We start from the raw sequence: 72,089 nt of genomic DNA, 5'->3' as shown, positions 1-72,089 counted from the left end.
TAGGGCTGAGGTGGAATTGTTGTCAGTGCCAACTCAATGGGCTGAATAGCCTCCATCTGCGTAGGGATTCTATGGTTTCAATGTAAGTGATCAGATCCACGTACATTACAATTGGGCCCATCATGCTGAAGCCTCTTGGTGACAATTGCTTGCTGCCATAGTTCACACTGATACTATTTTGCCATGATAGCAGCATCACCCCACTCCTGCACTCTTTTGGCACCGTTCCGTGGGAGTGATGTTGGCTCCAACTGGAGAAGCACCTGCTATTATATTTCTTCCTCGCCACCTTCCCTCCAAGTGCCCTCATTAGTGTCACACAACCAACTGCGACAGCCTGCCCCACCTATGCCAAAATGTTCTATTCTGCAGCTGGACCCTCAAGAGCCAGAGCTGCAGAAGATTACCAATCACTACAACCTGCAGTGTGCTCAAAGGAAGCCTTCCACCTCCTAAGCTGCAGTTACTGCAGATGTTCTTCCAAGGAGCACTAAGATAGATAAACAAGCACACAAAACAGGCAAAAGAGGTTTGAGCAGGGATGAAGTGCTCCGAGCAGTCCAGCAGCAGAATCTTTGAATACTCCAATAGAATATTCTAGGTAAAGTTGCCTTAGTCCCAGATGACCATAGGCTGCTCTGCCCTTTGAAGGGGAGAGCTGACTGGTGGTGACTTAACCTGAGGATCACCACACCTCAGGCTGAGAAGGTTGAGAAGGCAGGCCTTCATGAAGAATCTCAGCTGGTACAGGAATTGAACCCGTGCTGTTGACATCACTCTGCATCACTATCCAGCTGTCCCACCAACTGAGCTAAACCGACCACATAATATTCCAGGAGTGGTCTCACCAAAGCCTCATACAATTGTAACAAGACTTATTTATTCTTGTACTCCAATCCCCTTGTAACAAAGGCCAACATGCCATTTGCTTTCTTAACTGCTTGTTGTAACTGCATACTAACTTGTTGGGCAGGATTTTCCGGCCACACATGCCCTAAGACCGGAAAAGGTCAACGGACTTTTGCACAGCCCTGTCCCACCCGCTACGATTCCCACGGCGGGCGGGATAGGAAAATTCGCCCGTTGTGTTCCTTGTACAAGTACGCCCAAACCTCCCTAAACATCAACATTACAAGTTTCGTGCCTTTTAAAAAACATAGACCGCGCCATACCCCTCCAGGTAGTTGTTCTGACCCAGAGCAGAGTCAGGATGTGGAATTGGTCCTCATTAAAGCTTATAATTGAAGAGCAGATGATTCTTCCTATTACTTCATCATCAGGTTCAGACAATAGAACTGTTTTCTGAAGACAGTGGGCTGGGTAGAGTATCCTACACCGTGCTCCCCCTCCTTTTGCTCCTGCAGTCCCCTTTATTGCTGCTGTTCCCCATCATGTTCTATCCTCAAAGGCAGGTCCAACAGACACGAGGTAAATTTTGCAAGGAAAACAACCATTTCTGCGCCTCATTGTTGTTCCCACCACTCAGTTTTCCTCCAGACAAAATCACCAACAAAAACCTGAGCAGCCTAACAGCAGCAAAACAGAACAAATCAGAGACATACTGGAATAGAATAAATGATCACTTTAAATTGTAGCCCTGCAAGCTTCTTGTGTGGTGATCCATTTTGGCAGATCCAATGGGATGAAGCAGCAATATAATATGAAGGGTACCATTCTTAGCAGTGTAGAGGATCAGAAGGACCTTGGGGTCCGGGTCCATAGGACTCTTAAATCGGCCTCGCAGGTGGAGGATGCGGTCAAGAAGGCGTACGGCGTACTGGCCTTCATTAATCGAGGGATTGAGTTTAGGAGTCGGGAGATAATGCTGCAGCTTTATAGGACCCTGGTTAGACCCCACTTGCGCGCAGTTCTGGTCACCTCATTACAGGAAAGATGTTGAAGCCATTGAAAGGGTGCAGAGGAGATTTACAAGGATGTTGCCTGGATTGGGGGGCATGCCTTATGAGGATAGGTTGAGGGAGCTTGGTCTCTTCTCCCTGGAGAGACGAAGGATGAGAGGTGACCTGATAGAGGTTTACAAGATGTTGAGAGGTCTGGATAGGGTAGACTCTCAGAGGCTATTTCCAAGGGCTGAAATGGTTGCTACGAGAGGACACAGGTTTAAGGTGCTGGGGGGTAGGTACAGAGGAGATGTCAGGGGTAAGTTTTTCACTCAGAGGGTGGTGGGTGAGTGGAATCGGCTGACGTCGGTGGTGGTGGAGGCAAACTCGTTGGGGTCTTTTAAGAGACTTCTGGATGAGTACATGGGATTTAATGGGATTGAGGGCTATAGATAGGCCTAGAGGTGGGGATGTGATCGGCGCAACCTGTGGGCCGAAGGGCCTGTTTGTGCTGTGGCTTTCTATGTTCTATGTTCTATGTTCACTCTAAGCATCATAATTTGTTGAATGAATCGATGAAATGTCAATCAGTAATAATTTCATGAAAGGGTCCTAGAATCAATATCGGATCCTTATTTCCATCTTACAGTGAGTTCAATGCATGTTTCCCCTGGGCACCCTGAACAACATGTTACGTCCATTCCAGATCGAGTGCATGCGTGCCATACTTGACCCCTAACTGCGTAATTCGCACTTGAAAATCAGGCACTGAGCAATCAAATTTCAAGCATTATGTACTCACTACACCTATCTTCCTCAATGAAATGTACTGTAGATTGTGCCATCTATTGGCAACTCATACTATATTTTCCTGCATTGGTTGCAACCCTGGTCAACATTTTATATGATTACCACTTATATGCATTAAATGCTTTGGCAAGTCATTGAATAATATTTAAAAGAGACCAAGTAGAATTTGAAGACTGGGTGGACATGTACTTGTGTTTCCACTTGATGCTTTTGCCAATGACACAATGTCAAACTTACTCATGTCAAACTTACTGTTACTCAATAGGCTCCAGCCCACGAGCTTTTAGTAATTGGACAATTACACTATGGAGCTGAAAACACATCTTCCCAAAGGTAGTGGCCACTGAACTTCTGACCTAGAAATGAGCCTCATTGTTGCAGGCACTGCTTTTTGTAATTAGGTTCTGCTTATGTGAGCTGATCACCTAATTCAGGATCTATTTTAATGGTGTAGGCACCCACATTCATAATTGGATTATGCTTATGTAAACCAATTGCTCAAATTTGGAATGCGAAACAGGTGTTCCTCGTGGGAAAGTTGGAACCTAGTCGAGATAACAAGGAAATAACTGTAAACAGATGCTTTTTGTTGAAGAAAATGGCAACTTATTTGCAGCCAACTTCAGATAACAGAGGAATGCAGAATTGGCAGTAGGGTCTCCTTGAGCAGAGATAACCATTTGTGAAAATACCAAAAGACTTGATGTGAAAATGACTGAGCCACATCCATTCTCCTGATGAAGCAAGTTGTTCTTGATCTGCACTGTGCTGTAACACATTCTTTTGACAAACTTATATGAATGTATTCATCATTGGTGCCCAACATCACACTGTTTGCACAAACAAGGACTTGTGCAGAGGATGTTGATAACTACATATTTTTGAGTTTATTTCTTGCCTTTCAATAAAACCCAAAGTTCTTTTTTTAGGGTTTTGGTTAAGAACTTTTGTTTCGGTTCTGAGAGTGCAAAATAATGCTTACTGGGTAATAACAGTCAAAGGTCTATTCCTACTTGTTAAATGTTTGCTTTGTATAGTACTAGCTAATCTTCCAATGACTGCAATAATTTAGAGCTTTGAATATATATACTATCAGGCACAAGATCATCAACATGTTGAACGTTGTTAATTACGCCACATTGACTGCCCAAATATTCATTGCAATGGGATGGCTTCGCCCTAAATTTATTGGATGACAAAATTACAAGTTGCAAAAATCGCAAGATAAAAAAGAATCTTGGTCTGTACATTTTAGTTTGTCTCTCGAAATCACCACTTTCGTAAACGTTACTAGCAAACGATGTGATTTTTGTTTTTGCAGACACACATTGGATGGGATTTTCCGGCTGCGCACGCCCCAGGCCGGGAATTCCCACCTGAGGTCAATGGACTTTTGCATGGTCCGCCCGCGCCCGCACCGATTCCTGTGGTGGGCGGGACAGGAAAATTCCCCCAATTGTATCACTTGCATGTAACACCAATGTAATAGAAATGTTTCACTCTACTACTTGACAAAACAAAAAGAAATCAGATTGTCAAGTATTTTCTCATGAAGAAAATATTCCTTTGCTCTCAGATTTTGTAGAGTTTTTGGGCAAATGGTATGAATTATGGAATAACAGAACCATAAATGCAACTGAAATCTCATCAGCAACTGTTTTTTATTATTTGCTCATGGGATTTGGGTGTCGCTGGCTAGACCAACAGTTTTTGCCCACCCTTAATTGCCATTGAGAGAGGGCTCTGATTAGGTGCCTTCTTGAACTGCTGCGGATCATATGGTGCAGGTACACCCACAGTGCTGGTTAGGGCAGAAGTTCTAGGATATTGGCCCAGCGTCGGTGAAGGAATTGTTGTACCTGTTAATTCTCAGATACCTTCGACCAGTTTGCTTACTCTAAGATTTTACCCCGGTGCCCTTATTTGCAAGATGGACAAAGGACAAACACAAGTAAAGGTTCAACAAGTTTATTAATAATAACACTATTAACCCTTAAATTACCCACATAAAACAAGAGGATACCCGAGCAGATTCAAGTATACTACCCGTAAAGATGGTTTGGTTGAACTGCAGGCCCGATTCTCTGAGTTCCTCGGGTCCGTCGTCACGAAGGTGAGTCTCGATGGCAGCTTCTTCCTTCTTTCCTTCTTCGGTCAGTCTTCCGAATGGGCAAGGCCGCCTCCTTCGTCGAGTCTTCGCTGCTGGTCTCTCAAAGTATGTCCCTTTATCCCCCAGCCTGCTTGCCTTTCCAGAAACTTCTCTGGCTTCCGGCCAATGAGGTCCCAGGAGGGGGTTCCAATACCCAGTGGGTTTCTTGATGTCTGCCTGACAGGACACCAAGGTCCGCCCCCAGGTGTCCCATCTCCCAGGAACTTTTGGTGACGGAAAGTCTGGCCCGATCTGGGCTTCTAACAATAGGCCGGAGCATTTCAATGGGGTGCAATGATCTCCTGCTACGTATCAAGTAGAGTGTAACGACCTTTGATGGGTCAGGCGCAGCCAGGTTTGTGTATTGTACAATTGGCCTGCCTGAGGTTTGACTGTGTTTGATTTTAATATGCCCAATTCTTTAATTTAGGATATCCAAATTTATCAGCCTTAAAACTAGGCCCTGTTTATATCACCACAGAATGGTGATATATTTCCAAGTCAGGATAGTGAGTGGCTTGAAGGGGAACTTTCAGGTGGTGGAGTTCCCATGTGTCTGATGCCCTTGTGCTTCCAGAAGATAGCAATTGTAGGCTTGGAAGGTGCTATTCAAGGAACCTTAGTGAGTTCCTGCAGTGCACCTTATAAGTGGTACAAATGTGCGATTTCAAACATTAACTTCCATAATTTGGACCTTAATTCCAACAAAAGGCATACACCTGAAACAATCTACTGAATTTTCCAACATGCGCTGTTTTGTTCTATAATTTCATGTAATGAAGTCTTAAGTCATTCACTTACCTACTATGTTGCATGGCTTGGAAATCCATGGGCAATTCTGATATCCATCTGGAACTCAGGGTCGCAGCACACCACAGTGAAATATAGCCTTTTGTGGGATTGGTAAGGCACTTACCAATGATAACTGTAGAGCAGATTTTCTTGCCTTTCGGAAAAAAGGAGGTACTCTTGCTCCCCTGCCTCATTTTCCTGATGGAATGCTGAACTATAGACTACACACAAACCCCCAAAGCAATGAAAATTAACAAATGTCCTCTCTGCATCTCCACTTCTCTTTCCTAATTTAAGATGTTCCTTAAAGTCTACCTCTTTGACCAAGTTTTTCTTACCTCTCTTCATAACTCTTTATGTAGCTTGGTGTCAAATTTTGTTTGATAATATTCTTGTGAAGTGCCTTAGGACCCTTCACTTCATTAAAGCCATTGCAAGGTGTTGTTCATTTTCCTACAAACACACATTTCTTCCTTCAGGGAATAGTAGGGAAATACTGCAAGGAATCCCTGGCTGATTAGCAGCCCTTTGAACAGTATCATAAATACACCTTTGGGATTTGAAACACAATCATTGTGCCACAAGACCTCATTGCTGAAAGTACTCTGCCCTGATGCCATATAAATCATCTTTAGAGCTGTGTGGAACTTAACTAATTTAACTTTTATTTAGCATTTCTCCGTCGCATAACAGTAATTAAGTAACCAGGGATACATATTGCTTACTAAAGTTAAAAGTTAAAAGTTTTTTAAAGTTTTTACTTAATAGTCACAAGTAAGGCTTACATTAACACTGCAATGAAGTTACTGTGAAATTCCCCTAGTCGCCACACTCCGGCGCCTGTTCGGGTCAATGCACCAAACTAGCATGTCTTTCAGACTATGGGAGGAAACCGGAACACCCAGAGGAAACCCACGCAGACACAGGGAGAATTTGCAAACTCCACACAGACAGTGACCCAAGCTGGGAATCGAACCCGGGTCCCTGGCGCTGTGAGGCAGCAGTGCTAACCACTGTTTCCAACATGCCACCCTACGGGACGTGCGCAGGGGACATTCCAGGACGTTCCAGCCTGGGGTGCGCACAGCCGGAAAATCCCACCCAATGTGTGTCTGCAAAAACAAAAATCACATAGTTTGCTCGTAACTTTTACAAAAGTGGTGATTTTGAGAGACGAACTAAAATGTATTGATCAAGACTACTTTTCTTATCTTGTGATTTTGTTATCCAATAAATTTCGGGTGAAACCATTGCATTGTAATGACAATTTGGGCAGTAAATGTTGCGTAATTAACATTGTTCAGCCTGTTGATGATTTTGTGCCTGATAGTATGTAATAATTGAGGATATCCTAATTTATATTGACTTTTTCACCATATAAGAGTCACATTAGTGGCAACTCTTGTCAAATATGAAAAGTAGCAACTCTGATTGGGCAATCGGTTATTACAATGTACATCTCTGGTTTCTGAATAAACTTTAAGTATATGTTTAGATAGATACAGAAGTAGTAATTTACTTTATCTGTATTTTAGTATTGCTGGAAGTAACAGCACAACTAGGGCTCTCATCAATGCATTGCAACAAAGTGCTATGCCCTCTGGTCGCTGTATAATTCACAACATGGCCTCAATTTTCCTAACCTGACAATTCAGAGTTTTGAGCAGAGTTTAATGAATGATAACATCACCACCTGCTGGTGCAGTATTAGTATTATAATCTCAGAATTGTAAGCTGCTTGTACAACAGCAGATATACTTTGAGCAGAATTTAAACCAGTTCTTTTGCAAGATGTATTAATAAACTCTCACTAGTTGTTCAACTAATAATTCAACAGACTGCTTCTCTAATCTCTTTTGCCAACCTGTTCTCGACATACAGCTGTTCTCAGAATTGTGCTAAGCTGTGCCATTATATGGATTTAAGCTAAAGGATAGAGAAAGACTAGCTGATCTATCTAAAGCAGCGTTCTCCAAACTCCGATCCAGATGCGGCCCGCTGCGGGCCAGATGTGGCCCGCGGGCCGTAGTTTGGAGACCCCTGATTCTAAAGCATCCCATCCAGATGTTGTGTTGCCAGCATCCACCATTAACCTACTCCACTCTCCACAATAGTTTCTCTCAATTTCTTGACTGTCAAATTGCTTGTTCAACATGAAGTGTCAAATAAATCACTAATTTCACCTCCAGCTCAGCAAAAAAGCAACCAATACTGTTGACCCCAGCTGCAAAATCTGTTCTTTTGCTTCTGATTCCACCTCCCTCCCTGGCCAAAGTTTTAGGTTTCACGAGATCATTTGCAACCTTGGCCACTTGTGTGAGCTTTGGTTTATGTTTAGGTCTCACACCCTCTCCATCAGCATTAGTTTCACCTCTGCCCCCACCTTCAACCCATCTGACATCTGGGTGGCACAGTAGCACAGCATGGTGATGCAGTAGTTACCACTACTGCCTCAGAGCACCAGGGACCCAGGTTCAATTCCAGCCTTGGGTCACTGTCTATGTGGAGTTTGCATGTTCTTCCCGTGCCTGTGTGGGTTTCCTCTGGGTGCTCCGGTTTCCTCCCACAGTCAAAGATGTGTGGGTTAGGTGGATTGGCCATGGTAAATTGACCCTCAGTGTCAGGGGGGGCTAGCAGGGTAAAAGCGTGATGTTACGGGAATAGTGTCTGGGTGGGATTGTTGTCAGTGCAGGCATGATAGGCTGAATGGCCTCCCTCTGCACTGTAGGGATTCTAAGTTTCCATGGTTCTATGGACACTGCTCCCATTTTTCTGTTTATCGGCTGTTGATAAAAATTATTCTGTAGTCCTCTAAACACATCTCTTGTTTCTATCCTTGTCCCATTACTATCCCCCTTTCCTCATCTAATCTCTCCTGCCTTCTGCTGTATCACAGACATTTCCTATTATTCTTTCCTCTCTTTCCCACTTTCCTTACCTCTGGGCTTGCTTAAAATCTGCTACATCTCTTACCATTTCCACTACTGATAAAGGTCATCAACCTGAAATGTTGGTTGGAATTCTCCGACTGTTCACTCCCCGCCAGCGAGAACAGAGAATTTGGTGTTCAGCCAAATCTCTGTCCACTGCAGCGGGTCTGGAGAATCGCAGATGCTGATGAGGTCGGAGAATCCGACCTGTTAACTCTGCTTCTCCTCTGATGCTGCCTGAGTACTTTCGGCATTTTCTGTTATTGATGAAACAAATGCTCTCCTTGCTGGTTCCCATCCTTCACCTCACAAATTCCAGATCATCCAAATCTCTATTGCACGTATTCTGTCAACTAATATATTTCCAGTTGCCCATCACCCTTAAACAGGTTCTCTATTCCCCAATGCATTCAATTCAAAATCCTTAACACCAACTATAAAGCCCATCAAGACCTTAATCCATCCTCATTCTGCAACTCTGCACAGTGGTTAGCACCGCTGCCTCACAGCACCACGGACCCAGGTTCAATTCCGGCCTGTGTCTAAGTGGGTTTCCTCCGGGTGCTCCAGTTTTCTCCCACAGTCCAAAGATATACTGGTTAGGTTGATTGCCCATGGTAATTTGCCCCTTAGTGTCAGGGGTATTAGAATGGTAAATGTATGGGGTTAAAGGGAATAGGGCCTGGGTGGACTGTTGTCGGTGCAGGCTCGATGGCCTCCTTCTGCACTGTAGGGATTCTATGATTTATGAATTATTCTGAAAACTACATGCTTAATGTTGATCCTTTACTACCTTTTGATGGCAAAGCCTCCGGCAATTATGGTCCTACTCTTCTGACCCTCCTTTCTTAGCCTCTCACCCTTTGCGCCTCTCTGCAGTTTTCAAAACATACTTGGAACTTACTTCTTTGACCTGACCTACAGTGCCCCTTCATAGCTCTTCCCTCCGAACTCAACACCCATTTTCATTACACCTAATTCTGATGCACTTTGGGACCTTTAATTATGCAAGTTGTTATTTTTGTACGTGTGTTTTTATGTGGACTGCGAATTGTCGCTGGTGCGTGGCAGTCCTTAACAGAAATCTGACCGTTCCTGCTTCCAACTTCTTCCCATTTCCTTCCTGAGCTTATTAATGTTATAGATTCATAGAATCATAGGAATCCTATAGTGCAGAAGGAGGTCAATCAGCCCATCAAGTCTGCACTGACAACAATCCCACCTAGGCCCTATCCCCATAATCCCACATATTTACCCTGCTAATCCCTCTAATTTATGCATCCTGGGTCACTAAGGGGCAATTTAGCATGGCCAATGCACATAACCCACACATCTTTGGACTTTGAGAGGAAACAGGAGCACCCAGACGAAACCCACGCAGACATGGGGAAAATGTGCAAACATCCACACAGACAGTGACCCAAGCCAAGAATCGAACCCAGGTCCCTGGGGCTGTGAGGCAACAGTGCTAACCACTGTGCCATTGTGCCACCCATGAGTTGGATTTTTTTCGGGAGAACGAGAAAAGGTATTTTCCGAAAGCATTTTATTTCAATAGTTTTTATTTCCACTCATTATTGACCATCTACTTTTCTATCCAAAATGGAGTATTCCACGATTGTTTGCCAAGTCCCCAGAATACTGACATTGAGGCATTGACAGGACTCCAGCATACCTGAAACAAATGATAAAGCACCTCTTCCAATAGCAACCCTCATGGGAACTCTTGAGCCACAAGTAACAAAAGTCTGGCTCTGCTGGCACCAGATTGAGGAAATAAAATCATTACTACCGACACAGCAGATAGCTGCCTCCTAGTGCATTTCAATTGTAGCTGCCTTAATTTGCATTTTCCATAGTGGAGTGCCTGATAGCTGTTCTGCCCAAAGTACCTGAAAGGCCCTTCCAGGCTGAAAAGAACTCACAAATTGCTTCAGCTTTGAAAGGGAACATTGAGGTGCTATTGGGTGAGGCCAATAACTTGTGGGGGACCCAAAGGTTTCAGCGACGCATTTGGCAGTGCTTTTTAACCCAGCCACTACATGGGGATCGGACTTCTGAGATTCCTGACCAATCAGCAAGAGGGTGCAATGATGATTTTTTGTGAAGATGGTGTTTGCAAAACCTACCTCAGAAAACAAGAAGGCGCGGCTGGACATTACAGAAGAGGATAGCTGCAGGAATGTGCTGACATACTCCTGGATACAGTGCTGGAAGAGGTCTAATCAGGTCAGGAAAGGTAAGTGCAGTGGTACATTGAAGTACATTCTGATGCGCATCAAACCTCAAACCTTTAATTTTGCCTTCCCAAGCCTACTCCTGCACATTGTTCACACTATCCGCATATCTCAGTGTTTTAGGCTGTTTGTGGGACTAGGACATAATGAGTTAAAACAATTTTCAGCTTTGTTGAACAAGAATGTTTTGTGAAGCACAATGAAGGCAAGGTTGAGGAGTTCAAGGAATGTGTGGAACTCACTCATTGATATCCTGAGGGCCTGGCATATTGTTCGTTCACTTCTTACAATAATAAAAGCATAAAGGACCATATAACCATGGTAACCGGATGATTGGGAGAGGTTGAAATGAGTTAAATGTATCTACCTGCTCTATGTTAATCAGATGCCACTTTTGTGTGTCTTTTGTTTGTGCTGTTATGTGTGAAATATAGATTTCAAAGGTAGAATTGGTATAAATGTTGTGAATAAACCTCCGTATGTTGTAGTCACACTGGATTGTGATGTGCAGGGTGCGTTATACCTGAGTTCTTCTAGTGCAGCATGAACTCAGTAATAAAGAACTTTATTACTTTATTAGTAAGAATTCGCGTTAGACTGCGTAACATGAACTTGTTAAAGGTCTCATTCTGCAGTTCTTACAACTGATCTCCGTGTGAAATAATGAAATGACATAGAGTGGGAAAGCAGTCCAACACACATCACTCTTCATACCAATTTAACTTGCAGGTGTACCCATCGCTATCTGTCCACATACCAACTCACATCAAGTAACGATCCACCAATGACATTCACCTTCACATTAATACAATGGGGGGATTCCTGTCCCTTCCCTGATGGTGGCTTCCATGGCAGGCACATTTAATCATAAAGGATGCCAGGTGGGAACCCTGTACCTTTCCTCCTCGACCCCGTTTAAGTCATGGGTGGGAAGGTTTGTGCACTGCCATCCTGCCCTGCTGCCAACTGAGGCTCTGAAGTGGGCAATTAATGCCCACTTAAAGGCTTCATCCTGCCGCTGCTGGTATTAACACACTAGTGCGTGCAAAGGTCGCCCTGTGGGACACATGATAAGCAAACCTTAATGTTGCTTGTGCACTCCTGGAGGATATCCCTTGTTCAAAGGCACTCTGTGCCCTGGGAATGGGGAGGCTGCTGAGAGCCACAGCCCTTCCCTTGTTGCCCATCTCCTCTCTCCCCCTCCTCCACAATCCCTTTTCACACCCTCCTTCCAGCCATCACTCACCTGTGCCTGGATCCATTGGGTTGGTGTCATACCAGGTATCAGCGGCAGACACTGTCTCCCTAGTGACATTGTTGAGTACAGAAGAGCTGCCAGCCCCACGGAGAGGCAAGGCTCGCTTGCTGTGCTTTAAGTGCCTGAGTGGCACAAAATGAGGTGGGCATTCCCGAAAAGAGGCAATGCGGGGTTCTCACTGGGTTTCCAGCTGGTGGTTGTGACCCCCACACAATTCTGTCTAATATCACATCCCTCACAGTGACCCTCAACAAATTCTGTTCATCTATCCACTCAATGCAATCCTCTCACTCGTGGGGCTCTTCTTTTCTTCCTGGGAGAAGAGAACACAGAACACCATGGAGAGGCAGTGAACTGGAGTTAGCATTCTAGAGGAGAAGGTGCTGGAAGTAAACTGAGTCTCAGCACTGCAAGCCTGGTCATTAGAGATGGAGAGATAGGAGCTTCCCAGCTTGCGGGTGACTGAATTAAATATCAAACAGCCACATGATACAGAACCCTCACTCATGCTGAATTGATGTCAGCAGTCAGTGAAATATGGCCATGTTCATGTCTTTTGACAGTTCTCAACCATGTCATTCACTTCCCAGAGGCCCATGATGTGTCCCACTGAAGGTGGTGCAAGAGGAGGATGAAGACTCCTCAGGAGATCACTCACTGAGAATGTGCCATCACAGGACTCATACATACCATACACCAACTCAGATACACACACCACTGGTGGGATTGTTAGGATAGGTAGGGGGGTTTTCATATGGTGTCTCATACATCAATAGTGAGCTAGAATGGGAAATAGAGACAGAGTTAACCATGGAAAGTCCCCATCTGAGGGTGCAGGATGTTCCAAGCTCTGCTTATCTGGGCGCTGATGCTGAGTCTCATGAACCATCAATAAAGAGGGTAATTCTGGAACAACGCTGGGAGTTGCTATCACCTCCTCAGTTGCACTATGTATGCCTAGAGAGAGAGTGGAACAGCTTGTCTTTCACATGAGTGGTTAGCACTGCTACGTAACAGTGCCAGGGACCAGGGCTCAATTTCGGCCTTGGGTGACTGTCGGTGTGGAGCTTGCACGTTCTCCCTGTGTCTGCATGGGTTTCCTCCGGGTGCTCCGGTTTCCTTCCACAGTCCAAAGATGTGCCGGTTAGGTGGATTGGCTATGCCTCTTAGTGTCCCAAGATGTGTGGATTAGTGGGGGTAAATACGTGGGGTTATGGGGATCAGGCTTGGATAAGATGTTCTGTCGGAGCATCGGTGCAAATTTGATGGGCTAAATGGCCTCCTTCTGCACTGTAGGGATTCTATGATTCGACGCTACGTGCCGATTTCCAGCGTGGGGCTGATGACACCGGAAATCATGGCCCCGGAGACGTGGGAAGCCCACTCAACAGCCTCTACTGATGTCTCCTGGCCCATTGTGCTCTTAGAGCAGAGCTGCGGGCTGGGAGAATCGCCCCCTTGCAGTTTCACTTGGGTTTGCACATGGATGTTTAAGACAATGTTGAACTGTTACTTTCTGTTCAATTTTTCTGTAAGATTAAAATTATTTGTTTCCGCCCATTTTCCTAATTTTTACCTTAAACCTGGCAAGTGGCCTTTTAATCTGTGAGTGGCAGGAATTAAAGACAATTGATAGGTGTGTGTGATGGGAATGCTTGATTGATTGTTGGTCTGTTTTGTTTAGGAGGAAAGGGCGAATATGGGCAGGCCAGCCTAAATGTGTTCAGAATACGGCTGCCAGATGTGAACTGTTTGCTCGAATGTTGGGCAGCTGAGTGCGCCACGATGGTGCCCTCATATTCCTCTTCCTTCACTGTGTCCATCACTTTCATCCTCCCACAGCTCCACTCCTTACCTCTGCGCTAAGTTATGTGAAGTACAGTGTACAATTATCATTCCCAATACCTAGGCCGGTGTAAAGATGCACTTTCACAGACTTCATTAGGAACACAGAAGCATTTATAAATAAGAAGAATTATACAGCAGCCACTGGGCCCCTACATGTCTCCTGCCTAAGAGAGGACTCCATCCCCAGAATGATTACCCACTCTCAGTCCTAATTGGTCTCCCCAAGCCAGATGACCCTTGATCTGCTGTGTTGCCCTTAAAGGGACAATCAATACAAATCACCGCATCCCTCCCCCTTTAACTCCTTTATACAATCTTCAATAACTAAGTTACTCAGTCCTATATTCTAACCAAACATTATATACATGAGGTGGACAATTAGAAATTAAGTCTTTGAAGGGCTTTTTAGTTTCTTGTAGCACGATGTAATTCTGTAGTCTGAGATGCTTCCAAAGGATCAACATTAACAGGAAATGCAATAACATCTACCTCTTCTGGCACAGGCAAGTCATTACAACTTGCTTCCACAAAGAATTCAGTTATGTCTCTAACACGTCGATTTAGATATTCAGGTACTTCGGTGCTTACGTGTTCAAAAACATTTCTTGATGGCAACACTGACTGCTGGGATGTCTCTCCTCCTCAGGTGGTACATGTGTTTAGGAATGATCTATCCCTCCATGTCTACTTGGTACGTCAGGGATCCCGTGTTAGAGACAATAATTCCAGGGGTCCAACTTGATCCACTGCCAAAGTTTCATATTGTGATACCATGTCATATTATGTAATTAATATGGGTTTTTTTATGTTGCAGTGGTGATGACTCATTGATGAGATCTTGAGGCTTGTGTGTTTAAACGTAAAGGGGGCGATTTTATCGGCTTGTCATGCCAGTCGATCGGTGTGGCGAGCCGGTAAGACTGCGAGAGAGACAAAAAATCGGGTTCATACCCAGTTTCTCGCCTTTTGTGATATTACCGTGCAGTTCTGCTGTTCTGGGGACGTAATCAGCCTGGCATCACTCAGCACCACCCTGCAATCCACCCCCCCCCCTCTCCATCCCCACTCCCCCCCCACCCCCCCACGACCCCTCCCACTCCCCCACACCACCCCCCCCCCCCCCCCCACTGCCACCCCCCCCCCCCCCCCCCCCGCCCCCCTCCCCCCACCGTTAGAGCATTTCAAGAGTACAACATTGCACCTGTGCACTAAAGGTCAAAGGGCCGTCGAAATGCTGAGTCTGCCCACTTCGGGTGAAAGCTGAAACTCAGAAGCTGAGCACTTACCCCAAAGGAGCCTGCAGTACTTGATGCTCATCTTAAACTGTTTATGAAGCCCACCATGTGCCCGTTCATTGACAGGGAACATTCAGCTCTCTGTTAGGCAGAGGTCAGACATATCGCAGAGAATGAGAAGAGCATCGCTCTGTCCTCGCAGCAGAGTTCCGGCAAATCGCTTCAGCAAACTGCCCCGGAAGATCTGCAACGTTGGTTGAATGATGCTGGCACCACATTTTTGGTTTTACCTGAGACCCATGGTAGGGAGGCTTAACATGGGCTATTGCTGCTCATCCCCAAACTGAGATAAGAGCCTACCTTGCTCGGTAGCCCATTCTGGTGCTGTCCATGGCCCTGCCTTCCTCCTCCTCCACTCCCCGGCTTCATTATGCCTACTTCCCTCCTCGTCCATCTCCTCCTGTTCCAGTTGGTTTCACCTCTGCAGTGCTAAGTTGTGGAGCATGCAGCACACCACAATAATACGGGAGATTGTCTGGGGACTAGATTGTAGGGCAACAACTGACCGGTCCAGGCACTGGAACTGGATCTTCAGCAGTCCAATAGCCTGCTCCACCAGCACACACGTGGATGTGTGGGCCTCACTGTATCGAGTCTCTGCTGGTGTTTATGGCCTCTGCACTGGCGTCATCAGCCACTTTCTGGTGGGTACCCCTTGTCTCCGAGGAGCCATCCCTCAAGCCGCCGCTCTCCCTCAAAAACAGCTGGTATTTGTGAGTGACCCAAGATATAACTGTTATGGGTACTCCCAGAAAACAGGCTCACACCTGCATGATGCACATTGTGTGGTCGCAGATGAGTTGGATGTTGAAGGAGTGGAATCCCTTGTGGTTCATGAATGGTGCTGCCTGCCATGATGGTGACCTAAGAGCCACATGGGTGCAGACAATGACGCCTTGCACCTTGGGCATCCCTGCTATGAGGGCAAAGCTCATGGCCCTGATGTCCTGGCTCGCCTGATCCCGGTCCCAGTTTATCATATGGCGGCACGGTAGCACAGTGGTTAGCACTGCTGCTTCACAGCTCCAGGGTCCCGGGTTCGATTCCCGGCTCGGGTCACTGTCTGTGTGGAGTTTGCACATTCTCCTCGTGTCTGCGTGGGTTTCCTCCGGGTGCTCCGGTTTCCTCCCACAGTCCAAAGATGTGCGGGTTAGGTTGATTGGCCATGCTAAAATTGCCCCTTAGTGTCCTGGGATGCGTAGGTTAGAGGGATTAGTGGGTAAATATGTGGGGGTAGGGCCTGGGTGGGATTGTGGTCGGTGCAGACTCGATGGGCCGAACGGCCTCCTTCTGCACTGTAGGGTTTCTATGTTTATGTTTTAACACCTTATGCAAGGTAAGAGCAGGTAGAGGGAAACCGTGAGGCTCGACGGGACTCAAGGTCTGGAGTGCATTTGCTTCAATGCAAGAAGTATAATAGATAAGATCAATGAACTGAGAACCTGGATTACTGCATGGAATTATGATGTTATTGCAAGTACGGAGACATGGTTAAAGGAGGGACAGGACTAACATCTTAACATGACAGGATATTGTTGTTTTAGATGGGACAGAAGGGGAAACAAAAGGGGTGGGAGAGTTGCACTGCTGATTAGGGAGTACATCACAGCTGTGTTGAGGGAGGATACATTGGGGGGATCTTGTAGTGAGGCATTATGGGTGGAGCTCAGGAAGATGGAAGGGTGAAATCACAATGTTGGGAGTGTACTATAGATCTCCCAACAGCTCGCAGGGGACAGAGGAGCAATTGTGTAGTCAGATACTGAAAAGGTGTGAAAAAAGAAAGGCCGTTGTGGTGGATGACTTTAACCTCCCCATATTGACTGAGTCTTCCTTACAGCCAGGGGCTCGGATGGAGGGCAATTTGTTAGATGTGTCCAGGAGGGCTTTTTGACAATATAACCCAGGAGGGAGGGGCCATACTAGACTTGATATTAGAGAACGAGCCAGGCCAGGTGATCAATATTTCAGTGGGGGAACGTTTTGTGTTTAGCGACCATAATTCCAGAAGATTTAATGGATAAGGACAAAAGTGGCCCTCGGGTGAGGGTGCTTAATTAGGCGAGAGCCAATTATATCCAAATTAGACAGGAACTGGGGAATGTGGATTGGAAGAAGCAGCTATTTGAGGGCAAATCCACATCTGGCATGTGGGAGGCTTTTAAAGGCCAGTTGATTGAAGTGCAGGATAGGCACGTCCCACAAAAACGAAGGATAGAAATGGCAGGATTAGGGAACCACGGATGGCAGGGGAAATTGTAAGCTTATTCAAAGGGAAAAAAGAAGTTTACGATAGGCCTAGGCATCTAAAAACTGATGAAGCCCTTGCAGAGTATAGTGAAAGTAGGAAGGAAGTTAAACATGGAATTAAGAGGGCTAAAAGGGGCCATGAAATGTCTTTTGCAAACAGGGTCAAGGAGAATCCCAAGGCTTTTTATGCATATATTAGGAGCAAGAGGGTAGCAAGAGAAAGAGTAGGCCCACTCAAGGACAATGGAGGGAAGTTATGCATGGAGCAATAGGAAGTGGGTGAGATCCTCAATGAGTACTTTGTATCGGTATTCACCAAGGAGAAGGACATGATGGATGTTAAGGTTAGGGATAGGTATGTGAATGCTCTGAAGAATGTCAATATATTGAAGGAGTAAGTGTTGAGTATCCTAAATTGCATTAAGGTAGGTAAGTCCCAGGGGTCAGATGAAAAGGGGAGAAATATTTGGGGCCTAAACAGATATCTTCACATCCTCTTTGACCAGACGAGGTTCCAGAGGACTGGAGAATAGCCAATGTTGTTCCCTTGTTTAAGAAAGGACGCAAGGATAATCCAGGAAATTATTGGCCGGTGAGCCTGAGCCGGTCAGTCATGGGGAAGCTTCGGAGAAGATACTGAGGGACAGGATATATGCAAATTTGGAAGAAAATGGACTAGTTAATGACAGGCAGCATGGTTTTGTATGGGGAAGGTCATGTCTCACCAACTTGTTGGAGTTTTTTGAAGAGGTGATTGATGCACCATCAATCAAGCAAAGACTAGTTTGTATGCAAGAACAAATAGGTTTTTATTAGCAAAAGACTTGGAGCACACCCATGCCGATGAACTGGTCCAGACTGAGGCAGGGGGGTGGGGAGCAGTCGCCTTTATATCTGGACCAGAGTGGGGGAGGAGTCTCGGGTAGGGCCAGCAGAGACGTGACCAGGCATGTCACATACACAGGTAATAAGCTAACAGTGGTTTACCACATTCACCCCCTGCGGGGGTGAGGTGGGTGGAACGATATTTACAGAATTACAAATTTAGTCTCTCTGGGGGCTTGATCTGCCGCTGTGACCGCCGTAGTGCCGATTGTGATGTCGGTTCCGGTGGCCGCGGTGTTGGTTCAGGCGCCAGGTCGTAGTCGCTCGAGTCGTCTGTAGTCCCTTCAGATTGTCGGGTGTGTGGTGGCAGCTCCTGGGGCTCAGGTGTGCTGTATACGGGGGCTAGGGGAGCGTGCTGTGGCCCTGGTGCTGTATGGACAACTTTGGAGGTTGGGGTGTGGGGTTGTGGGTCGTAGTGGTCCCTGGGGCACCTGCGGGTGCCAGGTCTCGAATAGAGACCGTGTCCTCCCGCCCGTCGGGGTACGCCACATAGGCGTATTGGGGGTTGGCGTGGAGGAGTTGGACCCTTTCGACCAGGGGGTCCGACTTACAGGTCCTCACGTGCTTCCGGAGCAGGACAGGGCCTGGGGACGTCAGCCACGACGGTAGTGAGGTCCCCGAGGAGGACTTTCTGGGAAAACAAACATTCTTTCATGAGGGGTAACATTGGTAGCTGTACAAAGGAGTGATCTAATCGAGTGTAGTGCATCAGGGAGGACCTCTTGCCAGCGGGTGACTGGAAGACCTTTAGATCTCAGAGCTAGTAAAACAGCCTTCCAGACTGTCGCGTTCTCCCTCTCTACCTGTTCGTTCCCCCTGGGGTTGTAGCTGGTGGTCCTACTCGAGGCTATGCCTTTGGAGAGCAGATACTGTCGCAGCTCATCACTCACAAAGGAGGATCCCCAGTTACTATGGACATAGCTAGGGAAGCCGAACAGGGTGAAGAGGCTGCACAGGGCCCTGACGACCGTGGCCGAGGTCATATCCGGGCAGGGAATAGCGAAGGGGAAACGTGAATATTCGTCAATGACGTTGAGGAAGTACATGTTGCGGTCAGAAGAGGGGAGGGGGCCTTTGAAGTCGACACTTAGGCGTTCGAAAGGGCGGGTGGCTTTTATGAGATGTGCTCTGTCTGGCTGATAGAAGTGTGGCTTGCACTCTGCGCAGACCTGGCAGTGTCTGGTTATAGACCTGACTTCCTCAATGGAGCAGGGCAGGTTACGGGCTTTAATGAAGTGAAAAAACCTGGTGACCCCTGAGTTGCAGAGGTCGTTGTGGAGAGTTTGCAATTGGTCTATTTGTGCGCTGGCACATATTCCCCGGGACAGGGCGTATGGCGGCTCATTGAGCTTCCCGGGCCGGTATAAGATGTCGCAATTGTAGGTGGAGAGCTCGATTCTCCACCTCAATATTTTATCATTTTTGATCTTGCCCCGCTGCGTGTTATTAAACATGAATGCAACTGACCGTTGGTCTGTGAGAAGGGTGAATCGTTTACCAGCTAAGTAGTGGCGCCAGTGCCGTACAGCTTCCACTATGGCTTGGGCCTCCTTTACGACAGAGGAGTGTTGAATTTCAGGGCCTTGGAGGGTTCGTGAGAAGAAGGCCACAGGTCTGCCCGCCTGGTTAAGGGTGGCGGCTAGGGTGAAGTCAGACGCATCGCTCTCCACCTGGAACGGGATGGATTCATCTACAGCGTGCATCGTGGCCTTCGCGATATCTGCTTTGATGCGGTCGAAGGCCAGGCGGGCCTCTGCCGTCAGGGGAAAAGAGGTAGATTTGATGAGCGGACAGGCTTTATCCGCATAATTGGGGACACACTGGGCGTAATACGAGAAGAAGCCCAGGCATCTCCTCAGTGCTTTGAGGCTGGTGGGGTGGGGGAGTTCCAGGAGGGGACACACGTGGTCGGGATCGGGACCGATGACCCCGTTCTCCACAACACAACCAAGGATGGCGAGGCGGTGTGTGCAGAATACGCACTTCTCCTTATTATAGGTCAGATTTAGGAGTGTGGCGGTGTGGGGGAATTTGTGGAGGTTGGCGTCGTGGCCCTGCTGATCATGGCCGCAGATGGTGATGTTATCCAGGTACGGGAAGGTGGCCCGCAGCCCGTTCTGGTCTACCATTCGGTCCATCTCACGCTGGAAAACCGAGACCCTGTTGGTGACGCCGAAGGGGACCCTAAGGAAGTTATAGAGGCGGCCATCCGCCTCGAAGGCAGCATATCTGGGGGGATAGGGAGCTGGTGGTATGCAGATTTTGAGTCAATGGTGGAGAACACCCAATATTGCGCAATCTGATTAACCGTGTCAGATATGCGGGGAAGGGGGTACGCGTCCAGTGTATCGGTTAATGGTCTGACTGTAGTCAATGACCATGCGATGTTTCTCCCCAGTTTTAACAACTACTACTTGGGCTCTCCAGGGGCTGGTACTGGCCTCAATGATCCCCTCCCCTAGGAGCCATTGCACTTCAGACCTGATAAAAGCTCTGTCTCCAGCACTGTACCGTCTGCTCTTGGTGGCGCTGGGCTTGCAATCGAGGGTGAGATTTTCAAACAGTGAGGGAGGGGTGACTTTAAGGGTCGAGAGGCTGCAGGTGGTGCGCGGTGGGCGATCTAAGAACTGCTGCTTGCAAACGGAGAGCGGGGGAAAAGGCCCATTATACTCCATGGTGACGCTCTTAAGGTGACTCAGGAAATCTAGCCCCAGGAGTACAGCAGCACAGAGTTGTGGCAGCACGAGGAGCCTGAAATTTTTGTACACTGTGCCCCGTATAGTCAGGGTCGTCATGCAGTACCTGAGGACATCCACCGAGTGGGACTTTGAAGCCATGGAGATCATTTGCTTCACTGGCAGTACTGAAAGGGCGTAGCGACTCACTGTGTTAGGGTGAATAAAGCTCTCCGTACTCCCACAGTCAAACAAACAGTCTGTAATATGACCGTTTACCTCGATGGCCATCATGGACCTGGCGAGTTGGTGAGGCCTGGATTAGTCCAGCGTAATCAAAGCCACCGTTGGATTTTGCGAGTAGTCGCACGCGGCTGACGGCATCCAAGATGGCGGCCCGCACGGCTCACATGCGGCTGGTGGCATCCAAGATGGTGGCCCGCACGGCCCACACGCGGCTGATGGTGTCCAAGATGGCGGCCCACACGGCACACACTCGGCTACTGGCGCCCAAGATGGCGGCCCCCACGGGTTGCACGCGGCGCTACTGGGCTTGGAGGTCGATTTCGCTCTGCATACCTTCACGCCGTAATGGCCCTTCTTTCCACACCCGGAACAAATCGCATCCTTCGCCGGGCAGCGTTGTTGGGGGTGTTTCCCCAGGCCGCAGAAGTAGCACTTCGGGCCTCCGGAGACTGCCGCAGCGGTCGGGTCATTGGTGGGACGTGGCGTGGCGTAGGCCTGCGGCCCTCCCGAGTACAGAGGTGGCGGCGGCCGCGGTGTCCATGATGCGCCCCCGTGGTCGGTGTGTAGGCCTCGAGATTACGGAAAGCCACCTCTAACGAGTCGGCAAGCGCCACAGTCTTTTGTAGGTCCAGCCTATCCTGTTCCAGCAGTCGTTGTCGGATATAGTTTGACCTGATACCCGTGACATAGGCATCTCTGATTAAGTCCTCAGTGTTTTGGGTGGCTGTTACGGTCTTGCAGTTGCAGGCCCTGCCAAGTGCTCGCAACGCACGCAGGAATTGATCACCCAATTCTCCTAGCTGTTGTCTGCGAGTAGCCAGAAGATGTCTGGCGTAGATTTCATTAGACTGTTTGTTGTACTGGCCTTTTAAAAGTTCGATCGCATCCTTGTAAGTTTCAGCGTCTCTAATCATCGAGAATACTTGATCGCTTACCCGGGCGTGGAGCACGTGTAGCTTGTCAGTTTCGGTCCGGACGACAGAGGAGGAGGTGAGGAAAGATTCGAAACAGCGCAGCCAGTGATCGAAGCTGTTAGAGGCTCCTACAGCTTGAGGGTCCAGTTCGAATTTGTCGGGTTTTAGTATCTGCTCCATCCCAAAACTTTTGCTAATAAAATTGATGAACCATCAATCAAGCAAAGACTAGTTTGTATGCAAGAACAAATAGACTTTTATTAGCAAAAGACTTGGAGCACACCCATGCCGATGAACTGGTCCAGACTGAGGCAGGGGGGTGGGGAGCAGTCACCTTTATACCTGGACCGGGGGGGGAGGAGTCCCGGGTAGGGCCGGCAGGGATGTGTCCAAGCATGTCACATACACTGGTAATAAGCTAACAGTGGTTTACCACAGTGATAAAGATAATTGATGAAGGGAGAGCTGTGGATGTAGTTTATATGGATTTTATTAAGGCATTTGACAAGATCCCACATGGCAGACTGGTACAAAAATTAAAATCACATGGGATTTGGGGTGGGCTGACTAGATGGATACAGAACTGGCTTGATTAAAGCAGACAGAGAGTAGCGGTGGAAGGGTATTTTTCAGAATGGAGATGTGTAGCTCGTGGTGTTCCGCAGGGATCTCTGTTGTTTGTGGTATATATAAATGATCTGGAGGAAAATGTGGGTGGTCTAATTAGTAAACTTGTGATGAAATTTAAGATTGGTGGAGTTGCTGATAGTGCCGAAGATTGTCAGAGGATACAACAGGATATAGATAGATTGGAGACTTGGACACAGAAATGGCAGATGGAGTTTAATCCGGACAAATGCGAGGTGATGTATTTTGGAGGAGCAAATTTAGGTGTGAATTATACTGTAAATGGCAGAATCCTTAGGAACATTAACATACAGAGAGATCTGGGCATGAAGGTCCACAGTTCCCTAAAAGTGGCAACACAGGTGGCCAAGATGATTAAGAAGGCATTTGACATGCTTGCTGTCATCGGCAAGGGCACTGAGTACAAGAATTGGGAAATAATGTTACAGCTATATAGAACCTTGGTTTGGCCGCATTTGGATTATTGCGTGCAGTTCTGCTCACCACATTACCAGAAGGACATGGAAGCTTTGGAGAGAGTGCAAAGAAGGTTCACCAGGATGTTGCCTGGTCTTGAGGGTGTTGACCATGAAGAGAGGTTGAATAAACTAGGATTGCCTGGAAAGACGGAAGCTGAGGGGAAACCTGATAGAGGTCTACAAAATTACGAGGCACAGACAGGGTGGATGTCAACCTGGTGAAGCTACAGCACCAGATTACATATGTGCCAAACAGTGAAAACAGCATGCAACAGAGCAAAGTTATTCCACAACCAATGGATCAGATCAATGCTCTGCAGTCCTGCCACATCCAATCATGCATTGTGTTGGACAATTAGAAACCATAGAAACCCTACAGTACAGAAAGAGGCCATTCAGTCCATCGAGTCTGCACCGACCACAATCCCACCCAGGCCCTACTCCCATATCCCTACATATTTACCCACTAATCCCTCTAACCTACACATCTCAGGACACTAAGGGCAATTTTTAGTATGGCCAATCAACCTAACCCGCACATCTTTGGACTGTAGGAGGAAACCGGAGCACACAAAGGAAACCCAATTAAACAACTCACTGGAGGAGGTGGCTCCACAAATATCCTCAATGATGGGAGAGCTCAGCAATCAGTGCAAAAGGCAAAGCTGAAGCATTTGCAACCATCTTCAGCTAGGAGTGCTGAGTGGCTGATCCATCTTGGCCTCCTCCTCGGGTCCCCAGCATCATAAATGCCAGTGTCCAGCCAATTCAATTCGCTCTACGTGATTTCAAGAAATGGCTGAAGATACTGGATACTGCAAATGCTATAGGCCCTGACAACATTCCGGCAATAGTACTGAAGACTTCTGTTCCAGAACTAGCTGCACACCTAGCCAAACTGTTGCAGTACAGTCACAACATTAGCATTTACCTGACAATATGGAAAATTGCCCAGGTATGTGCTGACCATAAACCTGTTGGACTTTAACCTGGTGTTGTTAAAACTCTTACTGACCATAAAACACAGGACAAATCCAACCTGCCCTATCAGTCTACTCTTGATCATCACCAAAATGATGGAAGATGTCGTCAACACTTTCACAGCAATAACCTGTTCATTGATTCTCAGATTGGGTTCCACCAGGTCATACAGCTCCTGACCTTATTACAGCCTTGCTACAAATATGAATAAAGTAACTGAACTTGTGAGGTGAGAGTGACTACCCTTGACATCAAGCCTGCATTTAACTGAGTGTGGCATCAAAAAGCCCTAGCAAAACTGTAGTCAATGGTTATTGGGGGGAAATCTCTCCACAGATTGGAGTCATAACTGACACAAAAAAAGACGGTTGTGATTGTTGGATGTCAATTACCACAGGTCTAGGTCACCGCTGCAGAAATTCCTCAGGATCATGTCCCAGGCTCAGCCATCTTCAACTGCTTCATCCGTGACATTTCCTCCAGCATAGGTTCATAAATGGGGATGAATACTGATGATTGCAACATTGGTGACTCTCTGATATGGACGCAGTCTATGTCTACACTCAGCAAGACCAGGACAATGCTCAGGCTTGGGTTGATAGGTGACAAGTAACATTCACACCACACAAATGCTAAGAAATTTCCATCTCCAACAAGAGAGAATCTAATCATCTCGCCTTCACATTTAATGGCAATGCCATCACAGATTCCAGCACTCTCACCATCCTGGGCATTGTCACTGATCAGAAACTTAACTAGATTAGCCATATAAACATGGTGGCTACAAGAGCAGGTCAGAGACTGGGAATTATGCAGTCTGTAATTCACCTTTTGAGTCCCCAAAGCCTATCCGCCATCTGCAAGACACAAGTAAAGACTGTGGTGAAATACTCTCCACTTGCCTGGATGAGTGCAGCTCCAACAACACTCAAGTAGCTCAACACCATCCAGGACAAAGCAGCCCCCTTGATTGACACCCTATCATCACCTTAAAATTCACTCCCTCCAGTATTGATGCACAATGGCAGTGGTGTGTACAATCTACAAGATGCACTGCAAGCAACTCACCTGCACTCCTTCAACAGCACCTTCCAAGCAACTCACCTGCACTCCTTCAACAGCACCTTCCAAACCCACAACTTTTACCACATAGGAGGACAAAGGTAGCAGATACATGGGAACACCACCACCTGAAAGTTCCCCTCCAAGCCACCCACCATTCTGACTTGAAAATATATCGCCATTCTTTCACTGTCACTGGGTTAAAATCCTGGAATCCTGAAATCCTCCTTTCCTAACAGAACTGCAGGTGTTCCTACAACACATGGACTGCAGCGGTTCAAGAAAGGATTGGTCTAGCCATCAGTGCCCATATCCCATGAATGCATATATTTTAAAAAATCAACAATCTATCTATCCCAATCTTGAATATGCTCAATGGTGGAATATCCACCACCCTGTGGGTAAAGAATTCCAAAGATACACAACCCTCTCAGTGAAGAAATTTCTTGTCATCTCAGTCCTAAATAATCATTCCCTTAAGCTAAGGCTGTGCCCTGGGGTTTTAGATTCCCCAGTCAGAGGAAATAACCTCTGTGTCTACCCTGCAAATCCCTTAAGTAATCCTGTATGTTTCAATGAGGTCCAACCTCGAGAGAGTATAAACCCAATTTAATCAGCTTATCTTCATAGGACAACCCTCTCCCCTCAAGAAACAATCTAGGGAACCTTTGCAGGACTGCCTCTAGGGCAACTACGTCCTTCCTTTCCTTTGTCGTCTCATCAAACTTTGTACAACTGTAGCAAGATTTTATTCTTGAACTCCAACCCTCATGTAATAAAGGTAAATGTGCCATTTGTTTTTCTAATTGCCTGCTGAACCGGTATGTTAATTTTCTGAGTTCCTTGTACGGATACCCCCAGATTGCTCCGAACATCAACATTTAAAAGTTTCACATCTTTAAAAGATATTCTGCTCTTCTATTCATATTATCAAAATGAATAACCTTACAATTCCCCATATTAGACTCCATCTGCCACTTTGTTGTCCATTTGCTTAACCTGTCTATATCTTTTTGCAGCCCCTTTCTTTTCCTCTCACAGCTTGCCTTCCCAACTCTGTATCATCAGAGAACTTGGATACCTTACTCTTGGTTCTTTCATCTAAGTGATTGGTATAGATTGTAAGTAGCTCAGGCCCCAGAACTGATCCTTGCAGTACACAACTTGCTGAAACCCACCAACTTGAAAATATTCTGTTTAATCCTATTCTCTGTTTTCTGTCCATTAATCAAACCTTCATCCATGCTAAAATATTACCCAAACTCCATGACTTGCATTTTAAGTGGCACCTTATTAATTACTTTTTGGAAATCTAAGTGTATGACATCTACTGCACCACCCCCAACCCACTCCCCCCTCCTCCCCACCACCACTTTATCCACTCTACTAGTTAACTCCTGAAAAAAATCGTAAATTTGTCAAACACTATTTCCCTTTCGACAAGCCATGTTCCCTCTATCTCATTGGGTACACTTTTCCCTTTACCCTTGAAGTCAACCTGATATTCTTCTCCCTCTCCAATCCGGATCAGGCTGGTACTGCCCTTCCAATCTCCTTATTCCCACCACACTCTCCCCATGTGAGGTGTTCAGAATTTGGGAACGAGGTCAACAGTTGAACTTGAGAGTAAAAACAGAAAAACAGACAAGTAACAAGATTAGCAAGAGTATAGAGGAATAAAGAGATGCAGTTTGCCCAGTAATAAGATTAGCAGGCATGCAGAGAAATTGAGGTTGAATTGCCACATCAGAAAAACTGTTTACCAGAGATTAGTGGGACTATACAAATGATAACTTCTGAAGGCAAAGAATTTAAGAGATGTAGACAGCCGAATTCAGAGGGTGTAATATCAAAGAGACCAAACAATATAATTGCTAGCACCCTCATTGGGGAAGGAGGCTAGTTTTCCATTCAACAGTCAGAAAAGCCATCACCATCTAATCTTCAGAGAGGCCAGTTCCATTCATGATCAGAGCAACAGAGGCCTATTCCATCCAACATTTAGAGCCGCCATTTGCAGATATTCTCCTCTAAAAGACGGGGGTTCGTGCCTTAACTGAACCAGAATAAGACGCTTTCCCAGACTTGGTCATCTAAGCTATATTGTGTGGCAACTGTACATTGTTCCTCACCTTATTCCAAATAAAAATACATCACTAAGAACCAGTGTTTCAAGTTATCCTTCGGAGTTTTGAGACATTCTCACAAGTAACATCAGCAGGGTTCTTAACAAAAGCTGCTGAAAAATGACCAGAGATGCTGGGAAATAATGCACGACAGCCTACCCGATATGCATAAGGACAACTGGTCTTAATTGGAACGCTTTGGGGTGGCACGGTGGCTAGCACTGCTGCCTCACAGTGCCAGGGACCCGGCTTGGGTCACTGTCTGTGAGGAGTTTGCATGTTCTCCCTGTGTGGGTTTCTTTCGAATGCTCCAGTTTCCTCCCACAGTCCAAAGATGCATAGGTTAGGTTGATTGGCCATGCTAAATTATCCCTTCATGCCCAGGATGTATAGGTTAGGGAAATTAGTGGGGTAAATATAATGGGGCAAACTCGATAGGGTCTTTTAAGAGACTTCTGGATGAGTACATGGAACTTAATAGGATTGAGGGTTATAGGTAAGCCTATATATAAGCTTAGGTAGGTAGGGGCATGACCGGCGCAACTTGTGGGCCGAAGGGCCTGTTTGTGCTGTATTTTTTCTATGTTCTATGGCCTATATATGGTTAACGGAGATAGGGTCGGGGTAAAATGCTCTTTCAGAGAGTCGGTGCCGACTCCATGGACCAAAAGGCCTGCTTCTGCATTTTAGGAATTGATTTCTGCAAACTCTGCTGTTGGATACATACTTGTAGAGTGACAATTAAGCAGTCATCCTACCCAACAACTTGGCATAGGACGATTTCAAAGCCACTAATGGATAGAACATGTCATAATATTGTACTGTGAAGCAGGTATGGATTTAAGTGTTGTGGTGGGATGTCTCTTTTCTCAGTGTATGAGTCATTTGACATTTTTAATGCCTACAATACGTATCTGTCTCTTCTCACTTTCTTTTAGAGAGGAGTGCACAGTTGACAAGATAGGCACTGACATGATTGCCCCCACTGCTTCCAAATTTGAATTAAGGTTATGCCCTTCATAACCTGGAAGTCAAGAAAGGTACAGTGTTTCTTGTGTGTACAGCACATAAAATCTGAGAAGTTAAAATGTTGTGTTCTTGTCCTAACTTGTTACATGACAGCTGGAGGCAAGAATAGCTGAGCTGTACAGAAATGAAACAGCTTCACCTTCAACCTGAGTGACTGAACAAATCACTGGGAAAGTAATATTGAGAGAATGCTTTTCACTGGAACAGTTATCCAGAGGGACAATGACTGAGAAAGTTCATGAAGTTTAAGTTTATTTATTAGTGTCACAAGGTAGGCTTACATTAACACTGCAATGAAGTTACTGTGAAAATCCCCGAGTCACCACACTCCGGCGTCTGTTCGGGTACACAGAGGGAGAATTTAGCACGGCCAACACCCCTAACCAGCACATCTTTTAGATTGTGGGAGGAAACCGAGCATCCAGAGAAAACCCACGTAGACACAAGGAGAATGTGCAGACTCCATACAGACATTGACCCAAGCTGGGAATCAAACCGGGTTCCTGGCGCTGTGAGGCAGCAGTGTCAACCACTGCTGTTGCTAGTTGGTTTGTCTAACTCATTTCCAAAAAAAAACAATCATTGTCAGACCTGTCAGGTATCTTATTTACAGTCATTCATTTGGGTTTAACAGTATACTGTCTCTTTGGTATCCATCACTTACAATAGGAAATAAATATGTGTAATATATAAACATTGCCAATCATAAAATAAGCAGATAATCCTGAAAATACACAGCAAAGCAGTCAGAATCCAACAAGCAAAGTTAGTTTGCAGCACTTTCTGTTTTTGTTTCTGATTGCCAGTATTCATAGAAACATAGAAGATAGGAATAGGAGGAGGCCATTTGGCCCTTTGAGCCTGCTCCACCATTTATTACGATGTCCAATAGCCTAATCCTGCTTTCTCCCCATAATCTTTGATCCCATTCGATCCAAGTACTATCTCCAGCCGCCTCTTGAATACATTCAATGTTTTGGCATCAACTACTTCCTGTGGCAATGAAGTCCACAGGCTCCCTACTTTTCGGTGAAGAAATGTCTCCTCACCTCCGTCCTAATTCACTGTGAAATTCTTATCTTCAAAGCATCAAGCCAGATTCCCCCTGTATCAGAAGTGGCTCTGGTTCATTTTCTGAGTTCACTTTATAGCTGTGGGTTCCTTTATGACAGTCACACATATAGGCACATCGCCTACGAGTGGCCAGCGAGGAAGGCTCCACAACAGCGGCCTGAAGTTCAGGAAATCAGGCAATAAATCATAATTTTTCCTTTTCTTCTCAGGTGCTGACCCAATCTGCAGTGCCCTTGTTTTACTTTTAAAAATAAACCGAGCCATAGATGTTTAAAGAAGGGATATCTTCCTACTTGTGCTAATAAATTTCGCTCCTAATTCCTGATGTTAACTGGAGTGATGCTAATGCCCTTTCTGCCCTTTCACTGCTGTCTCTCCTCTAACCCAGTCGCTGCAACTCTTCCGGGTTCTCAGGAGCACCGCCTTTGGTTTTTTGCCATTGGTGCACGATTGGTCTCGGTGTCTCAGTGGGTGAGCTGACTGTCAGTCAGTGGAAAGGCTGTGGAGGGTGTGGGTTTTTGTTTCCGCTTGTGGAGCAGGGAAGATCAGAGTGGAGGTAAGAGAGGGTTGTAATGGATGTGCGCTGCACGCTGCCGGGGTGGACTGGGTGGAGGTGGATGGACTGTTTGACTTTGCAGGGCTCTGCAGCGCAGTGTCCTGGTTGTTGGTGTGTCATCCCGCTGAGACTGCGCTGACTTCCTGGTCTTGAGAGACGGCTGCCTCCCGTAAAAGAGAACGCTGCAACAGCCCTAACCTGTTGCATTAAAGCAACCTGACTCGCCTAATTGGGGCCCCGAGAAACCTGTTTACTAGGAACAACTCTCTCGTCAACTGGTGCCTCTCAGTTCATTAGGTGATTATTTAAAGGCTTCATTTGATCAGAAACACAAATAATTTTAATGGATCAAAGCATAAAGGACATCCTGATGTGTGTTGGGTCTCCTAGCGGGAAACCTAAGGCAGGTAATTGTACCTGGAAGGGGATGTAGGTTTCCTGGACTTTAATGTGATGTAAGTTGGATTATCAGTAATGCTTGTAGGATCCTCCTTGAAGTTTTTGGGGGAAAGCCACTTCTTGTTAGTGACAGAGCCCCTTTTTCGTGATGTCCATGGAAATCTGTACAGAACTAGGAAAGGTTTCCTGGATTTTTTTCAAGAATGTAAATTTTGATTTGATTTATTATTGTCATGTATTAGTATACAGTGAAAAGTATTGTTTCTTGCGTGCTATACAGACAAAGCATACCGTACATAGGGAAGGAAAAGAGAGAGTGCAGAATGTAGTGTTACAGTCATAGCTAGGGTGTAGAGAAAGATCAACTTAATGCGAGGTAGGTCCATTCAAAAGTCTGATGACAGCAGGGAAGAAGCTGTTTTTGAGTCGAGTCGTACGTGATCTCAGACTTTTGTATCTTTTCCCAATAGAAGAAGGTGGAAGAGAGAATGTCCTCGGTGCATGGGGTCCTTGATTATGCTGGCTGCTTTTTCGAGGCATCAGGAAGTGTAGGCAGTGTCAATGGATGGGAGACTGGTTTGTGTGATGGACTGGACTACATTCACTACCCTTTGTAGTTTATAATGGCATCATACAATCTTTTTGGTACTGAATTGGTTCCTATAGTTATAATTAGTCTTGTAGAGCAAAATCAAAGATTTTTAGAATGAGAAGATTCCATGGGGAGATTTGAGTACTATCACAGGATTTTCAAAGAATTGTTATAGTGCAGAAGGAGGCCATTTGGCCCATCGTGTCTGCACTGACTCTCCAAATGAGCATTTCACCTAGTGCCATTCTCCTGCCTTCTCCCCATACCCCTGCACATTGGTCCCTTTCAAATAATCATCTAATTTCCTCTTGAATGCCTCAATTGAACCTGCCTCACCACACTCTCAGGCAATGCATTCTAGACCCTAACTACTTGCTGTGTGAAAGTTTTTTCTCACATTGATTTTGCTTCTTTTGGCAATTATTTTAAATCTGTGCCTATTCTCAATCCTTTCACTAGTGGGAACAGTTTCTCCCTCTGTCTAGACCCCTCATTATTTTGAATACCTCTATCAGGTCTCCTCTCAGCCTTCTTTTCTCCAAGGAAAAGAGTCCTAACTTCTCCAATCTATCCTCATAACTGAGGTTTCTCTTCCCTGGAACCATTCTCATAAATCCTCTTTTATCTCTCTAATGTCTTCATATCCTTCCTAAAATGCGGTGCCTAGAACTGTGTGCAATACTTCAGTTAAGGTCTAACTAGTGCTTTACACAAGTTCAACATCCTCTTGTTCTTGTACTCTATGTTCCTATTAATAAAACTTAGTATACTGTATGCTTTATTAATTGCTGTCTCAACTTGTCCTGCCACCTTTAATGGCTTATTCACATATACACCCAGGTCCCTCTGTTCCTGCACCCCTTTAGAGTTTACCTCTCCAGTTCTTCCTACCAAAATGTATCACCTCACATTTCTCCACATTAAACTTCATCTGCCACCTATTTGCCCACTCTATTAACTTGTCTATGAGCTTCTAGAAGTTCTACTGTCTTCCTCACAGTTTATAATGCTTCCCCATTTTGAATTGTCTGTAATTTTTTTTAATTGCTCTCTGTACCCAAAGGGATGGGCCATTAATATAGATTAGGAAAAGCAAGGGTCTCAATATTGACCTTTTGGGAACTCCACTACAAATCTTTCTCCAACATGAAAAGCATTCTTTAACCATTACTCTCTGTTTCCTGTCACTCACCCAATTTTGTATCTATGTTGCTACTGTCCCTTCTATTCCATTAACTCTAACTTTGCACACAAGTCTGTTGTACAGCACTGTATCAAATGCCTTTTTGAAGTCCACATATATCACATCAACAACATTTCCCTCATCAATCCTCTCTGTTACCTCATTAAATAACTCCAGCAACTTAGTTAAACACAACTTTCCCTTATGAAATCCATGCTGGCTTTCCTTAATTAGTCCACATTTGTCCATGTGATAATAATTTTGTCTCATATTATGGTTTCAAAGAATTTTCCCACCACTGACGTTAAACAGACTGATCTGTAGTTTGTGCACTTAGCTTTCACCCTCTTGTGAACTAGGACATAATGTTTGCAGTTCTTCAGTCCTCTGGCACCACCCTGAGTCTAAGGAAGACTGAAAAAATATGACCAGTGCCTTTGTTGTTTCTACTCTCGCTTCCTTCAGTACCCTTGGATTTATCTTATCCAGTCCTAGTGCCTCATCAACTTTTAAGTACAGGCAGCCTATCCAATACCACCTCCATATCAATTTTAAACCTTTCTCATGACTATATTTCCTCCTGTTTCACCATGGCCTGGGTAGCATCTTCTTCTTTGATAAAATCAGATGCAATGTATTCATTTAGTATCTCAGCCATGCCCCCTGCCTCCATGTGTAAATCCCTTTTTGGTCCTGATTCTGCCCTACTCTCCTTACTACCTTTTACTATTTGTATGCCCATAGAAGACTTTAGGATTCCCTTTTATGTTAGCTGGCAGTCTCTTTTCATATTCCCTCTTTGCTTCTCTTACTTGCTTTTTCGCCTCACCTTTAAACCTTTTATATTCAACCTGGTTCTCCTTTGTATTTTCTATTTGACACCTGTCATAAGCACAGTTTTGCTTCCTTATCTTAATTTATACCTTCTTTGTCATCCAGGGAGCTCTGGATTTGTTTGTTGTACCTTTCCCTTTTGAGAGGACATAGGTGACTGAACCATCTTTTCTTTGAAGGTAGCCTATTGTTCAGCTACCATTTTTCCTGCCAATCTTTGGCTGTCAGTTTTTGGACCCAGACCCATTCTTATCCAATTGGAGTTGGTTTTTCCCCAGTTAATTATTCTTTCTTTGGATTTTCCATTGTCCTTTTCCATAGTCATCCTGAACCTTATAATACAATAATCACTGTTCCCTAAATGTTCCCCCACTGACACTTGATCTACTTGCCCCACCTCATTCCCAAGTCTTGCAGTGCCTCCTTTTCATTGGATAGGACACATATTGCTTAGAAAACTATCCCGAACACATTCTGGGAACTCATGCCCCTCTCTGCCTTTCACAATATCATTATCCCAGTCTATACTCAGATAAATAAAGTACCCCATTATAGGTACTTTTTGCACCTCTCTGTAATTTCATAGAATCATAGATTCCCACAGTGCAGAAGGAGGCCATTTGGCCCATCGAGACTGCACTGACCACAATCCCACCCAGGCCCTATCCCCGCAATCCCACATATTTACCCCACTAATCCTTGACACTGAGGGACAATTTACCCTAGCCAATCAACCTAACCCGCACATCTTTGGAGTGTGGGAGGAAACCAGAGCACCCAGAGGAAACCCACGCAGACACGGGGAGAACGTGCAAACTCCACACAGTGTGCAGATTCCCTGCAGATTTGTTCCTCTACATCCTTCCCACTAGTTGTTTGCCTATAGATGACACAAAGCCATATAATTGCACCTTTTTTTGTTCCTTTGTTCTAGCAAAATCAATCCTGTCCTTGGACTCCCACCACCCGCCCCATCTTTGGACAGCCTCATTCTCTCACCCTGCAATGTTGTCCTTAATCAATTTTGCCAACCCACCTCTTTTTCTTTCTTTCCTATCTTTCCTTAACACCTTCACCAAAATCTTGCTTCCATTCACACCGGCAGGACCTTACAGTCCTGCCGATGGCACACCCCCACCATGGGTTTCCCGGCAGCGAGGGGTGCATTCAACGGAAAATCCTGTTGATAACAGCAGAACCATAAGATGCCACTGCAAAATATGCTGCGGACTGGGAGAAAAATCCACCCCTTATATCCAGGAATATTTAGCACTCAGTCCTGCCCTTTCATAAACCAGGTTTCTGTTCTGTCCACAACACCGCAATTCCACATGGCAAACTGAACCTGTAACTCACCAATCTTGTTTACCACATTCAGTGCATTCACGTACATGCACAGTAACCCTGATTTAGACTTACTGACTTTCTCGCTTACTCTGACTATTAGCTTACTTTTCTCTATTCTAGCACTACCTGTTCCTCCCTTGTGCACCTTGGTATTCTGCTCTGATGTTTTCTCCTGGTTCCCACACCCCTGCTGAGTTAGGTTAAACCCTCCCCAAAGGCACTAGAAAATGCCCCATGAGGAGCTCAGACCCAGCTCTGTTCAGGTGCAACCTGACTGGCTTCTATAGGTACCAATTCCCCCAGCACCAGTGCCAATGTCCCAAGAATCTAAAACTCTGTAATGACTTCAATCAGGCCATTGAGGTTGGCCTATTGGAATATGAACTCCCTGATTAAGGAGTCAATTGATGGGCCAGTCAGAGTCTTTTCCTTGTATTTAACCAGGAGTGTCAGTTCCTCTGGCATCTCTAGAGTTTAGAAGAATGAGATGATCTCATTGGAATATATATCTTGGAGGCCTTGACAGGATAGATGCTGTAATACAGTAGCTGGAACATCTAGGACCAGGAACCATAGTCTCAGGATAAGGCGTTGGCCATTTTGGACTGAGATGAGAAGAAATGTCTTCAGCAAAATGGTTGTGAACCTTTGGACTTCTCTACTGCAGAGCGATTTTGGATGTTCAGTTGTTATGCTTATTCAAGGTGGAGATTAATTTGATTTTTGTCATTAAGTGCAGCACTGCAGTTCTCTTATTGTCCTGACCTGTTCCTTCCACTTAATGTCATATGTAGTGTCCATCTTGGTGACAGCACCATGTACATGTCTACAGCTGTAGGGCATACTGCAGAGAAAAATCATTTTAAAATGCCAGAAATATAAAACTGATGCCAAGAAATGCACAGCACATTTGATTGTGAGAAGTGTACTTTTTTAAAATACCATTTCAAAGGATTCCCATTCCTATTACATAGCTCCTGAGGACTGTACGCTGTGGATTCTGGGTGAATGGTTGTGCACAATATTAGAGGGCATGGGGGTATGAGGGGACATGGAGGATCAGTGGAGAATAATGAGGGGGAATTGTGTATGGAAGAGGGTGAGGGCTTTGGGGCACAAAAATGATGTGGATAGCTCAATCAATGCCCCAGTGAACTGAGGTGGGCAGAACCAGCCCACCTTGGCATCCATACTCTTTCAACCCTGCCTGGGGAGTCAAAGACAACCTGAACCCTGCCTGTCTGTCTCCAGTAGATAACAATATGGCCAGCAAGGGCAGAGGTAAAGGGCTTGGGATTCCAAAGCTGTGAAATAACCCAAGTTGCATTTTCAGCGCCCAACCTGAAAATCCAGCCCTTTGCATTCAAATGCTTAAAGGATGTGAAGTTGCTGTACACATGTGATGGATTATCACTAAATACCAAAACAGTTCGGTCTTATCCATTCTTGTGTAAGTGTTTTTTTAATGGCATGATAATTGCTTTTTTTTAAAAAACTTCTCTGGTACTGAAAATTAACTTTTACAATTGTGGAGTCTCATTCATTCAATTTTAATTAATGTTGGCGATTTAGAAAAAATTCAAATGTGAGTAATTTTTAAAAATGTTTACTTCTGGTTCTCTTTTTTTATCTTTTTTTTTCTGTCTCTGTGGAGTTTGCACATTTTCCCCATGTCCGTGTGGGTTTCCTCCCACAGTCCAAAGATGTGCGGGTTAGGTAGATTGGCCATGCTAAAATTGCCCCTTAGTGTCAGGGGGACTAGCTAGGGTAAATGCATGGGGCTATGGGGATAGGGCCTGGGTGGGATTGTGGTTGGTGCAGATTCGATGGGCCGACTGGCCTCCTTCTGCACTGTATGGATTCTATTCTATTCCCCCCACCCCACCCTTATATTTTGCTTTCCACACACGATTTGGCATTTAATTAACTTGTCTAACTTACACTTCTGAGTTCAGACGCTGCATGTCTCAATATGGATTTGTCAATCCAATTATTTAAGGAGGTGCACAGTTGCTTGTCCTTTTCCAGATTTCCTGTAGAAGTTACCATACTGAAATAGATTTCTGATCTTCCCAAATTCCAATGCCAAATTACTGGGCTAATGGTAAGATACTTGGGAGTGTGGATGAACAGAGGGATCTGGGTGTCCATGTCCATAGATCCCTGAAAGTTGGCACCCAGGTTGATAGGGTTGTTAAGAAGGCGTACGGTGTGTTAGCTTTTATTGGTAGAGGGATTGAGTTTCGGAGCCAGGAGGTCATGTTGCAACTGTACAAAACTCTGGTGCGGCCGCACTTGGAGTATTGCGTACAGTTCTGGTCGCCGCATTATAGGAAGGATGTGGAAGTGTTGGAAAGGGTGCAGAGGAAATTTACCAGGATGTTGCCTGGTATGGTGGGAAAATCGTATGAGGAAAGGCTGAGGGGCTTGAGGTTGTTTTCGTTAGAGAGAAGAAGGTTAAGAGGTGACTTAATAGAGGCATACAAGATGATCAGAGAATTAGATAGGGTGGATAGTGAGAGCCTTTTTCCTCGGATGGTGATGGCTAACACAAGGGGACATAGCTTTAAATTGAGGGGTGATAGATATAGGACAGATGTTAGAGGTAGGTTCTTTACTCAGAGAGTAGTAAGGGCGTGGAATGCCCTGCCTGCAGCAGTAGTAGACTCGTCAACATTAAGAGCGTTCAAATGGTTATTGGATAAACATATGGATGATATTGGAATAGTGTAGGTTAGATGGGCTTTAGATTGGTTTCACTGGTCGGCACAACATCTAGGGCCGAAGGGCCTATACTGCGCTGTAATGTTCTATGTTCTAAAGCCCAGACAAAGTTTATGGGCAATTCCAGGTATATATGAACAGCCAGAAAATGGTCAGTTTTCCCCATTGACCACAAACTTCAGGTCTTTTTGTTCACGATTGTAAAGACTGTTCATTATGCAAAATGGTGCTGGCGATCATAACAAATTTTGAGTGACCATGTGTAGAAGATATGTGCTGCTACTAGTCACTATCAATAGCAAGCCGCTCCCTTGACATAAATTCAATTTTTTCATTTCTGCTCATAGAATCATGGAATCTGCAGTGAGAAGGAGGCCGTCGAACCTGCATCGACAACAATCCCACCCAGGTCCCATCCCCGTAACCCCACATATTTATCCCCCTAATCCCCCTGACACTAAGGGGCAGTTTAGCATGGCCAATCAACCTAACCTGCACATCTTTGGACTGTGTGGAGCACCCGGAGGAACCCACACACTCACGGGGGAACGTGCAGATTCCGCACAAACAGTCACCCGAGGCCGTAATTGAACCTGGGTCCCTGGCGCTGTGAGGCAGCACTGCTAACCACTGTGCCACCATGCCGCCCTGTTCTTTAATTCCTACTTAAGGGAAAGCTATTTCTTGGGAAATCTCCCACGGAGATGACATCTTTTGATGTCATCTCCGTGGTTTGATGACATTTGAGCAATGTTGTTCGACAAGATTTCAGGAAGTTGTGTAGCCTATTCCAGTAAACCCTGAAAGATATTGATGACGCAGTCAGTAATGACTGTGCAGAACAATGTGATAATTGCAGTCTTGCCAATTACATTGACTTGCCTTTATGTTGTACCTTCACATAGAATAACATCCCAAAGCATTTCACAGAAGCACAGAGTAACATCCCAATCATAGAATCTGCAGTGAGAAGGAGGCCATTCAAATAAAATTGGATCATGAACCAACGAAGGAGACGTTAGCTGGGATCAACAGAAGCTTAGTCAGAGATGGGTTTTAAGCACAGGGACTACACAGCTGAAGGCACAGTTACCAGTGATGGTGCAAAGGCAAAAGACGGGGGAACAGAGAATTCAGAGGGTAGGGTTGCAGGACTGGAGGAAGTTACAGACATTGTGATGGATGAACCCACAAATGGACTTAAACAAGACGATTTGAAAATTGAGGCGGGTGGACAGGGAGCCAGTGCAGGTCAACAATGAGAGATGAGCAATACTTTTATAGATTAAGGTTTGGACATCACACTTAATTAGTTAGTGGTAGCACCCACCTCTTCATCAGAAAGTTGCGGGTTAAATACCACTCCAGACCCTTGAGATATGTTTGGGCTGTTACTGTAGTGCATTACGGAGGGTGTACTGCATTATAGGGGTATTGTCTTTCAGATGAGGCATGAACTAATACCAGACTATCCTTTCAAATGGACCTAACCATTTGTATGATGATATACAAAGATGATCAGAGAAATTGTCCTGTTATCTTGACCGACATGTACCCCTCAACCAACAACATTAAAACAGAAAATGCTAGAAAGACATAACAGATCTGGCAGCGTCTGTGGAGAGAGAAAAGGTTAATGTTTTGAGTCTGTATGATTCTTCTTCAGAGCTCTTTGCTTTGTCATTAAAACAGATTTATTTTTAAGAAACTATTTGTGTAGCATGACAATGTACTTGTCATTTATCTCATTGCTGTTTGTGGGATTTTACTGTGGCCAAATTGGCTGCCATGTTTACCTGCATTGCAATGGTGACTACAGTTTCAAAGCACTTATCTGGATGCCATGAGGAAATTAAAGATGCCATGTCAATGCAAGTTTTTTTTTTTTGCCTTGCTTCCAAAAACCTTTTTCATATTTTACAGCTCTGCTGTGGTTGTTAGGTTTTTGGGGGCTGTGTCAGCTTTTGAAGTTGTTGGTAAGATCTTGCTTGCTCCTTAGGTTGACACGTTTATCGAGTTCCAAAAGCTAAGTGAAGATTCAGTGGCCGGCTGTTTGCTGATCAAGATAATGTTTATGCATTCTATTAGCAGGATCAGCTAAATTGTGGAATCCTCTTTTTTTCAATGAAATCTAGGCTCGTTGTGGTTTTTAAATAATGCACCAGTTGGCTGTTTTCACACACTTTTAAATATAGAAAGCACTGAACGTTTAGCAAGTAACCATTTTGTGTGGTGTCACGTTGAATGTATTTGTGCTTTCAATGTTGCAATTCAGCATCAGGACCTTGACGCAGTCTCTTGTCAAACACCCCCAATCAAAGTGATATGTTCTCAGTAGTGACTTCCTGCAGCGAAGAATGGGAGCCATACAGCTTCACATGAACTATTCCCATATGGAAGTAAAAATTGAAGGGGATCTCAGACAATATTGCCATGAGAAACTTTGAATGCTTTTATATGGCACTGTAAGGGAACCATGAAAACAAATCTTTATAGAAATAAAGCAGGAAAAAAAATTCTAATTACATTCAAAATATGTACACAGAATATCATGATCAGCTCCTAAATATCAAAATAATGCTGTATTGAAAATATTTTAAGTAGCCAGTGTGTTTATTGTCAAAACATAAAGAGGAGCAGGAGTAAGTCATTTGGCTCTTGGAGTCTGTTCTTCTCTTCATTAAGATCATGGCTGATCTTCTGCCTCAACTTCATTGCCCTGCCCCAGACTTGTATTCCTTAATTCCCTTAATATCCAAAAATCTGTTGACCCCTGTCTTGAATATAATCAATGATTGAGCATCCACAGTTCTTGGGTAGGGAATTACAAAGATTCTCAACTCTGAGTGAAGAAATGTCTCCTCATCTCTGGCCTAATTGCTGAATGCTTATTCGGAGACCATGGCCAACATTTTCTAGCCCTGACACTGGTGGGCATCATTGTGGGCCAGACAGGGAAATTTGGAGAGCTGCTAAAATGTCAATGGCTCTCCAAATGTTTCAGTCTAGCCTGCTAGTGGCAGGGTTGAAAAATCCTGGCATGTGACCCTATATTTGATTCTCCAGCCAGGGGAAACATTTTCACAGCATCTACCCTGTCCAGCCATTTCCATATGTTTCAATTGGATCACCTTTCTTCCTATTAAACTCCAGGGATTATCGGCCGGGTCTACTCAATACCTCCCCATAGGACAATTCCAATTTCCCAGGAACCAGTTTAGTGAACAGCACACTCTGTCTAAGGGAAGTATGCCCTTCTTTAGATAAGGAGACTAAAATTGTTCAAAGTACTCCATGTATGGCCTCACCATTGTAGTAAGGCATATTTTATTCTTGTGTCCTTGTACACAAAATCACAAAGTTAGCATGCAGATACAACAAACAATTAGGAAACTATAACAAAAGCAAATATTCCATATGGTTTCCTACTTGTTTGTTGTATTTGCATGCTAACTTTGTGATTTTGTGTACAAGGACACGCAGGTCCCTCTGAATGAAAACATTTCCCACCTCTCTCTTCAAAAAACATCCTGCTTTTTTATTTTGCCTACTAAAGTGGATAAATTCCTATATTGTCAAGTTGTATCTCACAGCTTTGCCCCTAACACAACCTGATATATATTTTCTCTCTTTCGCTTACTTTTCCACCTAACTTTGTATCATCAGCAAACTTGGATACATTACACTCAGTTCCTCATCCAAGTCATTAATTAAGATTGTAAATAGCTGAGGCCCAAGTACTTAAACATATGATGGCTTACAGTCTGCCAATTTGAAAATGCCCTACTTCTTCCAACTCTTTTCTCTGTCCATGAACTAATCCTTAATTCATGCTCATATATTACCTCAGTAGAAGAAGTCCTAATTGTGTGCAATGAGCTCTAGTGTATCAAAAGTTTTCTGAAAATCCAAATGCACACCCACTGATTTACATTATGTGCCCTGTTGGTTAGATCTTAAAAACACTAACAAATTTGTCAACACAGTTTTCTTTTCATAAATCTCTGAGTCTGCTTAATTCTATTGTGATTTTCTAAGTGCCCTGTTACCACATCTCTTATTCTCTTCTATAATCTTTTCTATCCGTGATTCTACCCCAGACCACCCCCCCCCCCCCCCCCCCCCACTTCCCCATTTGTTGACGTTTTGCAGATGAAGACCTTCATTTGCAAGGAAGTGAAGGAGGGTCTTTATAGGAAAATAACTTTTCTACTTAAAACTACGCAGAGACTTATGTCTGATTATGTCCAAAAGCTCCAGCGGGCGTTTCCAGGGTGTTGAACAGCCTAATCAGAATAGATAAAGGAACCAGTGGATGCTGCTCAAAAAGGCCCCAAAATTTGGAAAATATCATTTTGTACAGTTGCACAATCACATCCTTCTGATTGTCATCCCCTCAATATGCTGATTTACTTCTAGGCCTTGGTGTTGGCCAAAATCCATATGGCCCGTGTTTTGAGTTTGAAATTCATTTGATATATTCTGAAGAGGCCAAAGGATAACAACTTTTTGTTTCTAGTATTTTTAAAAAGCCTCCCAATTGCCATGATGGAATTTGGTCTTGAATTATTAGCTAGATCTCAGTAACAGCACCAATGTGCCATCATATTCACCACTTTACTGGAAGCCACCACCTGGGATGCTACTGGCATCCAAGTGGTGGCCTCAAATGCTTCAAGTGCCATAAAATTGACTGTCTTTTAAAGAAAATAATAAGACCTGGCATTTGTATAGTGCTTTTCTCAACAACTGGACCTCTCAAAATGTTTCACAGCAAATAGAGGTTCACGGCATGGAAACAGGCCCTACAGCCCAACATGCCCATGCCGCCTAGTTTTTACGAGTACAGTACTTTTAAAAATGCTGTCACTGTAGGAAACCTGGCAAACAAGATGCACTCAGCAGTGTAACAATTACCAGATTTTTGTGACGTTGGAGTGAGGGATAAATATTGGCCAGAACACCAGGGAGAACGCCCCTACTCTTCTTCAAGATGGTGTCATTGGATCTTTTACATCAGCCTGAGTGGGCAGATAGGGCCTTGGTTAAACATCTCATCTGAAAACCAACATCTCAGACAGTGCGGCACCCTCTCATTACTGCCTTGGAGTGTCAGTCTTGGTTTGGTGCCCAAGTCCTGGAGTGAGACTTGAGTCCAGTGAGAGTGCTACCAATCGAGCCACTGCTGACACAAATAAAAGGACCAACTTTGGCACTGTTTTCAGATGGTAGTCCTGATTTCCTCTGCATACATACATTTCCATGTTTTATCTTCCTTCTTACTCCTGCCTACGAGAATTATTAAAATGAACTAACCCTGATCTGATACTTTGGTGGGATTAGGAATCTGTTCTACTGCACGTGAGGCATTGGAAAAATATTGAAGAATTTTGGCCTCCAGTTTATCATGAAAAAGAACCTCATCTTAAAACCTCAACCAATTTATCTGTCTCTAGCCCTAGACTTCTCGAGCCCAGTTGATTTAATTATCTGTGTTGTCACCTCCTATTTCTTTATTTGCTCCCAGCAAATGTGTCACTGTTTTCCACCACTGTTATTCCACTAAAATAGCTCCCACCTATGCTTCTTTAAGTCTCACGGATATAAACTCAAGCAAATCTGGTCCGCAATTGGCCAAGTCATACATCACCAAGCTTGGCTCTTGAACATGTCGAGCACTGCCTCTGACCTCAGTCAAAACTACACGCATTTCCAGGGTCAGCCTGGATGGCAACGGTAACCCTCAGGCTATTCATCCACCTTGTTAATCTCACTCCTCCTCTGCACAAACACTTGAAGGAGTTTCTGAATTCCTCCAAAATGCCTCCACCACCACCACCACCACCACCCCCCCCCCCCCCCCCCCCCCCCCCCCCCAAGCCTTTCCCATGCATTTAAGTCCCAGCATCATAGGTCTTAGGTTTCTGGCCCTTTCTGCTAGCGGGATCTTCCGGTTCTGCCAATGGCAAACATCCCCCCATGACAGGTTCCCTGGTGTCAGAGAGTGTGAACCATGCAAACTGCTGTGGGCATCAGCAGGACCAGGGTCGCCTCCACTGCCAGAAACACATGCAGGGGAGGGAGGGGGGTGGTGTGGAAAATCCCACCCCTAGTTTCTCATGCATTCAAGCCCTGAATCCCATGCCTTCACAAATCTTTCCCCTCCCTAACAGCAGACTTTCCTTCCTGGTCCTATACAAGCTGATCATCCCTCCTAAATAGTGCACTTTTTCTATATACCCATGTGCAAAACACCACAGGATAATTTACTATCAAATACACTATATAAACATACATTGTTGTTTACATCGTCAACCAGCTGGTTAAGAGTTAGAGTAACCAAATGTATTTTTATACATCATTGTTTTTCTTCTATCTCCTAGTTTTTTTCTCATGCATTCACATTGTTTGATGTTGCAAATACTGGATCTAAATATTCATCTGTGTTACAAGGGAGGAATTTGTAACTAGAATTTATTAATGTTTCAATTTGAATCACCATTGCAGCAATGCGTTGGATCCTGTTATTCTGGATTCTAAACTGTTTTGTTACAAATAGTGTCACTTTCTTCTGCATGTTACCTGAAAACTCTAATTTGTCCATTCTTTAAACCTTTTCTGTCTTTTGCTTTAGATACGTGGGTGTGAAACTTCCAAGTATGGCTATAAACGGAGAAACGAAGACAAACTAGAATGACATAGCTGTGGGTTTTGATGCAGCATCTTGGTGAAAACAAAAGGTCCCACCATTCCTGTAAGACTGAGTTCTCCATTCTCAAAAATCTTGTGAATGAAAGCACATGGTTCTACCGCAGATGAACATTATTCTAGTGCAAGACGCATTTGGCAATGAATAACTCTTCAACGACTGTGCCTCCTGTTGTCGAAAGTAATACAGTCGCAGGATCTGTTCTAGTGCCCTTCTTCCTTCTGACATTAATTGGATTCACTGTTGCCATGGTAAAACACATTTCCTAGCTGCACGATTACACAACAGTTTTGACTTTGACATTTCTGAATGTGTGTGAAATGTCTTGAAAGAATGACGGAAAATGTAAAACTGTTATATTGAATGTTGAGTGGCGAATGTAATACCCTGAGCTCAAACGTCCTTGGATTTTGAAGGATTTATAGAATCGCCTTTGCTTTTCTCCCTTGGCCGTAACATTGTTTGTATAACTCGGCAGATTATTGAGGATATTCTAGTATAATTGCTATTTGAGGATTGAATGTTGCAGTTACTAAACTTTGCTTGAAAATAAAGGGGAGTCATAAATATGAAAAATTAGGAAGTGAACCAGGTTCTTTGGCCTAATTAATCTGTCCTGATGTTAATACTCTACCAATGTCTCCTCCCATTCCCCTGTCTTATCTCAGCCTTTTCGTTCAGTACACAGGAATATGATTAGCAAAAGTGGAACAGCAGTATTTATACTCAAGCTGTGCATATATCATCTTGATGGGCCGATTGGCATAATTCTGCTCCTATATCTTATGGTCTTATACAACAGACTTCCTTGTGTCTGTGATTGTTTATACATTATCTTTTGTGCACTGTTGCATAAATTTAATAGAATTTTTTTTTTAAAGATGTCAAACTTGGTCTTTACTGAATCACTTTTTTTGTTTAATCAGGTGATGTATATTCGGAAGAGACGCAGGTAATTATTACCAATCTTATGTAATTTAACAGAGCAACTTTTCTGTTCTGTATCTAAATATAGTTTGGCTTATGATTTGGGCTACCTCTGCATCTAGTATGTACAGCATGTGATTGGTTTATATCTTGATATAGTTCAAAGGGGTGCAGCAGTTTATAAATGCTTCATAAATAGAATGTTTCCAGGAAGACAGAATTGCTGTCTGTTTGAGACTAAAATCCATTGTGAACACTCTGCTAAACACAGTAATACTGTATCTCTTGTAAAGTGTATCGTTTGGGAATTGGCAAACTTTAAGATATTTTTTATATTTATATTTTTAATCAGAATTCATAATGAATGTTATTCTAAGGCTGAAGGACTGACATATATAATATAAATGATTTGCATGTGAATGTACAAGACAAGTTTGCGAATGATACTAAATTAGGGGATATCGTTGACAGCGAAGAAGGTTATCAAAAATTACAGGGGGATCTTAATTAGTTAGGGAAGTGGGCTGAAGATTGGCAAATGGATTCAATACAGATAAGTGTGAAGTGTTGCATTTTGGAAATTCAAACCAGGGTAGGACATATACAGTGAATGGTAGGGCCCTGGGAGTGTTGAGGAACAGAGGGACTTCGGAGTACAAGTACATAATTCATTGAAAGCAGCATCAATAAGTCATTGGGCGGCACGGTAGCACAGTGGTTAGCACTGCTGCTTCACAGCTCCAGGGACCTGGGTTCGATTCCCGGCTTGGGTCACTGTCTGTGTGGAGTTTGCACATTCTCCTCGTGTCTGCGTGGGTTTCCTCCGGGTGCTCCGGTTTCCTCCCACAGTCCAAAGATGTGCGGGTTAGGTTGATTGGCCATGCTAAAATTGCCCCTTAGTGTCCTGGGATGCGTAGATTAGAGGGATTAGCGGGTAAAATATGTAGGGATATAGGGGTAGGGCCTGGGTGGGATCATGGTCGGTGCAGACTCGATGGGCCGAATGGCCTCTTTCTGTACTGTAGGGTTTCTATGATTTCTATGATCACAGGTAAACAGGGTGGGTGAGGAAGGCTTTTAGCACACTGGACTTCATCAGTCCAGGCATTGTGTATATGAATTGGGACATTCTGTTACAGTTGTATAAGTCATTGGTAAGACCACACTTGGAGTACTGTGTACAGTTTTGGTCACCCTGTTATAGGGAAGACATTATAAACTGGAAAGAGTGCAAATAAGATTTATGAGGATGTTGCCAGGACTAGTGGACCTGAGTTATAGGGAGAGGTTGGCCAGGCTAGGACTTTATTCCTTGAAACATAGGAGAATGAGGGGTCACCTTATTGAGGAATATGAAATCATGAGGAGCATAGTTAGGATGAAAGCACATAGTCTTTTTTCCAGGGAAGGGAAATTGAAAATTAGAGGGCATTGGTTTAAGGTGAGAAGGAAAAGATTTAAAAGGGAACTGAGGGACAACTTCTTCGTACAGAGGGTGGTGCGTATATGGAATGAGCTGCCAGAGAAAGTGGTTGAGGCAGGTACAATAGCAATATTTAAAAAGCATTTGAATAAGTACATGGATGGGAAAGGATTAGAGGGATGTAGGTCAAACTTGGGCAATTGGGACTAGCTGGGAGGGCACCATGGTCGGCATGGACCGGTTGAGCTGAAGGGCCTGTTTCCATGCTGTATTGCTTTATGACTCTATGACATGTGGAATTCTACTCAATAGGATCAGCACCTTCGGGAAAAAGGGAAAAATATTGTGACGGGGCTGGAGGAAGTGTGGGGAAAGAAATACAAAGTGAAAAATGGCAATGACCAGGGTTTTAAGATAGGATCAGGAGTAGGCCATTTAACCCATCAATTGCAACCTAACTCCATAAACCCACCTTTTCCTCACATTCCTTAATACCTTTGGTTATCAAAATTCCATCAATCTCAGATTTAAAATGAACAAAATTAGCATTGATTGTCTTTTACAAAGATGTTTCAAATTTCTCCCACACATTGACTGTAAATGTGTTTCTTAACATCACTTCTGAATGATCAGGCTCTAAGCTTCAGGCCTGGACTCCCCAATCGACAGAAATAGTTTCTTGCTATTGAGAGAACTGCAATTGAGATGTTGCAGATCAAGTGACTTAAACTAATTAAATTGACTGACCTTGTGATTCAGCTACAGACAATCACATCCATTTGTACCATGTTGCTCCCAGGGAGGAAAAGAAATGTACAAGCTTAACTGTTCACTGAGAAAATTAAATAAAGCAGCTGTAGAGTCATATGGAACTCATTTTTAGTTTTCAAAAGTACTCTGGTAGGAAACTAAGTGATGAAGGAGAGAGGGAAAAGCCTACATGTAGTTGTACCAACGTTATTATAGATTATCCCAAGGGTGGCACTGTGGTTGGCACTGCTGCCTCGGCGCCAGGGACTCGGGTTTGATTCCTGGCTTGGGTGACTGTCTGTGTGGAGGTTGCACGTTTTCCCCATGTCTGCTTGGGTTTCTTCCCACAGTCCAAAAAATGTGCGGGTTAGGTTGATTGGCCATGTTAAATTGCTCCTTAGCGTCATGGGGATTAGCATGGTAAATATGTGGAGTTACGGGGCCTGGGTGCGATTGTTGTCGGTGCAGGCTCGATAGGCCGAATAGCCGCCTTCTGCACTGTGTAGGTATTCTATTCTTCTAATCATATTGCAACATTTATATTGCATAACATTGTATTCTTTAGCAAGTGGAATGGGAAGAGGTCAGGGAACATTGGTTGCATTTTCATTTAGTGAGACAAAATAAGTGTAAGCCTAATGTAATCTTTAATCACTCCAGTGTAACATTTTCCTTCTCTCCAAATATCTTCCCCCTACCTCTTCTGAGGGCATTGCATTAGGTTGGAAGACATCATGCTGGCCTGCCTCTGCTAATATATCCAAGCGATCTTGAGGGTGGAATGGTGACACAGTGGTTAGCATTGCTGCTTCACAGCACCAGGGTTGTAGGTTCGATTCCAGCCTTGGGTGATGTCTGTGTGGAGTTTGCACATTCTCCCCTTGTCTGCGTGGGTTTCATCCGGGTGCTGCAGTTTCCTCCTGCATCCAAAGATGTGCAGGTTAGGTGCATTGGCCATGCTAAATTGCCCTTTAGTTTCCAAAGATGTGTAGGTTAGGGGGGGGGGTTGTTAGCATAGACATGTGGGTTTCAGGGATAGGGCCCAAGTAGAATGCTCTGATAGAGGGTTGGTGCAGACGCAATGGGCTGAATGGCTTCTATGAGCAGAGTGAGTTGAGCCAGCAGGTTGTATTGTCACAGGTTGTATTGTCACTGTGAGAGGGACAGAACAAATGTTACAATTACGCAGAACGTTTAATAGTAAAATGGCGCTCTCAATTTTTACGATGGGGAAAAATAAAATAAATTTTCACTGAGCACCACAGCTGATTATGGTCCCTGCTGCACAAATATTCATCCAGCAGCTGTCACCAGGTGGTGCTTAGGAATGGGACTGTCTAGCTGGAATTTTTCTTTGTCCTCCTTTGATGGATGAGGATCCCAATTGTAACAGCCTACCATTGTAACCAGCTAACTCCACACAAACTGGAGCTCAAACCTGGCACTTTTTTAGTATGTGTGACTCATTCCCACATTGACCAATGTATTTAGCAGCTAAGCCACCAAGTGAGTCTGCACCTTTTTTTAAAAAAGGGTCTTTAACTTTGTTATTAATCAGTCAATGGAATTGACATTTCTTGTATTCGACTGGCGTTAGGGACCAGATCAGAAACTCCAAGGTATGTTATGAACTTAGCTTAGAACCTAACTTTTCCTTTTGATTTTGGCATTAGGGTGAGCATAAAGTGTTTCACTCCAGGTATGATTCAAGTGACCCACTAGGAAGTTTTTATCAAAACAAACTTTATTTAAGAATACAGTTCAAATATAACAAGAAGAATTAGCATAACTTTCACCAATTTAAATACTTAAACAAGACAAGTTATAGTCTTAACAGTTATCAATCTCTATAGTTCCAATTTGAGCAGTACCCATAGACATAAATCCCTTCTTCAGAACCTGTTAGCATCAAAAATTAATATGCTCATGTGGGCGCTAGATATCCAGCCTTTTAACACTTCTGGCAGAGATCCAGACAGCCACCTGTCTTCTGACTCTCATACAGCAGAATCTCAGAGAAGGATATATTCTCAAACAGCAGAACTTCAGAGAAATAAGCCTAGTCTCTGGCAGATACCATTTTCCAGATTGTCTGTGTGGAGTTTGCACATTCTCCTCGTGTCTGCGTGGGTTTCCTCCGGGTGCTCCGGTTTCCTCCCACAGTCCAAAGATGTGCGGGTTAGGTTGATTGGCCAGGTTAAAAATTGCCCCTTAGTGTCCTGAGATGCGTAGGTTAGAGGGATCACTGGGTAAATATGTGGGGGTGGGGCCTGGGTGGGATTGTGGTCGGTGCAGACTCGATGGGCCGAATGGCCTCCTTCTGCGCTGTTAGGGTTTCTATGATTATAAGAGAGACACAAAGCTATTTCTTCTTTTTTCGGATCCAAACAGCAACTAAGCTTGAGTTCTCTGTGTAAACCTAGCTCCACCCAATCACCTTCAATTATTGTCGATCAACCCAACCGAGTCTACTCTGCAAAACCACAGGACAAATCAGTAAAATCAGCAGAACAGCATTAGTTCAGACTAAAACAAACATACCAGCAATTCGGAGCAATTATGATGCTGCAGTAACAATAGAGGATGCCAGTTACAGTCCAAACAGCACCAGTTAGAACAGACTGTTAAAACAGATCCTGCACAAAAAAAACACTTCTTAAAGGCACAGTGGATAATTTTAAATACATCTGGTTGTTATTGTTTTTTCTTAAGAATACATAATCAAGAACAGCAACTCAAAAATCATCCTGGATTTGATAATGAATTCTTTACTTCTTGCCTTTTTCTAAGGTTGGACAAGCTGCGACATCAACTACTGCCTGTTTATACCTATGACCCCACTGAGGAGATGAATGAAGCTGAGGAAGAACTTCTCTTGGACAGTGACGAACCAATGGTGAATACAGAATTGTGTGTGAGGGAAAGTGGTCATTTCACCTCTGTTCTAGCTTTATATTTTTAAGAACAATTGAATTAGTACCAATGTAGTGTGGATGAAAACATGCCCTCACAGGTTCAGTAGGTAGCTGCACCACGCTGACAGGAAGGTCCTGGGCTTGATCCCCAGCCAATTAATTTCAATTTGGCTGCTTGTAGAATAGAATCAGACAGGACAGGAGGCCATTCTGCCCAACATGTATGTGTCCAAGAACTATCTAATTTTCTCCGTTTCCCCCAGCCCCTCAAATGTCTCCATTTTAAATATAAATCCAGCCATTTGGAAAAATACAATTGAATCTGTTTCAATCACTCTTTCACACAAGTATATTCCAGACGACAAATATGGGAGATATTATAATTGCACGGGAGGTGTTTAATGGAAGGCACATTCGGTGTCTTGGGTCAGTCTGTTTTTCACTGTGAGATAGTTCAAAACATAACTATCTTATAAAGCCTCACATTCATCATGCACCACCACATTGTTGATGGAGTAGTTAACAGATTTTGAACTGTTAGTACTTTATTTGAAATACCCTATCAGCTGAGCAAATTTGCAAAGCTTTTTACTGATGTGCACTTTACAAAGCACAGTTACTGAAAATTTGGAAACACCCAGTGTGTTTGTCTGTTTTCCCTTTTGACTGGGGCTGGTATTCAAGCAGAGGTTGGCCTTGGATAAAGGGTAGAAGAGAAGTAACGGTTCATGGTGAAAAATAGCTAAAATATATTATATGGAAAATGCCACCTTTTTCTCTCTCTCACACATTTCTCCTCCCTCTTTCTTCCTTTATCATTCCTTCTTCCCCCCCTCCCCCTCTATTTTCCTCCTCATTCCATCTGCCATCATTACATCAGTAACTCGGAGCATGGCCAGATTAAATTGATCCTGGGCCTAGATTTTTGCAGAAGATTGCAAAAACGGCAGAAGAGGCCAAAAATCAAGTCCTGTCCCTGAATATTGCACCAACCATTTCCGCAGGGGCCAGAACGGGCCCAAGTCAGGATTTGTGATCGTGTGTTTTGTGGAGGGAACTGCCTATATAAGACAACAGCTTCCTTCACTCGTGTCTAATTTTGGTGACCTTTACATGTATGAAACACCATGGATGCAGTTTAGACCTGATAGGAGCAGGTCTGGACTTTATGGAGTCTTTGTTTGAGTTGGGGGACCCTGTTGGAGAGACAGGTACCAATTTTCATATAGTCCTGTGACACATTGAGGAGGACAGGCACCCTTTTGAGGAGGTTAGGTACCCCTTGGGATTTTTAAATGTAGGCATGAATGTGCATACATTGATCAACTGTCAAGCTCATTAAAAATATCCAAGGGGTCAAAATGAAATGTCAAAGACAACCGTCAAGACATTTAAAACTCTTACCCTATAAATCTTCAAAACGAGTATTGAGTGTTTTTAAAAAAAACTCCTTGCTTGCTATTTTACTCTGTTGGCTTAAGCCTGAGAACCACCATTACTGCTGTATGACTGATTTCACAACCATCCATTTGCACAATAGGGCTCCTTCAAATTTGCAGTTTGATAGACAGCTCAAAGTAGCTATAAACTCTTTGAGATGAGGCAATGAATTCCAATGTTTGTTTTTATAAGGGATTAGGCACTTGAACAAAATGTTTTTATAAGGATGCAATTGAGAGGTTATAAATGTGACGAAAGGGTTTTTAAGATTTCTTTTGGACAGCCTCTGCAATAGACACATCAAACTTTATTTAGCCTTAGCATAGGTCCTAAAAATTGTCCATGGTAGATATTGGGTGAGTGGGCAAGGGGTGATGGGTGGGAAACCATGACTTGGCACTGAGTTGGAATAGAGGCTAGAAAGAGCCACAAAGAGGGGGTAAAATGGCATAGGTTGGTATGGAGGGTATTTTTTTATTTATTCATTTGTGGGACATGGGTGTCACTGGCTGGCCAGCATTTGTTGCCTGTCCCTAGTTGTCCAAGGGCAGTTGAGAGTCAACCACATTGCTGTGGACCTGGAATCTCATATAGCCCAGACCAGGTAAGGACAGCAGATTTCCTTCCCTAAAGGACATTAGTGAACCAAGTGGGTTTTTCCAACAATCAAAAATGGTTTCATGGTCATCAGTAGATTCTTAATTCGAGATTTTTTTAAAAATTGAATTCAAAAAACAAGGGCTATGGGGGTGGGTGAGGGTTTGAAGTAGCATTTGTTGGATGGGGAGGATTTTGGTTGGGTGTGAAGTCTGAAGGGCGGCATTCAGTTTTATTGCTTCTTTTAAAATATTTGAAACAGTGCCAGAATACCAAGGCAGGCCCTCCCTCTGCACCCATTTGCCTTCACACTTGTTCTGGGGACAGTGGGCACTCACTCCCAGAGAACCCCACCCCACTGCTGGAGCACTTCACGTTGGGTTTCTGAAGTCGGGAATGTCCCAAAATTCCAGGCTTGGGTTCTTTTGGACATTTGATTTGTGTAATTGTAGAATTGAATGAGTCGAGTAGATAGGTGTGAGTGTTTCTGGCAGGACATAGGATGAGCTGGGAAAAGGTGCTTTTGTTTGCCATGTTGTGAGGTAAGTGCTTTGGCCACCAGACCAAATTGATAAAATCAAATCTTCCTACAAACAGACCACAAATTGCTAAAGCAGTCAGTTCAAAGGCATTGTGTTTCTGTCCTAACCCACAGGTTCTAATTCCGTGTGAAAATTGCAACTAGTGTTTGTATGCTTCTTGTTTTGACAGGTCATGCAAGGCTGGGGGACATCACAACAGTATAGAAGAGCATTTTTTACAAAGGACATGAAAGCTTGATATTTCAGTTACATTTTTGACTTGACGTATTCAAAGGCACCTGGCAAGTGCTGCTCCATATGTTTTCATGGAAGAATGGCTACAAAGCACTGTTTCTAAAGATGGTTTGCACAAGTGAAACTTGCTTATTGCTAGATGGCCTGTTGCATACAAGTAAAATGCATAATTGGGTCGCGTGTTTGGTACAAACGTGGGGGGCCGCAGTGTATATTTTATTTGCCTTGCAGTAGGGGGCAGCTGCGTATGATCATGCTGCATACGCGTAGAAGAAGCAGTATCAATCTCTGGCAAGTTTGCAGTAGCTATGTATCAATGTACAACACCATTAAAAGATTTATTTTTCATTTCAGGTTTTTGTTTTAAACTTTAATTTCAGTGTATAATTATGATAGAATTGAGTGTTTTAACTCCTAATGCTGGCTACAGGATTTGTGGGCTATTTGGTATGTTGGATAGTGTTTCTTTTTGAGAAGCTGTATGCTGAAGATGATAAATTTGTTTTTGGTTAATGCATAAATGTTTGGGTGGTCAAAGCAGCGCGCGAAAATAAGCTGTTAGCTTAAGGGCAAATTTGATTGAAGTTTATACTGATGCGTATTTTAACTAATAAATCATATTTTTCCTTGAGCAATTACTGCTTTAGATTTTGAATGAAATGTACATCAGAGAGCCCTCAGGCAGCCTGGGAGCACAACTTTTCTGTATTCTTTATGGTCTGTTGTGCTGAAGGATACTCCGTGAGGCAGCAGCCCAGATCCACACAGAAGAGTGCACACTTATCCCTGGTGAGATCTGAATCCTTCGTTTGAATGTTTTAGTGCTTTACTGAGATCTGCTCATCACCATCCAAAAGGTAGTTCATTTTTAACATTATCAATAATTATTTCTTGAGGCTGTCAGCAAATTTTGCCTCTGTAGCTGATAATTGTATGCCTGGCCTCCAGAGAACCCCAACAGTGCAGAAGGAGGCCATTTGGCTCTCCAAAAGAGCATCTTACCCAGGCCCACCACCCTATCCTTGTAAGCCTGTGCATTTAGCATGGCCAATCCACCTAACCTGCACATCTATGGACTGTGGGAGGAAACCAGAGCACCTGGACGAAACCCACACAGACACAGAGAGACCGGGCAAACTCCGCGCACAGTCATCCAAGGCCGGAATTGAACCTGGGTCCCTGGTGCTGTGAGGCAACTACTGTGCCACCCTGAGTCTCCCAGCTTATTGGCCCATACATTTCTAGTAAATCATTTTCCTCGAAGTTATTTTGGTGTGGACTTGGACCATGAACACCAATTTTCATTTGCCATTGCTTTTTATTGAGGATGGTGATCCCTTTCATTCTGCTCCACAACAAGTTAACATCATCATCTGATCGATCTAAGTCACAATGAAGCCAAATCCCAAAGCGGTCTTCATTCAGATACTTAGCTATATTAATTATATTACAGGACTGTCACACAAAATCTATAATATTGCCTGTAATATTCAATGTTGAAATTACTGATGGTGGGACAAGAGCAGTAAATAAAAAATAAGATAGTCAATGATTTTTGGCGTCCGTGTATATTTTGGCCTATGCATTTGAGTAATTCAGGGTGTAAATGAAAATACAACTTTAGCAATTAAACAGGTTTTTGAATTGGAGCACATCATTCTACATGTCTTCAATAAGAATTTGCTGAGGTCACAACAATGTGTCGCGTGTAATGCGGAATATTAATTGTTCTATTCACGGTTGATGTAATGCCTTGAATTATTTATAAAAAAGAAGGAAACAGCTGGTCTTGCAAAGATACAGGACACAGTTTTCCTGGATATTGGCAAAGGCCGATAGTGGGTGGGAAAAGAGGCTTTGGCAGCAACGGCGACTTTCTCTGCCTTATCGTTAGGGACATAGAATCCAAAATCTCAAAGGGCTGGTCCCACGACATAATGCTGGCAAGAGGAGAGGGCAAGATTCTCAAAGGTCAGATGTCCAATTTTAAAGGCTGCCTCAGTGTACAAGTCTTCACCAGGAAACTCCAACCCCCACCCCCTCCACAGGGCAGTGCCCAAGCTTGACCCTCTTCCTCCATGAGCAATGCATTCACCTGAGCTCTTCTGGGAGCTCTGCTCACCAGGTGCATGCCTTAGGAGACCAGTCAGGTTTTACTTTCTTACGGGGCGGTGCGGGGGGGGGGGGGGGTGGTGATTATGTATAGAAATAATATTCACACTGTGCCTGGCAGGGGAGGAGGGACAATCGGGTCACGTGCTTACGTCAATGTGAAAGGCAATTTGAACATCTCAAGATTTTTCGCTGCTGCAACCAAACCCCCACCCAAGAAAAATGGGAGCTGTAAGTCCCAGCTACTGTGTTTTAAAATGGCTGCAAAAGTCACCTGACTTACAAATTTGCCAAGTTTCTGGAAGTCCTTGAATTCAGGTTGCTTGATGAGCTTTCATACCTGCTATTTTTGAACTCTCTGCAAAAGTTAAGGACAATAGGGCATCGGATGTCTTGACTGCAGAAATCACCGGGCACAAAAACAGAATAATGAAACTCATTACGCAAAGAGCGTGCTAAGGACCCTGTATCTGCTTTGATTGCACGTTGATAACTTTGACAATGGGAGATCAAAGCCTCTTCGATAATGTGGATTGCCTCCATTGTGTGCTAATAGTAGCTGTCACATGACCAGAACCCCACTTGTGTAAAGCTATGAGTGTAAGCTTGTCTGTTTGTTCCAGCAAAAGGAGGAGTTTACAGAAGGTACCAATAACATCCAGAAGAAGACTGCAGAATGTAATATCATCTCTGAATCCCTGCTATTTTCAAATTCCAGACCTGTTTTCTGAGCAGGATTTTCCCCACTCCCCATCGCATGTTTCAGGATGGTGGAAGCAGCCCGCCATTGGCCAATGATGGGATCTTCTGGCCCTGCCGCTGTCATTACATTCCCATTATGTGCACCTCCCACTACTGGGAAACCCGTGGTGGGGGTTTGCCATTGACAGGACTGGGAGGTCCTGCTGGCAAGAACAGCCAGAAAATTCTGGCCTCTTGTTACCTTTTGAAATACACTTTGAAAAAAGACAGATTAAGACTCTGTCCAGAAAAACAACCAGCTTACATTGGCCGGAACACTATTGGAATTTCAAGACCACCGAAGGGATGTCCGATTTATATTTTTTTCTTACAGATGTTGACTCTTATCAATTCACCTCCTCAACCCTCAAACCTGTTCTGTTTCACATGCTTGTGTGTATGCATGCTGTGGGATTTGGGACATGTCTTTAATAAGTCTTATACCTAAGTGAGTTTTAACAATAAAACTACCCCTTACTTGTTAACTCAAGATATATGGTTGGCTTATTTTTTCATGGTCAAGTACATACTGAACTGAAAAATTCAAATTAGATTTGAGCCAACATCAGGAACAGGAAAGAGAAATGTATTTTCTCCTCTGGACTTGGTCATAGCAAGAATTATATAGGTAAGGAAATTGAAGGTTTAGCGTAGAAGTATAAACACTGTCTGCCTGAAATGCACATTCTCAGACCCAGGAATGGTAGTACAAAGAGACAATGGGTGGAATTTTCCCGTCCCGCCTGCCGCAGGAATCGTAGCGGGCAAGACAGAAAATCTGGTGGACCATTTAAAGGTCTCTTGACCTTGAGCGGGAATTTCTGGTCTTAGGGCACGCATGGCCAGAAAACCCCGCCTGGTGTCTGTGAGGGATGCATGAATCTCTTGATTAGATCCTGCAATATATTTATCCAAAAACTGAGAATTTAATTCCTAAATAGTCCAGAGAGCACTATTCATTCAGCAGATAGAACCAGTGCTTCCAGTTCCCAGTCCTACTCCAACTGATAAATTAAGCCCTTGAGAAATAGTTGCGGAACCTGGACGAGAAACAAAACAATAATAAGCCTCGTCTTCTTAGGCGGTCCCTTGGGATTGAGGATGACTTTCTTCCACTTCAGTTTAATGGGTTGTAAGATGGCTGATAAGTCCAATGAGTGATCTGAAGACCATGTGGGCAGGTGGTGTTTGGAGGTTTCTGTAATGTCCACAACCCAAGAATGAATGCATAGAAATAGGATAATTGTAGGGCAACATGACTTCAGCAGATAGAGTGCTTCAGGGGCAACCATCTTCAAATGATAGCCTAAAGCCAGATTGAGAGAACATTTTGCCTTAGACTGAGAAAAGGCAATTAATTTTAATGCCACTAAGAACTAGGAACCAGCCATATCATCAAAAGAGCAAAGCGGATTTGTTTTTGCTCTGGAAGATGAGGTGTTTACCAGGTGCCTTTTATTTCCATCCCCAGTGACTGTGCGATTTGTCAACATTATCTGATCCTTCTGCAGCAGCGCACCGGTTTACCCTCAAATGAATAGGCCGTTTTCTGATGCGATGTGCATTCTGGGTAGCGCAGCCTCCATTAGCCATTTGAATAATAGAGTCTCCCAATTTAAATTGAGACAGGAAAGGCAGGATAGATCCCCACATGAAGAAAATCAACAGGAGCCTGACTGCTTTAGGCACCAGAAACCCAGGTATAACCATCACTTGGGTAAACTCCAGAGGGTTTTTAAATTGAAATGTTATTTTTTTTATTTCGTCTGCACTTGATAAATTAGTCTATAGCAGTGCAAGCCTGTCTCTGACCTGCTAGTCGTGAAAGCTTATAGACACAACTGTCAATTTGTCGTGGCAAAGTATTTTTTTGCAGTGACTGGGAGACTGGGTTTCATTTATCAGCCGGTGTAGGACTGGGAAACGGAAACACTGGTTCTGACTGCTGAATGAATAGTGCAGAGGTACCTTGTTCAGTTATCCGACAGAGAAAAATCTGGAGCTCTGACAAAGGGTCATCCAGACTTGAAACGGAAGCTCTATTCTCTCTCCACAGATACTGTCAGACCTGCTGAGATTTTCCAGCATTTTCTGTTTTTGTTTCAAATTCCAGAGTATTTTGTATATAAAAGAAAATCTGGTTTGCGCTGGCGGTGATCGAGATATTTCAGCACATCATAATGAGAGATTAACTGTTAATGTGAATACAGCAAGGTCAGGATCAATGTATCACATTAGAAAATCGAACAGTCACAAAATATTTGACTAAGTCGCAATTGTGATTTTAAAAAATGAATTAGTGATGGGTCTGCACCTTGGGAACAATTCACTCACGGAGACCACAGCAAAACCCAACAAAATAAAAATACCACCATGTCAATGTTGAAACTGTTCCCTAACAACGAAGGTTGAACTTTTCAGTAAAGTAAATAGCTAGATTGTAAACGTACTCGGATGTCCTGACACACTATTTTATTTGACACTTTATTACATTGTTAATGTTCACAATATCTGTCTATAGATGAGGAAGGGATGGACTCACAAGCAGTTTGGAAAGAGAATGGGGTACTGAAGTGACTTCGTCGGCATGAGTAATCAGCTGACACTGTTCCGCGAGCCATGTCCCGGTAGAACAGCCCTTCCAAGATGCTGGAGCGGTGCCGGTGGCCCAGGATCCCAGTATGGTTCCGCACCGGCAGGGGAGGAAGATGGAAATTAGTGAATGTGGGAGCAGATAACAAGATTCAAAATAAACTAATACTAAAGCCTCAGAGTTAAAGCACGTTCTTATCTTTAATTTACTCCGCAAATTAATAAGATTCAAAAACACTGAATATATTATAGATTTGTTGAGTATGCCGTACATGTAATATCACTTCAACATTAGCGACGGGGCTGACTTCTTGGCAGGGCGGAGGGTCTCAAACTAATCACATTTTCGAGCTCCTTTCCCGGAATTGTTATGGCACAGAAGGAAGCTATACGGCCCATCGTGTCTGCTCTGGCTGTCTAAGCGGGCATTATGGCTTAGTGCCTCGCACATTGTTTCTATTCAAATTATCACCTAATGCCCTCTTGAATGCTCAATTGAACCTGCCTCCCCCACACTTCCAGGCTGTGTATTCCAGACCGGAAACACTCGTTGTGTGAAAAAGTTTTTTTTCCTTCACAGCACATTTGCTTCTTTTTGCAAAATCACTTTTAATCTGTTGGTCATATCTTAGTCCAGTCCAACTGTGGCTGTGTGGCCAAATTCCCCTCCAACTCGATTTTCAAGTTTGCTGACGACACCACCGTAGTGGTAGTGGGTCGGATCTCAAACAATGACAAGATAGAATACGGGAATGAGATAGAGAATCTGGTGAACTCGATGCGGTGACAATAATCTCTCCCTCAATGTCAACAAAACAAAGGAGATTGTCATCCACATCAGGAAACATAGAGGAGAACATGCCCCTGTCTACATCAACGGGGATAAAGTAGAAAGTGTCGAGAGGTTCAAATTTTTAGGTGTCCAGATCACCAACAACCTGTCCTGGTCCCCCCATGCCAACACTATAGTTAAGAATGCCGACCAATGCCTTTACTTTCTCAGAAGACTAAGGAAATTTGGCATGTCAGCTACAAGTCTCACCAGCCTTTACAGATGCACTATAGAAAGCTTTCTTTCTGGCAGTGTCACAGCTTGGTATGGATCCTGCTCTACCCAAGAAACTAGAAAAGGGTCTTTTTTTAATTTGATTTGATTTATTATTGTCACATGTATTAGCATACAGTGAAAAGTATTGTTTCTTGCACGCTATACAGACAGAGCACACCGTTCATAGAGAAGGAAAGGAGAGAGTGCAGAATGTAGTGTTACAGTCATAGCTAGGGTGTAGAGAAAGATCAACTTAATGCAAGGTAGGTCCATTCAAAAATCTGACGGCAGCAGGGAAGAAGCTGTTCTTGAGTCAGTTGGTACATGACCTCAGACTTTTCTTTCTTTTTCCCAATGGAAGAAGCTGGAAGAGAGAATGTCCGGGGTACGCGGGGTCCTTAATTATGCTGGCTGCTTTGCCGAGGCAGTGGGAAGTGTAGACAGAGTCAATGGATGGGAGGTTAGTTTGCGTGATGGATTGGGTTACATTCACGACCTTTTGTAATTTCTTGCGGTCTTGGGCAGAGCAGGAGTCAAAACAAGCTGTGATACAGCCAGAAAGAATGCTTCCATGTTGCATCTGTAAAAGTTGGTGAGAGTTGTAGCTGACATACCAAACTTCCTTAGTCTTCTGAGAAAGTAGAGGTGCTGGTGGGCTTTCTTAACTATAGTGTCAGTGAAGCCCAGTGCATCACGCAAACCAGCCTCCCATCCATTGACTCTGTCTACACTTCCCACTGCCTTGGAAAAGCCAACCAGCATAGTTAAGGACCCCACACACCCCGGACATTCTCTCTTCAACCTTTTTCCATTGGGAAAAATATCCAAAAGTCTGAGGCCACGTACCAACCGACTGAAGAACAACTTCTTCCCTGCTGCCATCAGACTTTTGAATGGACATACCTTGCATTAAGTTGATCTTTCTCTACAATCTAGTGATAACTGTAACACTACATTCTGCACTCTCTCCTTTTCTTCTCTCTGAATGGTATGCTTTGTCTGTATAGCGCACAAGAAACAACACTTTTCACTGTATGCTAATACATGTGACAATCATAAATCAAATCAAATCAAATCAAATCATAAATACTGATTAGGAATGGATAATTGATGAACATTTCTCTCATTCCCTTCCAGTGATTATCCACACAAGTCTGTTACATGATTAGAAAAATTTAAAATGCAACTTCACATCAGGAGAATTAAATTTACTCATTCCTCAATAGCTTTTACTTCTGCTGTCTTAACAAGCTCCTTTTCTGTGGACCTCCCCAAAGTACAACTTCCTTCCTTTACTATCTTACCATCATGGTGCAGAAGGAAGCCATTCAATCCTTGCCTGTATGATGGCTCATTTGACTTTTGTTGGACATAATTGAGATTCCATTAAGCCAAGCCTAATAATAACTCAGTCTTTGATTTGATGCCATTTTGTACCTGACAATCCTCCTTCTGCAGAAATCCCCAAATTACAACTGATTGAATATTTGAATCATCGTGTAATAGCATATCATTTTATTGAATTTATTGACCTTGACTAAACTGAGCTTTAAAGTCAGCCTTCATTCAACACTGCACTGGTCACTGCATCAAAATTGATTTATACTCCCCGGCTTAACGGACACAGTTTAAACAAGGGACAGCACAATGGCACAGTAGTTAGCACTGCTGCCTCACAGCTCCAGGAACCTCGGTTCAATTCCAGCCTTGGCTGACTGTCTGTGTGGAGTTTGCACATTCTCCCCGTGTCCTCGGGGTTCTCCAGCATTTCCTCGGGGTTCTCCAGCATTTCCTCGGGGTGCTCCAGTATTTCCTTGGGGTGCCCCAGTTTCCTGTCACAGTCCAAAGATGTGCAGTTTAGGTGGATTGGCCATGTTCAATTGCCCCTTAGTGTCCCAAGATGTGTAGGTTAGATGGATTAGCCATGCAAAATGTATGGGCTTTCGGGGGGAGGGCTTGGGTAAGGTGTTTTGTCAGAGAGTCAGTGTGACTCAATGGGCCAAATAGCTGCTTCTGCACTGTAGGGAGTCTATGACTCTATTAAATATTAATTTCACTGCAATATGAATGTGAGTCAACAGTAGTACAGAACACATATACTTCAGGCCCATCTGATTAACCCTTACCTTAGCAAAAAAAAGATGCCCCAGAGTGGCAGAATTCTCTCACTTATATTGCTCACAAACTTGCAGGATTCTTTTAAAAAATACTAACTGGGCTGATGTGTTAAAGATATATTTATATAGTTAGATCATTTTTTCCCCATTGCAACATGAACTAACGATGGGACTCTTAGTATAAATATTGAAAAGTATGTATGACTGGTTAATGATATGATATTTACCAGGCTGATTCCTGGGATGGCAGGTCTGTCACATGAGGAGAGAATAAGTCAGTTAGGATTATATTCATTAAAGTTTAGAAGAATAAGGAAATCTCATAAAAACTTATAAAATTCTAACAGGGTAGATTCAGAAAGAATGTTCCTAATGGTGGGGGAGTCCAGAACTAGGATTCATAGATTGAGGATAAGGGGTAAACCTTTTAGAGCTGAGATGAGGAGAAATTTCTTCACTCAGAGAATGGTAAATCTGTGGAATTCACCACCACAGAAATGGGCGGCATGGTAGCACAGTGGTTAGCACTGCTGCTTCACAGCTCCAGGGACCTGGGTTCGATTCCCGGCTCGGGTCACTGCCTGTGTGGAGTTTACGCATTCTCCTCGTGTCTGCGTGGGTTTCCTCCGGGTGCTCCGGTTTCCTCCCACAGTCCAAAGATGTGCGGGTTAGGTTGATTGGCCATTGTAAAAATTGCCCCTTAGTGTCCTGAGGTTTGTGGATTAGTGGGTAAAAATATGTAGGGGTATGGGGGTAGGGCCTGGGTGGGATTGTGGTCGGTGCAGACTCGATGGGCTGAATGGCCTCTTCCTGCACTGTGGAGTTTCTATGATTTCTAGTTGAGGGCAAAACTTTGTCTGATTTCAAGAAGAGATAAGAGATAAGAGATAAGAGGGATCAGGGGAAAGGGGGGATCAGGATATTGAATTTAATGATCAGCCATGATCATAATGAATAGTGGAGCAGGCTCGCAGAGCTATTTTCTATGTATATGTCCTCTGGATCTGACCTTCAGGAGATAGGTAATTAATAGGGTTACAACCCTTACTGGTGAGATGGGATGGTGCATGTCCTAAATGACAATGCACTGAAAAAAACATTAACTTTATCATCACTTAGTTGGCACTGCACAAAATAGTGCACGGGATATTTTAGATCAGGTTTGATATAAATTTGCAAAACTAAGTGTGATAGACAAAATAGATTTTTGCTGGGGATTTTTATTTAATATGTCACCTGACATTTGAAAATCTTGAAAGGGGGTAGGACGTTAACTATTGTCAATTTCAGTGAAGTAAAAGCTTATTCATTTTATTAAAAATAAAGCCATTCAATTGCTAACGTCACACCTACTTAGTGTTAAACTGAAAGAATTCTGTGTTAAACTGAGAGAATCAAACTCTGCAACCACGGCTGCGTGGGTTTTTCAGTTACTGTGCACATATCTTTGTGGAAGAATGCTGTGCAGTTACTATTGGATAACAAGGCATGAAAAATTCTCCCTACAATGAGACAGCCACCTCCAAAATCGATATTCACATCCGCTAATGTTGTCCCCTTGTTCAAGAAGGGGAGTAGGGATAACCCTGGTAATTATAGACCGGTGAGCCTTACTTCTGTTGTGGGCAACGTTTTGGAAAGGATTATAAGAGATAGGATTTATAATCATCTAGGAAGGAATAATTTGATTATGGATAGTCAGCACGGTTTTGTGAAGGGTCGGTCATGCCTCACAAACCTTATTGAGTTCTTTGAGAAGGTGACCAAAGAGGTGGATGAGGGTAAAGTGGTTGATATGGTGTATATGGATTTCAGCAAAGCATTTGATAAGGTTCCCCATGGTAAGCTATTGCAGAAAATACAGACACATGGGATTGAGGGTGATTTAGTAGTTTGGATCAGGAATTAGCTAGCTGCAAGAAAACAGAGGGTGGTGGTTGATGGGAAATATTCATCCTGGAGTTCAGTTACTAGTGGTGTACCGCAAGGATCTGTTTTGGGGCCACTGCTGTTTGTCATTTTTATTAATGACCTGGATGAGGGCGTAGAAGGATGGATTAATAAATTTGCGGATGACGCTAAAGTCGGTGGAGTTGTAGACAGTGTGGAGGCAAGTGGCAGGTTACAGAGGGACATAGATAAGCTGCAGAGCTGGGCTGAGAGGTGGCAAATGGAGTTTAATGCGGAAAAGTGTGAGGTGATTCACTTTGGAAGGAGTACAGGAATACAGAGTACTGGGCTAATGGTAAGATACTTGGTAGTGTGGATGAACAGAGGGATCTGGGTGTCCATGTGCATAGATCTCTGAAAGTTGGCACCCAGGTTGATAGGATTGTTAAGAAGGCATACGGTGTGTTAGCTTTTATTGGTAGAGGGATTGAGTTTTGGAGCCAGGAGGTCATGCTGCAACTGTACAAAACTCTGGTGCAACCGCACTTGGAGTATTGCGTACAGTTCTGGTCGCCGCATTATAGGAAAGATGTGGAAGTGTTGGAAAGGGTGCAGAGGAGATTTACCAAGATGTTGCCTGGTATGGTGGGAAGATCATATGAGGAAAGGTTGAGGGACTTGAGGGTGTTTTTGTTAGAGAGAAGAAGGTTAAGAGTTGACTTAATAGAGGCATACAAGATGATCAGAGGATTAGATAGGGTGGATAGTGAGAGCCTTTTTCCTCGATGGTGGATGGTGGATGGTGATGGTTAACACGAGGGGACATAGCTTTAAATTGAGGGGTGAGAGATATAGGACAGATGTTAGAGGTAGGTTCTTTACTCAGAGAGTAGTAAGGGCATGGAATGCCCTGCCTGCAGCAGTAGTAGACTCGTCAACATTAAGAGCATTCAAATGGTTATTGGATAAACATATGGATGATATTGGAATAGTGTAGATTAGAGGGGCTTTAGATTGGTTTCACTGGTCGGCACAACATCGAGGGCCGAAGGGCCTGTACTGCACTGTAATGTTCTATGTTCTATGTTCCAGATCACTGGGATGAAATTCGGTTGGCTGTAAGCATCTTACCTGAAATAAGTTCATGCGATTGAGTTCCAAATGGAGCCTGGTCTCATAGTTTCAATCTAGAATCTGAATCTCACTCAGAGGCAAGTATCTCAGAATGGGTGGAATTGAATGCCTTCTCATCATGACCTTGGTGCTAGGGAGGGCATTTAATCAGATGGGAGGCTGGGGACCCTATCACCATCCCAATTGCAATCCCAACTAAATCCAGGATAGGAGGGCCCAAAGGCGGCATTCCTGTCCCTCTGTCAATTGAAGCCCTTAGATGGGTAGTTAAGGGCTTCAGTCTGCAACTGATAATATTAACCCAGTGGAGGGCGGGCCTGTTGCTGTGCAAGCACCATGAAAAGAAAATCTTGTCAGGGTTGCTTGTAGTTTCTGGGGCATTGGGGGAGCATCCTGATTCAAACTCATCCAGTGCCTGATTGAGGGACCCAGCACAGTAGGAAGGAGGGTGGCACACACAGTCATGGCTCAGCCCTTGTTAGCCAACTCAGCCGCACCTTCCCCCCCCCCGCCACTCCATCCCCCTCTCCAACCCCACAACCCCCACTGCCACCAAAACCTTCCTGGCATCATCTACCTCTGGCCTGGGTCATTCCTCAATGTTGGACCTGCAGTGAATGTCATTTAGCAGCAGCCACCACCTTCCCGATGACGCTGCTGAGCAAAAGAGCTAGCAGCTCCAAATGGACAGAACCTCCTGTCCCCACCCCCAGGACCTGATCACACAAATGACCCATTGTGGACTCTCAATTGCCTGACTGGCTCATGATTCGGTGACAAACCCCAGTGCCTTCATGAAATACCCCCCTCCCCCCAGAGGGGTACAGTAGGGGATGTGCTCTACTGCTGAGGCATTGCAGAAAGATTTGTACTTTGTATCTAATCACACCATACCTGACCTGGAAATGCTCAATACAGACACTAAGAGCTGAATTTTTGGGGGCCACCCAAGGTTCAAAACCGAGTTTGGGGGGTGCAGAGAGGGGTGGCTGAAAACTCCAACCCTGGCCACCATCTTAGTTTCAGCGAACTGACATTGGCACTGGCTTCTTTTGAGGAGGTGGATTCAGGGCCTAAGAAAAGCCACCTGTCCTCCCATGAGGCGGTCATGCAACTAGGCTCATTAATAATAGCCCTGTTAAAGATTAAGTTTAGGGGGGCCAAGTGGGATTTCCCAGTTTCCGTGGAGGATAGTACATCACAACAGCCTGGAGTCAGGCACCTCACAACAAACACGGGCATCAGTGCTCTCGGTAAGCCTATGGGCAATCTCTGCCTTCTTAGGTAGGGGTGCAGTCAAAGGCTGCCCAGTGGAGCAGTGCCCACCACCAGAACCACCTCCCCCACCACAATGGCAATCTGCCTGCCTTTTCTGTTTTCTTACTCAAAATTTTTTTATAAGTGCCGGAGAGAGAGCCCTGTTGAGGCAACCCTCTGGTTACTTACCTCATATTGCAGCTGGGTGCTCTTCTAAAGCTTGATGCCCTCCAGCTTCCAAGAGCCGGCCATCCTTAACTGAACAGGGAACCCCCATCTCCATGCCAATTAAGATTTCATCCATGTGAAATCTTTAACTATAATTTTCTCACCAGGCGTGGGTTCTTGAACTGAAAAGGAGCACAGCTCCTGTTGCTGCCATGTAAATTCAGCCCAAAGCACCCAAAGTGGCACATGTTACATTCCACAGCACCGACATTCCTCCCCTCCCCTCAAACACAAAATTCACCCACACAGAAATAAGTCCCCCTCCTTCAATTAGGTTGCTAATACCCAACCAAAGAGCTCGGAAATTTGAGAAGTTTTGAAAAATAAAACTGACAAGATGGAGAACAAAAATGTATTTATTTGTATCCTTCCATTCACAGCACATAAATCAAGCATTTTGGAGTCAAACAAAAAGATTGTTCACAGACTGTGCGGATATATTTTCAAAGCTCACTAAATGCTTTCAGAAAGAAAGATGCGACCAAATATAAGGGAAAGGCTTTATGCCAAGAGCCACCTTCCTGAATTGAATTGTTTTAAAATACTTTCTCTTTTCCTTCAAACACAGGAGAAACCAGCCTGTGTGATACTGAACAGTAATGTGTGTATGTGTATGTTACATGAGCCATTTGAATTTGTCACAGCAATGATAATGTGGCAGGCTAGCTTAAGAGACTGACCACATTTGCTTTTGATAACTCAAAAATGTGCAATCAAATAATGAAGAAAAATGTAAAACTAAATATTTATAGCATACTTATAAACACCCCTTAAAATAAGCGACAAGTTTGAGCTGATCATTTTCCCTAACCTCAGCTAATACATGAGTCAAAATCCCACCCAAAGAGAGCATCACAATTGTCACTTAACTACAAAGAACAAAGAACAGTACAGCACAGGAACAGGCCCTTCAGCCCTCCAAGCCTGCGCCGATCCCATTGTCCTATCTAGACCAACTGCTTATACCTCTCTATTCCGTTTGTTCATATGCCTATCAAGATAACTATGGCAAGATAACTATTGCCATATTACTATTTTATCGATTATAAGTTTTAGAACTTGACTGTGAAGACGCTGTTTTATTTGACCTCTGTGTCCATTAATCTTATCAGAATTGTCATTTAAAGGTTTTTAATGAAGTTACACTGAATCCTGCACCAAAAGGTTGTATCGAACATCAAATTGTCACAAAATGTTTTGCAAATGTCTGCATCTCAGTAAGAAAAAGGTAAGAAGGAGGAAAATTATGAAAGGGCGCTTACTTTATGAACAGGACCATTTAATTCAAAGTGGCTCGGTACAGATTTTCACCAAATCTAGTAGAAAAGAATAGAGTTTTATCAAGAAAACAGTGCGGCAAAATAGTGCCCTTAAACCCTGAGAACAGACATTACACTGATAACATGAACAGGGAACAGCTACTGATATGTGATTAATCTTAAACTGCCACTTTAAAATCCCAGGTAAGAACATGCTCATATAGTATTAGCAGCAGCATTATGGGGAGATGCTGATGCCATGGTAATTTCATTGGACTAGTAATCCAGAGGCCCAGGCAAAAGCTCAGAGGACGTGGGCTCAAATCGCATCACGGCAGCTGCTGGAATTCAAATTCAATCTGGAATTGAAAGCAAGTCTCAGCATTTGTGAGCAAGAAACTATTGTCATTAAAAACCCATCTGGTTCACTAATGTCCTTTTGCTATCCTCACCTGGCCCACCCTACATGTGATTCGAGACCCACAACAAATTGGCTGACTCTTAACTGTCCTGTTAAGTGACCTAGTGAAACCACCTTCAAGAGGCATCTGGATAGATACATGAATAGGCAGGGAATAGAGGGATATGGACCACATAGAAGCAAGGAAATAGGGAGGCATCTGTGTTGGTACAGACTTGGTGGGCTGAAGGGCCTGTTCCTGTGCTGTATTATTCTTTGTTCACTCAGAGCAAGGGCAATTAGGAATGAGAAACAAATGCTAGCCTTGCCAATGATGCCCACATCCCACGAATGAAATACAAACACCCTTGAAACTATGGTGAGATTTTACTGTTTTAATAGTTTATAACCACGGTAGAGTTGTGTTATGAAATGGTCTTTCAAGCTGAGTTTTATTGACTTAAAATTAGGTATTGCACCATATGAAACAAATGTTTCTTTCTCTCTGTTCTTGGTAGAACAGAATTTTCTATACATTTCAGGCTATTTTGATGCGGTCACATTTTCTGACAGGACAAGCTTGCAATAATAATTTTTAAAGTACATATGTTAAAGCTTGTCCTCTGCATGTTAAAGTAAAAGGATTTCTGGTTAACAATAACACCTTTCCTTAATAAATCACTTTCAATTTATTTAGCTTGTACTTTGTTGACCTGCTCTTGTTGCTGTGTTAATGTAATTTCTACTTTCAGGACAATCTATGGCATTTTCAGTTTGTGATTTTGAATAATATTTGTAACAAAATGAAGATGAAATACCAGAGTCTCAACAGCTATACATACAAATAAGCCTATTACACACACTTTGATAGCAGTTGTTACTAAAAACAGTTGAGAGACAATTCATTTACAGTATAAAAAATTAGCCAACCATTTTATTCAGCCAGGCATTGCGGCAGAGACTTAGACACATGTTAATCTGCTTTGGTCGACAACTTCTGGTCATCAGTTGTGCTGTGACCAGTGATTGTGGCTGTAACGGAACTTCCAGAGAAGCAGCTGTTTCAACTGATGTAAACATTATGGCAAAAGAAACTGTGCAAATGAGGTGGAAAGCACATAATTGCAACGAGGACATCAAATTCAAGGTAGCTGCTGAACCAAATACACAAACATGTTCTGCTATTAAGGACACAATTATACCATAGCTGCAGAGAATGGAGCGCTGAAGAAAACATTTTTGTTTCAGCACCCTGATGAAGTATTTTAACTAATAAAGTGGACCAAAAAGACACTGAAGGAGTGTGCATTAGTGTAAAATCACACCTCATAACTATCAAGTGTTGAATAATTCTCAAGGCTCAAAGTTATTACTCAAATATACCTGATGCATTATTGGTAAAAATAAAAATAAAGTTTTGCATAACACTGGTAGCCATGTACTTCCAGTATGTTTTTTATTCTTTTAAGAATGAACTGAAAAAGCGAACAATAACAGCTTGTGTTCATATGGCACCTTTTAATGTTATAAAAATCTCAAGGTGCTTCAGAAGTCTTGTAAAACAAATATGACATCTAGCCACATAAGCAGATATTAAGACAGCTGGCAAAAAGCTTGGGTCAAAGATAGAGGTTGTAATGAGCATCTTAAAGGAAGAAAGCAAAAAGAGAAGTTGAAGGAGGGACTCCGAGAGGTTGGGGTTAGGCGGCTAAAGGCACGGCCTCAATGATGGAGTGGTTAAAATTGAGGATGTTTTTAAAAACTGGAATTAGAGAAGTACAGAAACCTCAGAGAGTTGAAAGATTGGAGAACATTACAGAGAAAAGGAGGGACCAGGACATGAAGAAATTTGAAAACAAGATGGAGAACTTTAAAATTGAGGCAAGAACAGAGGATGCTGGAAAACCCAGCAGGCCTGGTAGCATATGTAAGGAGAGAAAGTAGAGTTAACCAAGAGCCAGTGTAGGTCAGCGCGCACATGGGTGATGGATGATCAGGATTTGGTACGAGTTTAACATGGGCAGCAGTGTTTGGATGATCTTATGTATACGGTGGGTAAGAGATGAAAAGCCAGCCTCAGTTGCATTAAGTTAGTCAGATCTGGAGATAACAAAGACTGGAATTCTCTGGTCTTGCACACACCACTACCGCTGCCAACGGGAACGGAAAATTTGATGCTCTGTTCACTGTAGCGGGACTGGAGAATCCCAGCTGCAGGCAAGGTCAGAGAATTCTGACCAATGGCATGGATGAGGGTTTCAATTGTACAATAGTTAAGGCAGGGGCAGAGTCAGGAAATGTTATTAAAGTGCAAACAGGCTCAAAGTGCACCATATAGAGGCAGGAATAATACTTCCGCTCTAGTTGACACTACAGCTGCAGTGCAGAGATTAGCATATAAATGTATTCCTTTGCTCAGGAGATAATAACCTGTCAGATAAAAAGTTCATTGATATAGTGGCCAAAGGAACAGGTTAATTCTGAGTACACTGATCTTTCTAAGGTGTAATTTTGAGTCCTTTTTCACTCAAGAACAAAATACTGTTCCCAGTTTACACTGACATATCCAAATATATTCTTGCTGTAATGCCTGAACACAGCTATTGTTTAGATTTGGAAAAGACAAGTGGAGCATTGGATTTTTAGTTCTACTTCTCTAGGTATCCTTAATCTAAAGTCATTGATTCAATGTCTGGATGTGCTTTATTAAGGATACATTTCTTCATGTTTCAGTATTGGAATCATAACTTCACCATTGCATGTATTTGGAAAACACTTAAAGGTGTAAATAACACATGACTTTTTGAAATCTGTGCAACTTTCAAGTATTGATGGTGAAGAACATGCTACTCTCATTGGGATCACAAAATGTGGAGTGTTTTTTTAGGACATCCAGAGAGGAAAACTATGAAACACACTTCAATGTGACAGCATGGCCGGAATTGTATCATCACGCCTGCCCCAGAATCGGGGCAGGTGATGCTCGCTGAACAGAATTCTCCGTTAGCCTCGGGCAGGATTTTATATGTCAAACAAAGCAGAAAATGGAGGGTACATTGACAGAAATCTTTAACCTTCTCAAGGTTTGGTTCAGCATGGTGTATATCATTTACAGTCGGGGTTACCCCAAGTTGATAAATTTATTATTTAAGAAATAAAAGCTAAACATATTTCATTCAGGCTTCCCATTAGCGCTGAGGAGCTGGTGCCTGCATAACTTTAGCCCAGAGAAGAGTTAGCATCTATAGGGCAGGATCAGGAGGAGAAAAGTATATAGATTATATTTAGGTTATCACGCTCCTGGGAATGATTTTTGTGCAGGATTAACTTGGAATTTGAATTAATGCTGAAAATTATCTGATAAGGCAAAATTTGGAGGGCCACGGGGAAAAGTTAGGCAAGTGGGACTAGGTGAGTTAGTCTTGTAAAGGACCAGCACCAACACAATGGGCTGAATGGCCTCCATCCACACTGTAACCATTCCATAATTCTACAAAAAGGTGAGTTAAATGGTTACTTTTTAAGCCATGAAATGCAACATTCACTTTGATTTGATTTTGTATTATTTCAGTGCATTAGCACACATTGACACACAAGATTCATGTGTGGAGCTCTCTAGGTTTCTGAGTTCCTGATTCCAACTATCTTACTGAGGCTGGGAAGAATTTCACTGTTGGAAGGTGTTGAAAACCTGAAGGGAAGTTTACACTTGGCACCTCGCTTGGGTCTCCCCGAAGCCAGTTCAAGATGGTATTTCCATAGCCCTGGAAACAGCCCGAGTAGGGAACTGGTGCACAATAAGAGGAACACAATGAGGTATTTAAGAAGATTGGCAAATAATTTTTTTAAGATGATTTGTGTAAATTTTTAATTTAGTACCAACTATATTTCAGAACCCAATACTGAGAAATGAGTCTCAATGTGATTTTGATAACAGACACCATCCCGCCCACCACAGAATCAGAGCGGGCGAATGGGTGGACCATAGAAATGTCTGTTGACCTCGGGCAGGATTTTCCGGTCTCGGTTCGAGCGAGGCGGTAAAATCCCGCCGAACAAGTGAAGTTGGAAGTAGTGAAGGACATATATTAACAGTGATAGGTTGTTTCCACTAGTGTGTGAAACTAGAGCTAGGGGACATAGCCTCAAAGTAAGGGGGAGCAGATTTAAGACTGAGTTGAGGAGGAACATTTTCTCTCAAAGGGTTGTGAATCTATGGAATTCCCTGTCCAGTGAAGCAGTTGAGGCTACCTCATTGAATGTTTTTAAGGCAAGGATAGACAAATTTTTTAACACTAAAGGAATTAAGGGTTATGGTGAACGGGCGGGTAAATGGATCTGAGTCCGCAAAAAGATCAGCCATGATCTTATTGAATGGTGGAGTAGACTCCACCATTCAATACTCCTGATCCTAGTTCTTATGTTTTTAAATTCTGCCCTTGCCAGTAACTTTCACATTTCATAAATAAATAAAACATCTCCCGATGTAGATATGATGCACTCCAGGTTACTGAGGGAATCTACTGTGCAGGTAGCAGAAACTCTGACCACAATCTTTCAATCCTCCTGAGATATACAATGGGGGATTGCAAATGTTATACCTCTGTTTAAAAAAAGAAAGAGGGATAAAC

General features: G+C 43.8%; 1 protein-coding gene across 2 annotated transcripts; it reads left to right on the top strand.

The window, feature by feature from the left end:
• The first annotated feature begins 30,000 nt into the window (after positions 1-30,000).
• Positions 30,001-54,231, top strand: smim29 (small integral membrane protein 29). 2 transcript variants are annotated; one of them, XM_078197948.1, is made up of 5 exons: positions 30,001-30,064; positions 43,778-44,103; positions 44,779-44,804; positions 49,743-49,848; positions 52,616-54,231. In XM_078197948.1, exons 2-5 carry the CDS (start codon positions 43,993-43,995, stop codon positions 52,682-52,684), a joined length of 312 nt encoding a protein of 103 aa, XP_078054074.1. In that variant the 5' UTR covers positions 30,001-30,064; positions 43,778-43,992; the 3' UTR covers positions 52,685-54,231. The 2 variants fall into 2 exon arrangements, with proteins under 2 accessions (XP_078054074.1, XP_078054075.1); XM_078197949.1 differs by having other exon boundaries at positions 30,046-30,361.
• The last annotated feature ends 17,858 nt before the right edge of the window (positions 54,232-72,089 follow it).

The sequence above is a fragment of the Mustelus asterias genome, chromosome 25 (assembly GCF_964213995.1).
Source record: "Mustelus asterias chromosome 25, sMusAst1.hap1.1, whole genome shotgun sequence".
Classification (NCBI taxonomy): domain Eukaryota; kingdom Metazoa; phylum Chordata; class Chondrichthyes; order Carcharhiniformes; family Triakidae; genus Mustelus; species Mustelus asterias.
Note: the sequence above shows the minus strand (reverse complement) of the source record. Positions and strands in the feature narration are given on the sequence as shown.

Coding starts and splice junctions, on each gene's coding strand:
- smim29 (XM_078197948.1), top strand. CDS start 43,993: ATGAATAACTCTTCAACGACTGTGCCTCCTGTTGTCGAAAGTAATACA. Junction 44,104..44,778: donor TTGGATTCACTGTTGCCATG/GTAAAACACATT, acceptor TTGTTTAATCAG/GTGATGTATATTCGGAAGAG. Junction 49,849..52,615: donor TGGACAGTGACGAACCAATG/GTGAATACAGAA, acceptor TTGTTTTGACAG/GTCATGCAAGGCTGGGGGAC.